Source organism: Fundulus heteroclitus, chromosome 11, assembly GCF_011125445.2.
Source record: "Fundulus heteroclitus isolate FHET01 chromosome 11, MU-UCD_Fhet_4.1, whole genome shotgun sequence".
NCBI lineage: Eukaryota > Metazoa > Chordata > Actinopteri > Cyprinodontiformes > Fundulidae > Fundulus > Fundulus heteroclitus.
Window position 1 is genome coordinate 935,811 of NC_046371.1, and position 72,089 is coordinate 1,007,899.

General features: G+C 41.4%; 3 protein-coding genes across 4 annotated transcripts in view; 2 read left to right on the forward strand and 1 right to left on the reverse strand.

Moving 5' to 3' along the window:
• Positions 1–17,358: 17,358 nt before the first annotated feature.
• On the forward strand, positions 17,359–51,181 carry LOC110367519. 2 transcript variants are annotated; one of them, XM_036142680.1, is made up of 8 exons: positions 17,359–17,555; positions 23,823–24,045; positions 24,085–24,462; positions 24,669–24,874; positions 40,565–40,676; positions 42,000–42,174; positions 43,369–43,464; positions 49,288–51,181. In XM_036142680.1, the coding sequence occupies exons 2-8, from the start codon at positions 23,917–23,919 to the stop codon at positions 49,731–49,733; spliced, it is 1,542 nt and encodes a 513-aa protein (XP_035998573.1). In that variant the 5' UTR covers positions 17,359–17,555; positions 23,823–23,916; the 3' UTR covers positions 49,734–51,181. The 2 variants fall into 2 exon arrangements, with proteins under 2 accessions (XP_035998573.1, XP_035998572.1); XM_036142679.1 differs by having other exon boundaries at positions 23,823–24,462.
• A 10,965-nt stretch (positions 51,182–62,146) lies between these two features.
• LOC118564618 lies at positions 62,147–63,558 on the reverse strand. Its single transcript, XM_036143499.1, has 5 exons — positions 63,375–63,558; positions 62,894–63,139; positions 62,643–62,814; positions 62,409–62,548; positions 62,147–62,331 (listed from the first exon to the last, which is right to left on the reverse strand). The coding sequence occupies exons 1-5, from the start codon at positions 63,532–63,534 to the stop codon at positions 62,147–62,149; spliced, it is 903 nt and encodes a 300-aa protein (XP_035999392.1). The 5' UTR covers positions 63,535–63,558.
• A 7,259-nt stretch (positions 63,559–70,817) lies between these two features.
• LOC105921050 overlaps positions 70,818–72,089 on the forward strand; it is a 15,979-nt gene continuing 14,707 nt past the window's right edge. Inside the window, exon 1 of the mRNA XM_036142683.1 lies at positions 70,818–71,175. The gene's annotated coding sequence lies outside the window, so the exon portion shown is untranslated. The remainder of the gene's footprint in view (positions 71,176–72,089) is intronic.

The following is a 72,089-nucleotide window of genomic DNA, read 5'->3' on the forward strand; positions in this document are numbered from 1 at the left end:
TCATTCAAAATCTCTAAAGCCATAATGTGGACCATGGCAGCTTCGCAACTATGAAGAAAGTCAGCAAACTCTGAGCTCAAAACTATCTCTAGATCCTATCTTAGGCCAATTTTGCAGCTTATCTCTGTATGACTTTGCGATGATAAATGGGTTGCCGTATCTCTCCTCCAGAATGTCCCATGCGGCAGCATAAGCAGATTCAGTTCCGAGTAAGAAATAACCATCAAGGGCTTTCTTCACTTGACCACTCACATACCTACGTAGGTAGCATATCTTCTCTTTATCTTGAATGTTCTTCTGGTCAATCAATGTTTCAAAAGAGATTTTCTAGTCGTGTTGCAATGGATCACCATCAAATACTGAAGGTTCTGGAACGGGAATTCTGTTGCCATTTAAAGCACCTGCCAGCACTTTAACGAGCTCTGTTGTACTTTCCCATAAAGAGGTGGTTTCAGCTTGTGGTGCAGGAGCCCGAACCAAAGGACTTGGAGGAGCAATCACTTGGTTATCTGCTACCATGTCCTAGCACGTCTTTACGCTCCTCTCTTGTAGTCTGATCATATACCTGCATTCTTGCTTGCGCTGCATTGAGACCCTTTAATGCTTCAAAAAGCTGTAATTTCCGGCATTTTTCCTCTAGGGTCTTTTGTAGAGCTGTATGCTCTTCTTTGAACCTTGAATTTAGCTTCCTCTTCTTCTCTTTGCAGTCTTCATTGCACTTCTTCTGCTTCTCGTTCTAAATGACGCTTTATAGCTGCTGCCTCTTGATCAGCTATTTTCCTTTTAGCTTCTGCTTCTAGGTGCTGTATCTCTAATTGTTCTCTTTCTTGTTCTTGCAGCACCTTCAGAACAGCTTGGTTTGCTGCAGCATTAGCAGCTGCTTCTTGACGTTTCACAGAAGACCTGTTTGAATGCTCTGAGCCTCCTTTATAGGAAATGACAGAACGGGATTTAAAGGTGCTTGAGTTGAAGAAAGAACCTGCTTCTGGCCAATCTTCCTCTTTTTCTTCTGGAATGTGCCCATCCAGTCGACCTGAGGCTCTGTGAACTATGAACTTTGAGATCTCTACACACAGATCCACTCCTCGATGGCTCTATTGATCTGGAGTTGAGACCTTACGAAGTTCATCATAAATGCTTTGAACATCTGCAGAAAGCCCTGTGACGTCACCAATAATATCATTCAGCAGATCTTCAGATAAAGGCTCTTATGATTGTAATAATGGCTGCTTAGCAGATTTGACATGTGTTCTCCATTTGTCATAAATATAGTTAAATCTTTGTTGAAGTGCTTTAATCTTTTCAACTTGCATGGCTTTACCCTTTTCAGTAAGAGTTCTGATTCTCTGACTTTGTCTCAGTTGCTTCTCTTGCTGGGCTTCTTCAGTTTGATCTTTGGAATTTGCACTGTCATTAACATCATTAACATAATCTCTTGCTTGAAGTGCAGAATGACTTGGATTTGACATTTTACAATCACTGCTTTAAATCTTACGAAAGCTCTCTTCTTAAACCACTTTTGACTTTAGTGTTCAAGCTTTTTTGGCTTTGTCTTTGAATGTTGCACTTGTGCATTAGGTGTGTGTTCTTACTTTTTTCCACGGCATATCATCGTGTTTCTGTCGGACTTTGCTGCTCCCTGCAGGCACGTTCTCGTAACTAATATATATTGAACCTCTGTGTTGTCTCATCGTTTCCACTTGCGTCTTTAGACAGTCGAGTTTTCACTGTAATTCCCTCCATGCACAAGCAGACTCAAGTGGTTTCCTTTACTGGTTTATTTGAAATTGTTCTCGGTCTCTCCAAATCCACCGTGAAAACTAAACAACGTTGACGAACATAAACATTAATGTGACAAATAATAACTCGCAGAGCACACAAAACAATAGTTACAAAGCAAACAAATACATAAATACCTCGTTGGCTGCATGCTGCAAAAAAAAGAGAATTATTCAAAATCTTTAAGATGCTGTTTCCATTAAAGTCTTTAGCATTAAACTTTACAAAAAACCTTAACAACTCTTTCTCCCGCGAGAGCTCAAAAACCATTTTAGACTTCAAAATAAAAGGACATTCTCTATGTACTAGACAATATGATATAAAACATATACAACTTAATGAATTTTAACCGGACAATCGCCTTTGAAAAGGGTCGGAAATGATAGAAGGCAAGGCAAGGCAAATTTATTTATATAGCACAATTCAGTACAAGACAATACAAAGTGCTTTACATGATTAAGATATAGCAAAATAATAAAATGTAGATAGAAAATAGAATAAAAGCAAGTAGGGATAGAATGTAGTAACAAAAAAGAACATTAAAAACAGTAAAACTGTTTAACTAGAACAGTCAAAGGCAATTTTAAACAGATGTGTTTTTAATCTTGATTTAAAATAACTCAGGCTTTCCGCACCTTTACAGTTTTCTGGAAGTTTGTTCCAGATCAGTGGAGCATAGGAACTAAATCCTGCTTCTCCATGTCTGGTTCTGGTTCTGGTTCTGGTTCTGGTTCTGCAGAGCAGGCTGGAGCCAGAAGACCTGAGTGGTCTGGAGGGTTGATGCCCTGATAACAAGTCTGTGATGTATTTAGGTGCTAATTCAGGGATTTATAGACTAACAGAAGGATTTTAAAGTCTATTCTCTGAGATACAGGGAGCCAGTGTAAGGACTTTAGAACTGGGGTGATGTGCTCTACTTTCTTAGTCTTAGTGAGGACGCGGGCAGCAGCGTTCTGGATCAGCTGCAGCTGTCTGATCCACTTTTTAGGCAGACCTGTGAAAACACCGTTGCAGTAATCAATTCAACTAAATATAAATGCATGGATTAGTTTTTCCAGATCCTGCTGAGACATCAGTCCTTTAATCCTAGAAATGTTCTTCAGGTGATAGAAAGCTGACCTTGTAATTGTCTTTAGATGCTTTTGGAGGTTCAGGTCTGAGTCCATCACTACTCCCAGATTTCGGGCCTCATCAGTGGTTCCTAGCTGAAGTGACTGAAGCTGTGTGCTAACTTTTGATCTCTCCTCTATTGGTCCAAATATTATTACTTCAGTTTTGTTTTTATTCAACTGAAGAAAATTTTGGCACATCCAGGTATTGATTTCTTCTAGGCATTTCCTCAGTGCCTGAACTGGTTTATAGTCACCTGGTGACATGGTGATGTAGAGCTGTGTGTCGTCTGCATAGTTATGGTAGCTGATGTTGTTGTTTTTTATTATCTGAGCTAGAGGGAGCATGTAGATATTGAATAGGAGGGGACCCAGGATGGACCCTTGGGGAACCCCACATGTGATTTTTGTCATCTTTGATGTAAAGTTACCTACTGATACAAAAAAGTCCCTGTCCTTTAAGTAGGATTTAAACCAGTTGAGAGCTGTACCAGAGAGGTTGACCCAGTTCTCCAGGCGTTCTAACAGAATGGAGTGATCAACAGTATCAAATGCTGCACTGAGGTCCAATAGTACCAGCACGGTGGTTCTTCCACAGTCTGTATTTCTATGGATGTCATTAAACACCTTGATCAGGGCGGTCTCTGTACTGTGGTGAGCACGGAAACCTGACTGGAAAACGTCAAATCGGCTGGTCGTTGTTAAGAAGGTGTTTAATTGTTGAAATACAACTTTTTCACTGATCTTACTGATAAAGGGGAGGTTTGAGATGGGCCTGTAGTTCTGGAGTAGAAGTCTAAATTGTTCTTTTTCAGCAGTGGTTTGATAATTGCTGTTTTTAGGGACTGGGGGAAAACTCCTGACAGAAGGGACGCGTTTATTATCTGAGAATTATCATGTTCAATTATTATCACGTACAATAAGCATAAATGCAACACTTACAGTCAGGTAAAATGGATGCTCACCTTCTGGGTATAATGATTGAATGAATTATGTTTAGGTCCACTAGATGGCGACCATGAGTTTATGTAAATGCACAAATGTAAAGAATAGGACAACAGAAGCAGAGAGTCTTGGTGACACACCTGTGAGAAACCTGTGTGAGGAGATCCATGAAAGGAGACTTTAATAAAAGAATCTGAGCAATACAAGAGGCCTGGTAATTATGAAACACGAACATATGGTGTCAGGAGTGAACTGAAAGGCCGACCATGGAGCTGAAACCACCAGAGAGCAAGTGAACTGTCTCTGCAGCAATTCAATTCAATTCAATTTTATTTATATAGCGCCAAATCATGAAACATGTCATCTCAAGGCACTTTACAAAATCAAGTTCAATCATATTATACTGATTGGGTCAGATTATACAGATTGGTCAAAATGTCCTATATAAGGAAACCAGTTGATTGCATCAAAGTCCCGACAAGCAGCATTCACTCCTGGGGAACCGCAGAGCCACAGGAAGAGTCATCTGCATTGTACATGGCTTTGCAGCAATCCCTCATACTGAGCAAGCATGAAGTGACAGTGGAAAGAAAAACCACCCATTAACGGGAAGGAAAACCTCCGGCAGAACCAGGCTCAGTATGAACGGTCATCTGCCTCGACCGACTGGGGTTACAGAAGACAGAACAGAGACACAACAAGAGAAACAAAAAGGCACAGAAGCACACATTGATCTAGTAATCTGTTCTACATTAGATGGTAGTAGCGGGTGAGCCGTCTTCTCTGGATGATGTCATAGTTAACAGAACGCCAGACCAGGTGTACCTACTATGAAGAGAAAAGAGAGAGAGCAAAAAGTTAAAAGCTGAAATGACGACAGTCATTTCAATGTAATACAATGCAAAACTGGAGAACAGTAGAAATCAGTAGAGTGAGAAAATTAGACCCTGATGTCCTCCAGCAGCCTAAGCCTATAGCAGCATAACTATAGAGATAGCTCAGGGTAACATGAGCCACTCTGACTAGAAGCTTTGTCACAAAGGAAAGTTTTAAGATTAGTCTTAAAAGTAGACGGGGTGACTGCCTCACGGACCAAAACTGGGAGTTGGTTCCACAGGAGAGGAGCCTGATAGCTAAAGGATCTGCCTCCCATTCTACTTTTAGAGACTCTAGGAACCACCAGCAGACCTGCAGTCTGAGAGCGAAGTGGTCTGTTAGGAACATACGGGGTAATCAGAGCTCTGATATATGATGGAGCTTGATTATTAAGGGCTTTATACGTTAGAAGAAGAATTTTAAATTCTATTCTTGATTTAACAGGAAGCCAATGAAGGGAAGCTAAAATTGGAGAAATATGATCCCTCTTGTTGATTTTCATCAGAACTCTTGCTGCAGCATTTTGGATCAGCTGAAGGCTTTGAACTGCATTTTGTGGACTTCCTGATAGTAAAGAATTACAATAGTCCATCCTTGAAGTAACAAATGCATGGACTAGTTTTTCAGCATCACTCCTGGACAGAATGTTTCTAATTTTGGCGATATTTCGGAGGTGAAAAAAGGAAACTCTGGAAAGCAAGTAAGGACATTTTCTGAACTTTCAACAGGAACTACTTCAGAGTTCAGTGATGGAACAGCAGCAGTAGGAGTGGTGTCCTGCCAGAGGAAACGACATGCACAGACGAGGCAGCTGCAAGAAGAAGCTGTTATCAACTGTAAGCGCTGTGGATGACGTCATAAAGTGAGACAATGTCCTGCTTACGGTAAGCAGTGTTTAAATTGCCGTGGAAAGAATCATTTTGCAAAGCAATGCTTTATGAAGAGGAAAGAAGACAAAAAGAGGAATCGTGTAAACTTAGTAGATGATACTGACCTGAGTGACACATTCTTTATTGGTGTTGTGAGCTGTGAAAATGAGTCAGAAAAAGTGCAGCGTGTTGACAGAGATGATACATGGACAATGCCTTTGTTGATAAATGGAACCATGGTTAAGTTCAGATTGGACACAGGTGCGAAGGCGAATCTCATAAGCATGTCAGATATAAAAGAAATGCAAGTAAAACCTCATCTAAAAGAAGTAAAGTCGGGTCTAAGAGACTATAATGGACAATCAATCGAGTGCATTGGAACATGTCAGCTGAGTGTGACAGTTAAAGGAACAAAACATTGTGTGTTCTTCTCAGTTGTAAAGGAAGATTGTGAGTCACTTTTAGGTGATAAATCCTGTGAAGAACTTGGACTGGTGAAAAGAGTTTATTACATAAATACTGAATTAAATCAATCTAATAACCCTGTGGATGCAATGCTTCAGGATTATGAGGATGTCTTTAAAGGACTAGGAGCTGTACCCTGCACATACAAGATTCAGCTGAGAGAGGGCGCTCTGCCTGTTGTGCATGCTGCTCGTCGTATACCAGCACCACTGCGAGAGGGATTTAAAAATGAATTGGACAGAATGGCCAAATTGGGAGTCATTCAGAAAGTGGAAGAGCCCACAGACTGGGTTAATTCCATAGTGGTTACAAAGAAGAAGAATGGAGAATTAAGAGTATGCATGGATCCAAAAGATTTAAATGAGAAAATCAGGAGAGAACATTATTAAATACCCACTCGAGAGGAAATAATCAGTGAGATGGCTGGAGCAAGTTATTTCACCAAGTTAGATGCATCACAAGGGTTCTGGCAGGTAAAGCTGGATGAAAGCAGTACCAAGTATTGTACCTTTAACACACCTTTTGGAAGATACTATTTAAAAAAGATAAAATACAAGCCATCTTGAAGACGCCACCGCCTGTCGACAAAACGGGGGTCCTGCGCATCATGGGGATGATTAATTTTATAGGAAAATTCATTCCCAATTTGAGTGCAAAAATGACAAACATTCGCAGACTCCTGTGCAACGATAGTAAGTTCCAGTGGACAGAAGTTCATGAACAAGAGTGGACAGAACTAAAAAAATATCTGACTACGGAACCAGTGCTCACCTTCTACGATCCAACTAAAAACATAAAACTGTCTACAGATGCCTCAAAAGATGGGCTTGGAGCCGTTCTTCTTCAGGCTGAGAATGAACATTGGAAGCCAGTGGCTTATGCGTCCAGAGCTATGACGAAAGCTGAATGCAGATATGCTCAAATAGAAAAAGAATGTTTGGGGCTGGCTTATGGACTAAAACGGTTTCATAACTATGTGTATGATCTGCCATCTTTTTTAGTTGAAACAGATCACCGACCCTTGGTTTCCATCATAAAAAAACTTCTGAACGAGATGTCACCTATGATGAAGATGCTGAGGTATGAATTTACGCTGATCTACACTCCAGGGAAGCATCTGATTCTTGCAGATGCTCTGTCTAGAACCCACAGACAAAAGTGTGAGTTCAACTGAAGAGGATATTCAGTGCCATGTGAATTTGGTGTCCACTGTGTTGCCTGTGTCAGATGGCAAGTTACAGCAAATAATTGAGGCAACAGCTAAGGATACAGAGTTACAGTTGGTCATGCAGAATATGGATGAAGGATGGCCAATAGGCTCATGTTCCCAGTTCTTCAAAGTTAAAGCTGACCTAAGCGTGGTGAATGGGCTGTTACTGAAAAACAACAGAATTGTGATTCCACAAGAGTTAAGACAGGACATTCTACAGCGGATTCATGAGGGTCACCTAGGGATTAAAAAATGTAAAAGACGAGCAAGAGAATCAGTTTTCTGGCCTGGATTGAACAAGGATATTGAGTTGTTAATAAGTAAATGTGACACATGTCAGACATTTAGAAACAAACAGTGCAAGGAATCTATGATAACAACTGACATTCCAACATCACCATGGCTGAAAGTGGGAATGGATTTGTTTCATTTTAAAGCTAAAGATTATTTAGTGATCATTGATTACTATTCAAATTATGCGGAGATGGCTCTGTTAGCTAATATGTCATCAAATTGTGTCATAACTCATTCTAAATCAATCTTTGCAAGGCATGGGATTCCACATATTGTGGTGAGTGACAATGGACCATGTTTTAGTAGTAGAGAATGGCAAAAGTTTGTGGAACAGTATGATTTTAAGCATGTAACATCAAGTCCTCATTATGCTCAATCGAATGGAAAAGCGGAGAAAGTAAAATTCTTTACTATCAGGAAGTCCACAAAATGCAGTTCAAAGCCTTCAGCTGATCCAAAATGCTGCAGCAAGAGTTCTGATGAAAATCAACCAGAGGGATCATATTTCTCCAATTTTAGCTTCCCTTCATTGGCTTCCTGTTAAATCAAGAATAGAATTTAAAATTCTCCTTCTAACGTATAAAGCCCTTAATAATCAAGCTCCATCATATATCAGAGCTCTGATTACCCCGTATGTTCCTAACAGAGCACTTCGCTCTCAGACTGCAGGTCTGCTGGTGGTTCCTAGAGTCTCTAAAAGTAGAATGGGAGGCAGATCCTTTAGCTATCAGGCTCCTCTCCTGTGGAACCAACTCCCAGTTTTGGTCCGTCAGGCAGACACCCCGTCTACTTTTAAGACTAGGCTTAAAACTTTCCTTTGTGACAAAGCTTCTAGTCAGAGTGGCTCATGTTACCCTGAGCTATCTCTATAGTTGTGCTGTGATAGGCCTAGGCTGCTGGAGGACACCAGGGTCTAATTTTCTCACTCTACTGATTTCTACTGTTCTCCAGTTTTGCATTGTATTACATTGAAATGACTGTCGTCATTTCTGCTTTTAACTTTTTGCTCTCTCTCTTTTCCTTCATAGTAGGTACACCTGGTCTGGCGTTCTGTTAACTGTGACATCATCCAGAGAAGACGGCTCACCCGCTACTACCATCTAATGTAGAACAGATTACTAGATCAATGTGTGCTTCTGTGCTTTTTTGTCTCTCTTGTTGTGTCTCTGCTCTGTCTTCTGTAACCCCAGTCGGTCGAGGCAGATGACCGTTCATACTGAGCCCGGTTCTGCCGGAGGTTTTCCTTCCCGTTAATGGGTGGTTTTTCTTTCCACTGTCGCTTCATGCTTGCTCAGTATGAGGGATTGCTGCAAAGCCATGTACAATGCAGATGACTCTTCCTGTGGCTCTGCGGTTCCCCAGGAGTGAATGCTGCTTGTTGGGACTTTGATGCAATCAACTGGTTTCCTTATATAGGACATTTTTGACCAATCTGTATAAAATGATTGATTTTGACTTTATAAAGTGCCTCGAGATGACATGTTTCATGAATTGGCGCTCTATAAATAAGATTGAATTGAATTGAATTGAATTAAAACATTATTTTTTCACATGATGTTATCATCATGTTTTAACAAGATAAGGTAATCCATTTGCATAAAATTAGTTTAATTTGAATTACTAGCACCACATAAAACAGATCAGATTAGGCGAGGTCTATTCATCTTATTATTATTATTCACAGTTCTGTATTAAAAACGATCGTAACATTTCTTCACGAACCAAGTCGAATTTTTATGATAAAAATACAGGGTTGGAATTTGAAATTGAATTTACATGTTGAATTTATTTCAGTCATATCGATCTTTCGAAATCTCTTATCTCAGTTTAATTTCACTTGCACTCATCACACACGATATCATATAATCGGCAAGAATTCTAGAGACGAACACAAAATGCATCCCCTGAAAAACTTTGATAATTTGCTGCTTTAATATTATATTATATCTAATCTTATAGAGCTAACAGATGTGCATAATCAAAAAATATCAGAAATACAATTATAGAGCATTCAGTATTGTAAGAAACCCCACACTGTTTCTGGATAAATACATTACTGTATGAGTTAAGTTCTATTCCGTTTTATGCCTCTTTCCTTGTAAGTATGAAATGTCCCATGCTCATGAATGCACCATAGCTTTCTGACGCTCGTGAATGCATCACACTGGTCTATGAACGTGGTGCTGTGCCCGTGCACGTTTGATCTTCCGCTTAAAGGTATACTATGCAACCGGGGTTGATTTTCCAACGAGGCTCCCCCCAGAGGGCGAAAGTAAAAGTGCACTGTCATAAAGATGCTCAGCTGTTCTGGTTTCTCCGTCAAGCCAGGCGCGGTTGTTTTGAGCTTAGCAGACAGGGCAACGCAACCATGTTGGTGACCCCTGGACTGGAGACCGGTCCAGGGTGTACACCCCCCCCCACCCCCCCCTCGCCCATTGACAGCTGGAGATAGGCACCAGCACCCCTCTCGACCCCACAAGGGATAGACGTGTTAGATGATGGATGGATGGAGGACCTTGATAAGAACTCTAATTGCAGTTTTTGTTTCTGTTTTACAACAGAAATGAATCCTTGTGTTTTGTCAAACCAACTACAAGGATCAGCTTATTAAGGAGAAATGAAAAGTGAGCTGCTGATTCGCTTTCTTTACGCTGCGTTGTTGAGGGACGGACTCTTTACATGTTATATTACTGTTTTATTTTAACTGCCCTATTATCATACTATGATGTTGAATTACATTGATCAATATGATTATATGATTATAAGAATTGGAACGGTCTTTTTCAGACCGACAAAACAAGACCTACGGTTTATGAGACCCTTAAAATACTTGGCAATGATAAATTTCAGATTCAATACAGGCTCTTATGCCATAGTTTGGCTGCGAGTGGAATATCTCTGCTCCCTGTAGCCCCACAGCACAGGATCCTGTTTATATTAGGGTGTGGATGTAAAAGATGTACAAACACGTACAGCAGGTGTACAGGTAAAGGTGCGGCTGGTTGGAATGAGCAGATGTTGGAGGACGGGTATTTTCTGACTAGCTAACCAGTCCACATTCATCTGTCTTCTGGGTCCATCAGTCACAGAGAGACACACCTATATACTGAGATTTCTGCATGGAAACACATACAGTTCCTTACAAAACCAGTTCTGATTCATTTTTGTTTCCTCTGAAATGAAACTGAAGAGGTGGAGGGACTGGATGCAACAGTTTATAATGACCCATTAGCGAGGCTCATCTGAAGCTCTAGAGCTGGAGAGGGAAACCTTTTCTCTGTCAGGGGCAATTTAAATTTTCTTCTGTGGGCCAAACTCAAAATGTAAAGTCTAATAGGACAACAAGATTTAGAAAACCATAGTTTTTGTAGTTATTTTTGCAATCACTTTGAGCTTATCGTTGCTTTGAAGCTCGATGATCTCCAGTTGGAGGGTCTTATGGCTCAGTTTGGTCGAGAGCGGAAAATCCCAGAGGGTCTCATCAGTTTTCACCGTGTCTTAGCGGGGGGGGGGGGTGATTTTTTTTTTGGTGGTGAAAGACCCAGGCCGCCCTGTAATGCCCCCTGCTGGTATTCTTGAATTTGTAAGTATGGGAGTATCCATAGAAATGGTGAACGAAGGACCAAGTAGGAGGTTTTTTTTGGAGTGGATGAAGATTAGACAGATTTGACCTTGGTTAGCAAACAGGCTTAGCTTACCTAGTTTAATATAAACCTAAAATAATGTGCTCATAGGGAACCTAAAACAGGGATTACTCAATTAGTTGACCCCTAAATTGTATATAAATGATAAAACTGTGGTCTTGAGTGACAAATACTGAATTGTGAATTGTTCATGCTGATTATTGATAAATGCCTTTATTTAGATTTGTCCAGACCATTTATTGGAACAGTTTTTTATGTTGTTCCATTCAGGCACATAAACAGGAAGGGGGGGGGGAGGGCTATCAGATATTTTAACTGTTTTGTTATGATGCGAATTTTGGAAACATCACCAGGGGGACTGTTACGGATAATGAGATAACCGAGGCTGTGGCTATGAAAGACAGCTACCAGGGAATCGAACCCAAGGATGTGTGACATGCATCAGTAAATGGAAAGTTATCTTCCCTGAAACCAACATTTTTCAATCTAATGCTGACGTGGATCCCAGAAGACAACATGGGAGGAATGGACCAATCCTGAGCAGGCTTTTCTCATCCATATAAGCTGATGTGGCCGAGAGTTGGACCCTCTCTGGTGGTGTGGAAATATGTCCGTCTCACATTGTTTTTGTATGAGAGTCCAGTACTGAGCTGTAAACATCCCTCTAATATTTAGATTAAATATATAAAAGTATAGTTTCTGTTTGAAGAGTTTTCATTACTACAGAAGTCTACAATAGTGAATACCACATCTTTCAGGAAAAGAACCTGGGAGAACTATAACTGATGCGATTAATTCATAACACTTCCATCACATAATCCTCCCGACACTTTTCTGCACCTGTTCCAACCTGCTTAGACACAGTTCTTCTCCTCCTCCCCACACTCACTATTGTCTTGGACTGTTGACCCTCAGTAATCCTCCATCATCTTTATCTGTACTCCCTGTAACCCCACAGCACAGGATCCTGTTTATATTAGGGTGTGGATGTAAAAGATGTACAAAGATGTACAGCAGGTGTACAGGTAAAGGTGCGGCTGGTTGGAATGAGCAGACGCTGGAGGACGGGTATTTTCTGAATAGCTAACCAGTCCACATTCATCTGTCTTCTGGGTCCATCAGTCACAGAGAGACACACCTATATACTGAGATACCTGCATGGAAAAACATACAGTACCTTACAAAACCAGTTCTGACGGCTGCATAAATGATTAATTTTTGTTTCCTCTGAAATGACACTGAAGAGGTGGAGGGACTGGATGCAACAGTTTATAATGATCCGTTATAGAGCCTCATCTGAAGCTCTAGAGCTGGAGAGGGAAACCTTTTCTCTGTCAGGGGCATTTTAAATTTTCTTCTGTGGGCCAAACTCAAAATGTAAAGTCTAATAGGACAACAAGATTTAGAAAACCACAGTTTTTGTAGTTATTTTTGCAATCACTTGTGCACTTTTTTGTTTTGTTTTCCTTTTAGATTTTTTTTTTTGGGAACATAAAATAGTGTTATAAAATACTAATCTAAATTCAATTAAATTTTTCAATTCAATTCAATTTTATTTATATAGCGCCAATTCATGAAACATGTTATCTCAAGGCACTTTACAAAGTTAAGTTCAATCATATTATACAGATTGGGTCAGATTATACAGATTGATCAAAAATGTCCTATATAAGGAAACCAGTTGATTGCATCAAAGTCTCTCCAAGCAGCATTCACTCCTGGGGAACCGTAGAGCCACAGTGGACAGTCGTCTGCATTGTACATGGCTTTGCTGCAATCCCTCATACTGAGAAAGCATGAAGCGACAGTGGAAAGAAAAAACACCCGTTAACGGGAAGGAAAACCTCCAGCAGAACCGGGCTCAGTATGAACGGTCATCTGCCTCGACCGACTGGGGTTACAGAAGACAGAGCAGAGACACAACAAGAGAGACAAAAGAGCACAGAAGCACACATTGATCTAGTAATCTGTTCTACATTAGATGGTAATAGTCGGTGATCTGTCCTCCCTGGATGATGTCCCAGTGAACAGAACGTCAGACCAGGTGTACCTACTATGAAGAAAAAAGAGAGAGAACAAAAAGTTAAAAGCTGAAATCACAACAGTCATTTCAATGTAATGCAATGCAAATCTGGAGAACAGTAAAAATCAGTAGAGTGAGAAAACTATACCCTGATGTCCTCCAGCAGCCTAAGCCTATAGCAGCATAACTATAGAGGTAGCTCAGGGTAACATGAGCCACTCTGACTAGAAGCTTTGTCACAAAGGAAAGTTTTAAGATTAGTCTTAAAAGTAGACGGGGTGTCTGCCTCACGGACCAAAACTGGGAGTTGGTTCCACAGGAGAGGAGCCTGATAGCTAAAGGATCTGCCTCCCATTCTACTTTTAGAGACTCTAGGAACCAGCAGCAGACCTGCAGTCTGAGAGCAAAGTGCTCTGTTAGGAACATACGGGGTAATCAGAGCTCTGATATATGATGGAGCTTGATTATTAAAGGCTTTATACGTTAGAAGGAGAATTTAAATTCTATTCTTGATTTAACAGGAAGCCAATGAAGGGAAGCTAAAATAGGAGAAATATGATCCCTCTTGTTGATTTTCATCAGAACTCTTGCTGCAGCATTTTGGATCAGTTGAAGGCTTTGAACTGCATTTTTTGGACTTCCTGATAGTAAAGAATTACAATAGTCCAGCCTTGAAGTAACAAATGCATGGACCAGTTTTTCAGCATCACTCCTGGACAGAATGTTTCTAATTTTGGCGATTTTCCTGAGGGGAAAAAAGGAAACTCTGGAAACCTGTTTAATATGGGATTTAAATGACATGTCTTGGTCGAAAACAACACCTAGATTTTTAACTTTATTACCAGGGGCCAGGTTAATGCCACCCAGATTAAGTGATTGGTTAAGAAGTTTATTTTTTGAGGACTCTGGCCCAAAGATTACAACTTCGGTCTTGTCAGAATTTAGATGCAGGAAATTTAAAGTCATCCAGCTTTTGATGTCATCAAGACATGACTGCAGTCGAAGTAATTGACTGGATTCATCAGGATTTATGGATAAATATAGCTGAGTGTCATCAGCATAACAGTGGAAATTAATCCCATGCTGTCTGATAATTTTGCTGATCGGAAGCATATATATAGTAAAGAGAATTGGTCCAAGGACTGAACCCTGTGGTACTCCACAAGTGACCCTAGAGTTTGAGGAAGATTGATTATTAACATGAACAAACTGGAATCTGTCCGACAGATAAGATTTAAACCAGCCTAATGCTTTCCCCTTAATCCCTACAGTATGTTCAAGGCTTTGTAGGAGAATATTGTGATCAACTGTATCAAATGCAGCACTGAGATCTAACAGGACAAGTACAGACACAAGTCCATTATCTGAGGCCATGAGAATATCATTAGTGACCTTCACCAGAGCTGTTTCAGTGCTATGATGAGCTCTAAAGCCTGACTGAAACTCCTCAAATAGGTCATTACTTTGTAAATGTTCACATAGTTGATTAGCAACTACTTTCTCAAGAATTTTAGATAAGAAAAGAAGATTAAATATATGTCTGTAATTTACTAACTCATCTTGATCAAGAGAAGGTTTCTCAAGTAAAGGGTTAATAACAGCTACTTTAAAAACCTGTGGTACATATCCATTTACTAAGGATAGATTAATCATGTCTAAAATAGGACCACTGATCAGAGGGAATACCTCCTTAAACAACTTGGTTGGGATTGGGTCTAACATACAGGTAGAAGGTTTAGATGAAGCTAAAATTTTAGATAGCTCAGAAAGCTCTACTGCTTTTAAACAGTTCAGACACTGCGCAGGTTCTAAGGATTCCTCCAATGCTGCCTCACTTACTGAGGACGAGGTAATCATGTTTGGGAGGATAAATAAATGGAGTTTTGTACAGTAGATTGTACTACTACTTCCCTACTCTGCACCTTCTTGTATGAGCCGATGTGACGAGTGAATTTCTCCATTGTGAGATCAATAAAGACTATCTTATCTTATCTTAATTACAAATCTTTTTTTCAGTTGTACATTAACAAGAATTAAACATATTTTCTAAAAGAATCAGTAGAAGTTTTTTGAAAACCATAAAATAAACACCATGGTGTTCTGTTTGACAGTTGCTACATTAAACACACTCATCTAATGTGATGGTGGAAACTGCTTCTGCTTGACTAGGCGTCTGCAGGAAGACATGATGAGGCCGCTCGCAGCTGATTTTCCACATTGGAGTCACTGAGTCTTGAATGGAAGCGACTTTTTACCAGAGTTAATTTAGAGAAGAACTGCTCACAGCGATATTTTGTCCCAAACAGAGATACAAACTTAAGAGCATGTCTCCTCAGGTTCAGAAAATCCTCAACAATGACATATAGTTTGTAGAAGTCCAGCAAAGGCAGGTTATTGTATTTAGCTTTGAGCTTATCGTTGCTTTGAAGCTCGATGATCTCCAGTTGGAGGGTCTTATGGCTCAGTTTAGTCGAGAGCAGAAAATCCCAGAGGGTCTCATCAGTTTTCACCGTGTCTTAGCGGGGGGGGGGGGGGGGGGGGGGGGGGGGGGGGGGGGGGGTGATTTTTTTTTTTGGTGGTGAAAGACCCAGGCTGCCCTGTAATGCTCCCTGCTGGTATTCTTGAATTTGTAAGTATGGGAGTATCCATGGAAATGGTGAACGAAGGACCAAGTAGGAGGTTTTTTTTCTGGAGTGGATGAAGATTAGACAGATTTGACCTTGGTTAGCAAACAGGCTTAGCTTACCTAGTTTAATATAAACCTAAAATAATGTGCTCATAGGGAACCTAAAACAGCGTTTACTCAATTAGTTGACCCCTAAATTGTATATAAATGATAAAACTGTGGTCTTGAGTGACAAATACTGAATTGTGAATTGTTCATGCTGATTATTGATAAATGCCTTTATTTAGATTTGTCCAGACCATTTATTGGAACAGTTTTTTTTATGTTGTTCCATTCAGGCACATAAACAGGAAGGGGGGGGGGGGGGGGGGGGCTATCAGATATTTTAACTGTTTTGTTATGATGCGAATTTTAGGCACATCAACAGGGGGACTGTTACGGATAATGAGATAACCGAGGCTGTGGCTATGAAAGACAGCTACCAGGGAATCGAACCCAAGGACGTGTGACATGCATCAGTAAATGGAAAGTTATCTTCCCTGAAACCAACATTTTTCAATCTAATGCTGACGTGGATCCCAGAAGACAACATGGGAGGAATGGACCAATCCTGAGCAGGCTTTTCTCGTCCATATAAGCTGATGTGGCCGAGAGTTGGACCCTCACTGGTGGTGCGGAAATCTGTCCGTCTCACATTGTTTTTGTATGAGAGTCCAGTACTGAGCTGTAAACATCCCTCTGCTCTTTTAGATTAAATGACAACATCTTTGTGTCAGTAACCTTTTCACATCCTGAAGGCTGAACTTCCATTTCTCCCACCATACAAGTAAGTCTTCAGATAGAGGATCATCCCATCCAATATTTCTGCGGCACAGATGTTGTAAAATGCATTTCCCATTCACAATGAATGGTGCAAGAAATCCCAACGGATCGTATAGAGAGGCTATTACTGACAAGATACCGCGGCGTGTAGCAGGTTTGTCCCTCAGATCAGACAAACATCCATAAACAAAAGTAAAGTATAGTTTTTGTTTCAGGAGTTTTCATTACTACAGAAGTCTACAATAGTGAATACCACATCTTTCAGGGAAAGAACCTGGGAGAACTATAACTGATGCGATCAATTCTTAACACTTCCATCACATAATCCTCCCGACACTTTTCTCCACCCGTTCCAACCTGCTTAGACACAGTTCTTCTCCTGTTTTCCACACTTTCTATTGTCTTGGACTGTTGACCCTCAGTAATCCTCCATCATCTTTATCTGTACTCCCTGTAACCCCACAGCACAGAATCCTGTTTATATTAGGGTGTGGATGTAAAAGATGTACAAAGATGTACAGCAGGTGTACAGGTAAAGGTGCGGCTGGTTGGAATGAGCAGACGCTGGAGGACGGGTATTTTCTGAATAGCTAACCAGTCCACATTCATCTGTCTTCTGGGTCCACCAGTCACAGAGAGACACACCTATATACTGAGATTTCTGTAAATCTCAGTTTTGTAAGGAACATACAGTTCCTTACAAAACCAGTTCTGACGGCTGCACAAAAAAGTTTAGTTTTTCGGGAAATGAAACTGAAGAGGAGGAGGGACTGGATGGAACAGTTTATAAGGACCCGTTAGGGAGCCAGGAGGCATCTCCACCAGAACATCAGATCCTGACCAGCCTAATCCAGACCAGCCATCAGCATCATCCTTTCACCGTTGATCTAGACGTAAGTAACCTGAGGGATCCTGGTGGGACTCTGACCTCATTTTCACAAACTTAGCATTTATATTACTCATTTGTTTTCTTCTTTGTCTATTTCTCTCCTTGCTGGTGTTGGGTCTGATGGTTTCATTAGAACTGGAATAAAAACAGCAGTTTATAACAGGTTTGTGAAAAATATTCTGGGTTAAAGAGATTCGTTGTTTAGAACTTTGTTAATCTAAAGTCTTTAGGGGCTGTGGAAGCAAATAAAGGTTTTATTGTTTGACGTTTGATATTCAGCTGTTATGAAGTCAGCATTTAAAAAAAGGGTTAAAAATAAAACAACTGGACTTCTATTCTGAAGCCGAAGATGTTTCGCTTTCAGCTTTACAATAAAGTCCAGTCATTTTATTTTTTTAAAGGTATACTATGCAACCGGGGTTGATTTTCCAGCGAGGCTTCCCCCAGAGGGCGAAAGTAAAAGTGCACTGTCATAAAGATGCTCAGCTGTTCTGGTTTCTCCGTCAAGCCAGGCGCGGTTGTTTTGAGCTTAGCAGACAGGCGAACGCAACGAAAAGTGGAAAAAAACGGGAGTACAAACAATGACTAACACAGTGAAGGTATGAACATCAAGCTTCCCGCAGCGCTATCTTGGTTTTATTATTATTATTTTTTTTTTTTTATTTTTATGTTGGCGAGACGCTACCGTGGCGGCCGCCTCTCGCCAACATAAAAAAAATAATAAAAAATAATAATAATAATAAAACTCAATATGCTTGCATGTTTATTTGACGTTAACACGCGGTTCTTTGTTGTTGCTTTCGCGCGTGCATATAGTGAATGGCAGGGCAAAAACACATGGAGTTCTCGCCGTAAAGCAAGACCGACTCTCGCGGTCTTGCACCAGACTTCTGAGCCTGTGGGTGCGGGCCGAGGGCTCCTGCAATAGCAAGTACGGTATTTCCCCCACAGACCACCAGGGCGGCCGAGAAAACCTTTGTTTGACCTGAAATGACTCATTTAATCATTAAAAATGGTATGGAACACATTCATTAACTGAAAAATGTTGCATAGTATGCCTTTAACCCTTTTTTGGATTGATCATGACCTGAAAGACTGAGAATCTTCACCAACATACAGTTACCAGTTCCTGTTTAAGAGTTTCGTAGCTGAGCCCAGTTGGCCCAGGCTCAGTGTTCCTGGGCGATGTTGCTGTGGTGCTGGGTTACCTGTTTGTTGTTCTGCGACTTTCCCCGAGGTCCGATGCAGACCCAGCGCTGTACCTGTCTGCCTGGGGCTGCAGCAGCGTTGGGACTGAGGCTACCTGCTTCTCTAAGGAGCTGATTGCTGTGAAGTTTCTACTGTTATGGTTGCAGTTAATAGATAAACACCACTTCTTTCTAAAATGCAAGAGTTTATTAACAAAAAAATTGAAACGGTTAAATTACTTTAGTCAACAGACTCTTAAAGCCAGAAACCTTCAACTACTGAGTAAAAAAGGGGAAAAGAATAAGGAAAACTAATAAAACAATGCAGTGTGAATTTAAATGTTTAATTGGATTGATGTCAAATTAGCTTTAAAGGCTAACATAGAACAACAGCAGAAGGGAAAATAAAACGTTTTAACATAATTTATTTTTATTTAAACTTTATCTTACTAAGAAAGAACTCTACTGAGATTGTTAATCACTTTTGCAAGGCAAATTTATTTGTATAGCACAATTCAGTACAGAGACAATGCAAAGTGCTTTACATGATTAAAATACAGGAAAATTAAACAGAATAAAAGCAAGTAGGAATAAAATGTGGAAACAAAAAAAGAATATCAATAAACAGTTGGACTAAAAAGTTTAACTAATGCTGTTTCAGTAGAACAGTTTAACCAGAACAGTTAAAATCCTAAACGAATGTGTTTTTAATCTTGATCTAAAGGAACTCAGGCTTTCAGCACCTTTACAGTTTTCTGGGAGTTTGTTCCAGATCAGTGGAGCATAGGAACTAAATGCTGCTTCTCAATGTCTGGTTCTGGTTCTGGTTCTGCAGAGCAGGCTGGAGCCAGAAGACCTGAGTGGTCTGGAGGGTTGATGCCCTGATAACAAGTCTGTGATGTATTTAGGTGCTAATTCAGGGATTTATAGACTAACAGAAGGATTTTAAAGTCTATTCTCTGAGATACAGGGAGCCATGGAAGGGATTTTAGAACTGGGTCCATGTTCTCTACGTTCTTAGTCTTAGTGAGGACTTCAGAACCGGGTCCATGTTCTCTACGTTCTTAGTCTTAGTGGAAGGACTTCTGAACTGGGTCCATGTTCTCTACGTTCTTAGTCTTAGTGAGGACTTCAGAACCGGGTCCATGTTCTCTACGTTCTTAGTCTTAGTGAGGACTTCAGAACCGGGTCCATGTTCTCTACGTTCTTAGTCTTAGTGAGGATTTCAGAACCGGGTCCATGTTCTCTACGTTCTTAGTCTTAGTGAGGACTTCAGAACCGGGTCCATGTTCTCTACGTTCTTAGTCTTAGTGAGGACTTCAGAACCGGGTCCATGTTCTCTACGTTCTTAGTCTTAGTGAGGACTTCAGAACCGGGTCCATGTTCTCTACGTTCTTAGTCTTAGTGAGGACTTCAGAACCGGGTCCATGTTCTCTACGTTCTTAGTCTTAGTGAGGACTTCAGAACCGGGTCCATGTTCTCTACGTTCTTAGTCTCAGTGGAAGGACTTCAGAACCGGGTCCATGTTCTCTATGATCAGTTCTACTAAAGATAAACATGGATTAGTTTCTCCAGATCCTGCTGAGACATCAGTCCTTTAATCCTGGAAATGTTCTCCAGGTTCTAGAAGGTCCACTTTGTCTTCAGATGGAGGTTCAGGTCTGAGTCCATCACTACTCCCAGGTTTCAGGCCTGATCAGTGGTTCCTAGCTGAAGCAGCTGCAGCTGTGAGCTAACTCTGGATCTCTCCTCTATTGGTCCAGAAATTATTCCTTCAGTTTAGTTTTTATTCAGTTAAAGAACATTTAGTCTCCTCCTGCATTGATTTCTTCTATTTCCTCAGAGGCTGAACTGGTTCATAGTCACCTGGTGACATGGTGATGTAGAGCTGTGTGTCGTCTGCATAGTGATGGTAGCTGATGATGTTTATGATCTGAGCTAGAGGAGCATGTAGATCTAGAACAGGAGGAACCCAGGATGGAACCTTGGAGAACCCCACATGTGATTTATGTCGTCTCTGATGTAAAGTTACCTGCTGACACTAAAAAATCCTTTAAGTAGGATTTAAACCAGTGGAGAGCTGTAGCAGAGAGGCCGACCCAGTTCTCCAGACGTTCTAACAGGATGGAGTGATCGACAGTATCAAATGCTGCACTGAGGTCCATCAGAACCAGCACGGTGGTTCACATACATATATGTCTGTGTGTGTGTGTGTGTGTGTGTGTGTGTTTTCCAAAAGTTAAAATGATTGAACACCTCAGACTGGCAGACATCCGTTTTGCTCTAGTCTCTTTCTGATTGGCTATTGTCCCAGCTCTGCCAGTCTTAATTGGCTTAGCGTTGCTTGAGTTTAAAACCTTAAATAAAGCGTCTAAACGGAACCAAGTGGATCTATTTTTTGCTCTCATTTTCCAATTGATGGAAATCTGTCGCGCCGATGGAGAACTTCAACCCATGTTCTGGAGGGAAGAACATTTAAACATGATGATTCAGCAGCATGCATCTTGGGATAAATGGGATCTGAAGCAGATCACTTACCAGGACATGAGGTGATGTCCTGTGTCATATATATATATATATATATATATATATATATATATATATATATATATATATATATACATTTTTTCATTAATTTTATTTGTTCTTTTCATGGTAATGCATTTAAATTATTGCACAACACAAGGTCGCAGTTATATACAAAAGCATTTCATACCATCCTGTGAATCCTACAACCTTCTCAGTTCATAATAAACGGAGAATGGGTTTGACAAATATAATTATACATTCCAGATACTTTTACATTCCATTTCATTCATTCACATACTTCTTTTGTACATAAATTGAAATAGAGAAATGCTTGAACAGTCTTTAAGGTCATGTTCTTGTAAGTTCCACTGTTTTACTCCAGCAGCAGAAATAGTAATTTGTTGAAGAGTGGTTCTGGCAGATGGATGTTTAAAACCCAATCGTCTTCTGCTGCGATCCTCATTCAGAGTAAACAGACCCTGGATGGCAGGTGGTAACTTATAATGTTTTGCCTTATGCATAAATAAGTGTTAGGAATTTAACTAAATCCTTAATTTTATTTCAAGTCCAGACTTGAAAAACGGTTCAGTGGTGTGTTCTCTTGGGCAGCTCTATTTATGGTCCTCATAGCTCTTTTTTGTAACACAATCAATGGCATTAGGTTGGTGGTATATGAATTACCTCATACTTCTAAACAATAAAGAAAATATGTCAAACTAAAAGAACAATACAAAATTATCTTAACTCATAATTCAACACATCCTTAGCTTTACTTAAAACTAAAAGATTTTTACTGTCATGGATGGATGTATTTGGCCCACATGCAGATCACACAAGGTGTTTATGTTGGCACACAGTTTGTACAGGGGTGAATGTGTGGATAAACCACGACGAAGTAGCCCCACTGAGAGACGCGAGACCGGGGCTCCGTCGATCTGCGGATGAAAGGTAGAGGGTAAGACAGCACTCAGTGAACGGAAGGTGCGAGAGTGAGAGGGGAGCTTACCGCCGAGCACGGAAACGTGGAGTGGAGAGACGGGCTCAGCGGGTGACTCCCAGTGAAGGCAGCAAGTGACTGAGCAGCTGGTGGGCGGGCAGGTGGAGTTGAAGCGGGGTCTGAGCAGCGTGGATGGTGGGAGCAGAGGTCCGTAGTCAGCTGGAGGAACCAGGGGAGATCCGGTGAGGTCCTCAGCCCGGCTTGGTAACACCAAGGGAGCCGTAGAGTGGGATCCGAGCAGAGAGAGAGACTTGACTAGGGACGCCTTGGGTATGAGGGAGTGCTCTGGAATAGGATCCGGAGCGGTGAGAGCAAGGAAACTTGACTTGGGGCATCTAGAGCACAGGGGTGTCGTACCACGACACCAATCCTGCCTTCTCCGCAGGTGACTGTAGTTTGGCAGCTGGGCATGGCGCATACCTGCGGCTTCTTCAGCACCGTGGTTTGGGAGCATTTAAGTGGTGGTCTGACAGCTGGAGGGGGTCAGAGTGTTAACCTAGTGTGGTACGCCTCAGCTAGCCACTGTCTTATGACTGTTCTCTCGCTCCAAACGTTAATCCTTGTCTCCTGTCTCTCAGGTTGCCTCACGCTTTGGATCTCGCTCCAAGCGCTAAACGAGTTACCCCCGCCAGAATTTGTATCCCCCGCGTCGTAGGAGTGCTTGAAATCAACAAAACTTTTAACGTCCAGTATGGTGAAGTCTAAATATTTTTAAAAACATCATATTCTAATAAAAAGAAAAAGAAATAGAAATAAAAAAAATTAAACTCCTCATATGTCAGGAGACATATTAATCTATTTTTTAAAAGTGACATCTTGTTTTCTTAATATCGTTAATATCTAATATGGTTCTTGGTTGAAATAAAATCTCATTAGATCTGATAATTTTGGCTGTAACTTTATTCAGTGTTCATTTGATCCATTCATGCGGGTCTCGCTACCAAAAAGAAAAAGAAAAAAGACTGTGATGGACTCAGGAAGGTGATTTTTCGTTTCAGCAGACAGACATGCGATAATCTAATAACATAAAGCTGATATTTTGGTGACACATCTGGAAATTACCACAAAACTGTGGTGTTGATGAACCAGACAGCTCACTGCTACTTCAATGTCTAAATAAATAAATAAATGTCATTGTTGTTGCACAACTTAAACTTCATTTTAATTCGTTGTTTGACCAATTTATCTGGTGGATTTGTTCACTTTAAAAAACAGCTGAGTACCTCATAGCTATGTTCTGATCAGGTCTTGGATCATTAGAAGTGTAAAAAATAAAAATAAAATAAAAAACACACGTTCAGGCACATAGGGGCGTAATAATGGATCTATCCAGCAGGTGGCGCCCCTGTTCTCCTGGTCGCTAAATATGGCGCCACTTTCACGCAGACCAGGCATTCCATGTGATTAAAACCGGAACTAATGACGACAAACAAAATAAAGAAATGTTGACTCGAGCCGGTAAAAAAAGAAGATAATACCAGAAAGATGCAATAAATAAAAGTTTTTACTGTTTACCAACAACATCAATCTTACTCTGATGGCTTTGCTGTGTTTGCAGGTAAGAGCGGACTCGTCTGTTCTGAGGTTGTCAGAGCGAAGAGAACCCGCCCAGAATTACTGACAGAACCTGCTGCTCCGTGCTGGACCGAACCATGCAGACACGAACGAACAGGAGAGGATTCAATGAATACTATGTTTCAGGCCAACACCTGAAACTGAAAGATCTGAAAGTAGAAGCTGAAGCTTTTAGGTTGGGAAGCAGTTACCTCTGGAAAGAAAACATCCCAAAAGAAGCTCGAGACCACAAGTCCATAGTATACATCCCAGAATACCCTAAACCTGAGTTCCAGGTGAGTCATCTGAAACATGACACTACGGGATTGGGATTAGAAGGGATCAGGAAGGATGGAGGCTTCAAGGCTCCTTCGAAAGATTCAAAAGATTCAAAAGATTCAAAAGAAAGCAAAAATGAAGAATCCTTTATATGGTGGAGTCTGGCTGTGGGACCAGAGGAGATGAAGGACGCTGAGCTGAGGCTCCTGGAGAAGACGTTCCCAGGTACTGAGGTGGAAGCTGCTGAGCAGCAGAGCTTCCTGTGGAGGTTTGCCACCTCTCCAGCCTTCCTGGAGACGTCCCGGCTGGGCTCGTTCCGCTTCACCTTCCCCCTGGAGGAGGTGCTGACGGCCTACAGAGACCAGGTGAGAACCCTCCATGGGTCACACATCTCGCTTTAACAACAGGACCTCCAGCCCATTCCCTCTGCTGTTTTTCTGCCACTTCTGCCTGCAGAGCCTTGGTTCTATTTCCTGTCCTCCATCTACCATCGTCTGTCACTGTTAGTTGTTGCTACAAATAAAAACCCAAGTCAATAAATGTTTTCATAAAATCTGTCTCCTTTTCTCAGTTTTGCTCTGGAGCTGAGCCCGTCATGCGGGTCTACGAGACGGTTCTGTACAAACAGGAAATGATGTACGTTGTTCTGGTCCACAGTCCAGAGTTCAATTGGAAGTTTTCAAAGTATCCTTTACTGAAGGACGACGCAGAAGCCATCTGTGTTTACAGAGACGGACGTTTTATCTGGAGGGCGGAGGCCATGTGTGAGACTCACAAGTAAGAACTAACAGAAACACCAAGGTCCATCAGTTTATGAAATACATCATAATTAATGTTTTACTGCATCTTCCAGCCCTTCTATCCACTAATGAAGAAACTATTCATTCATCAAATCAATAAATAAAACCTGTAGGAGCCATTTATAGTTATTTTGGGGATAGTTTGTTTCTAGTTTATGTGGTTTGTTTGTTTAGTTTAGGTTGACACACTGACCAATATTTTGCTCTACCACTGGTGGTAGATGGTAAATCTATATAGGTCAGAGGGCAGAAAGGGTTTGGGTGACGAGAGGTCACAGGTCATACAGTTTTTACCAATTTTCTTTGGCACAGAATCACCTACGGCTACTAGTTAATTTCTGCCATATAGTCACTCTCTATAATTAGCTGTTCATCTCACTTGTTGTCAAAGACCGCCACTCGGATGGATTATTTCCTCATCTACAAACTGCATTCAATAACACACACAATTTATCTCCCAGTCTGGAAATCATTCTGTAAGGCAGTGATTATAGGGGATACAATAGAAACAAATATGGTTGTTTTTAAATAAGAATATTAAATCAGGTATTATTTCAGGACTTAATGCATCTTTTTAACAGAAACATAATTCTAAATGTCTTCTTTCGTGAGATAAATGAATAATGCTGATAAATATTTCAGTTTATAATCCCACAGAGGGGAGACATGTCTCTACGTTTAACCCGTCCCTCAGGACGCTCGGGGACCCAGAGTGACAGACTGAGTTTAGAACTGGCAACCTTCTATTCCTGCTTTCTTTTATTCTGTTTTTATTTTCCTGTTTAGTCATGTAAAACACTTTGCGTTGTCCTTGTACTGAAATGTAAAAATAAGTTTACCTTGCCTAACCTGGCCAGCCTGACTGATAATGTTCTGTTCTGCACATCATCAATCTGGGAGTGCTTCTATGGAATCCGTTTAGGGAAAGAAGAGACGTTTTGTAGAGCTTTCTGAGCTGATTGGGTGAAAGTTTTAGCTGCACAGTATAATTTGAAGAATCCTCAGACTGAAGACTGTTTCCCTGAGACAGTCTCATGAAGAGGATGGTTCGGGTTGTCCATAATTATCTTGGTTTTATAAAGAATCTTGCTTTGCATCGTCGTCTCCAGAGGTTCCAAAGTGGTTCCCAGATCAGAACCAGCCTTCTGTATCAGGTTGCTGAGCTGCTTTAGTTGCTCTGATGCTGCTGCCCCAACAGTCAAGTCCAGATTATCTGCAGCACATAGAGAGAAGCTCAGGTGGAACAATAACAGGAGGGTTTGTGAGTCGTTCAACTGTGGTGAATAAAGCTGATTGATTTCCACAAAGAACATTCCTCCTGCATGTTTTAGTGATGGGTGATAGCTTTGCAGCCTCTCTCTGTGGATTTCAAAATAAACGTCAAGTCGAGTTTTACTGCATTTACGTTCAGCCCTGCGACAAAGTTTTGTCTCACATCTCACTAATGGGGCATTTCTCCATGGAGATTTCTTCCTCCCAGAGACAACCTTCACTTTAATGGGAGCGATGGAGTCGATAATGTCTGAACTCTTAGAATGGAAATGATCTCCTAACTCATCTATTGTGTTACAACATAGAAATAAGGTGGAGGAGTAGATTTGATTAAAGGTTTCAGCTGTGTTGTCTGTAAAAGAACATTTGGTTACCATATCTGTTTTACTAAGTGAGTCGATGGAGATTGTACTTTCAAAGATAACAGAGAAATGATCCAACAGGGTGACATCAGTTAGAGACGTTGTAAATATTCACACACTGCTGATAATCAAGTCCAGAGCGTGTCCTTGATGTGTGTTGCTTGTTTGATATGTTGATTTAAACCAAAGTTATTATATTTATCACACAGACTTAGACTTAGACTTAGACAAACTTTATTGTCATTTTGTATGCACAGAGTGCGTACAGAACAAAATTTCGTTTGCATACAGCTTGAGAATTTCAGAGAATTGCAGTGGATTTTAGAATAAAGTAACTTTGCAGGATATAAAGTAACTTTGCAGGACAGTTTCCAGGATAAAGTGCACAGTGATTTCACAGTACAGCAATTGAGATGTAAACAATGCAGGACACATGTGATACAGAGTCCAGGGGTCCGTTCTTCGTACGTCGCTAACTCAGTTAGCTGGATTTGATTGTTAACGATTTGGCATGATCTAGGATCGTTTGGTTCTTCTAAACTCATCCTGCACTTGTTGTCATAGCAACATGTGCGGCAGCTTAAACCTGCTCTCTAACAGGCTTATTCCATGTAACCAGTATTAGATCGCAGCTTTATAAGCGGAGGAGATGGGAAGTCTGCCATATCCATGTCCATTTTTACGACAGCAACCTGTTGCGGAAGGTGCAAGTAATTTTAGTAATTTTAGAGTTTTTCGAATTAATCGCGTATTGTGCAATAGACAGGACCCTTTAGCGCAGCGCGACAGTGTAATTGTAGAGAGATTTTCTTGGTGGCTGTTATAAACAGACACACACATCATTTAACAGTGGCTTTTAAAGAGGAAAAATGGTGTTAGAGCCATAAATAGAAAATATTTAAAGGAGAAGTCCGGTCAAAATCAGAATTCAAACTGCTGAAAGTACTTTAAATATAAAACTACTACATACTGTGAAATAAATTATACGTTTTTTTTAAATTAAGAATAATTTTCATTTAATCATGTTTATGTGGAGGAATCCATCTTGGTCAAGAATAGTACTGTCACCTCCCATTTTGTGACGTCACTCGGCGGACCCGCAGTTGAGCAAGTCCCAACGCTCTGTTTGTCACTACGCACTATTTTCCAAGATGGCGACGACTGGTGTTCTGTACGAAGCAGAGAGTGATGAAGTACTTAGTGACAGTGATGGGAGTTCCGTGGAGCTATCATCATTTGATAGCGATATGGATTGTTTTACAAGACTTTCTTGACAGAAACCGGATTTATTTCCAGTGCAAACTCAGCCGGGTCCCCCAAGAGATATATATACGCGCGCATGTGTGTGTATGTGCGCGCGCGCTCCGCTGCAGCACGACTTTACCGGAGCTGCAGCGGAGGAGAGATCGCGCTGAAGTGACTTGAGTTATATTTGCCCCCTAGTAAATAGGGCAGGTGGTCATTATTGTATAAATATTAAAATATAAAAGTGTTCCAGCTGCTGGAACGCCCATATGCGTACCGACCAGAAGGGCGGAGGGATACCACATCACATGTGGTATCCCTCCGCCCCTCTGGTCGGTAATCATCCCGCAAATACTAAATTAAAAATTCTAAATTAAAACATAACTTACCGAAAATCCTCGCTCTCATGTCATGTTCAAAACATTCTTCTTCAAAATGGTCACTGCATATGACGTGTTTTTTCTCTGGCCAGAAGTTAGATGGCAAATCCGCTCTCTTAAAGTTGGCAATCCAGCAACGAGCCCGGTGGCTCATGAATCGGGAAGTTGAAAAAAGCGATGGACGATGGTAAATGTTTTTTTCTACTTTTACCAGTTGTGTTGGAACATCCAACGGCCATGCACGTGGGCATTGTTGCTTCAACAATAGCTCTTGCGAATGTCAGTGGTGAGGTCCTCTGGAAATCTGAAATAATTGTTGATGATTGCAGCTGTGTAGAACTGCTCCTATTGACTTTGCTTAGAAAGAGCGGAGAAATGCTGTCGCCGCTTCCGCTTTTCCACGTCGCAGGATGCGATGTCAGACGGCCCTTACTGCCCAAATATGGGCAGTAATGGCCGCCCCCATACACAGTGATCCAGACGACAATTTATGTTTTTATTTTCTTATTGATTAAAGATAAGTTCATTAAATAACCACAAACGTATTAGTTTTAGTTATAGCTAATGGTACCCTGATTTTTCCTTGTTGACCGGACTTTCCCTTTAAGTTATTTGTGTGATGGTTTGCTTTTTATTTTTATGATATTCAGTAAGAAGATTTGTTCAGGCCATTTTATTGTGAAGTTTAGTTTTACTTTGAAAGGCTTGCTTCCTGTCGAGCCGTATATTGTATTAGAAAAAACTATGGATGGATTATCTAGACACGGAGCAACACAGTTTTACCGTGTAAACTGTGGATGACTTGGAAAAGGAAGAACTTCATTTTTTATAGATAAAGAATTTTTTTGTTAAAATTCCCAATTTGCACGTCTTCTTTACTTCCAGTGTCTAAGGAATGACGCCGAAATTTGGATCTCTTGACATAACAAGTGCCTTTTTAAAATAAAGTATAATAATTAAAGGCTACCATTTTGTAGAATGTTCTTGTATTTCACTTTTATTGTCCCCATGTTCTAGTGGGTCCCGTGGAGGCTCTGATATAAAAGAACAAAGTTACACTATGTCCGTTAGTTGTGCTGTTCTTTTTATATCTCTCTTTCCAGGTGATGAAGCAGACAGAAGACGTTTTATCATTCTTTCCCTTTTATCTCTTCTTTCTTTCCCCTCTTCTCTCTCTTTTTTTCTCTTCTTGTTCTTCCTTTACTCTCCTACTTTCCCATTGTAATGTCCACATAATTTGAAATTCTCCCCGCACAAATCACAATAAAGCCAAAAAAAAAAAAAAAAAAAAAGGAAATATGATATTATTAAAACGCAAAAATTCATACTGTAGAAAGTGATAGAAACATCTACCATGGACAGTATTTATGCATTAATGTGTCTCCTACTTTTTGCCAGCCCTCTCTCTGGCTTTAGCAGACTTTGAGGTGTTCCCTGTCGTTTTAATTAATGACTCAAATTCAGCATAACCTTCCATTAAAAGCTCGTGTTCTGCTTGAGAGAAAAACTGTGGGCGTTCTTTGTTCATGCTTAACAGCCAATAGCAGCGCTGCTGATCATTGTTTCTACTATCAATAAATTTCCCCTTTTAAACAAACGCATGAATGCGCAGTTGTCTCAGATAACTCAATCCAGCCATAATAATCATAAACAACAGGTGTGTTGGAAGAACCCAGTTAGCCGGATCAGGATTAGCCTGATGAAATCATCTTGGATGTGTCATTTGTTTTTGCATGTAAAACATGCAAAGAGCAGAGGAGATGGCGTCCTCAGTGGAGCGGTTCCTTCGGTAGGCAAACTGGAACGGGTCGAGTGTTGGGGGGAGACTGGAGACGATGTGTTCCTTTACCAGCCTTTCAAAGCACTTCATCATGATGGGAGTCAGTGCGACAGGCCGGTAGTCGTTGAAACAGGTGACTTGAGGTTTCTTTGGCACCGGAATGATGGAGGCAGACTTGAAGCATGCTGGCACTGTGGCTTGGTCCAGCGAGGTGTTAAAAATGTCTGTGAGGACACAGCCAGCTGACCTGCACACTCCTTGAGCACCCGCCCAGGTATGTTGTCGGGACCTGGGGCCTTCCGCGGGTTGACTCTCCTCAGAGTCTTCCACACGTCGGCGGTGTCAAGGCAGAGGACCTCCTCTTCCTGATGGGGAACAGCTTTCACTGCTGGAGTGCTGTTTAGTGCCTCAAACCTCCCAAAGAAGTTATTTAGTCCATTGAGGAAGTCAGCATCAACTTCACCCACCGGGGGGGAGGGCGTGTTGTATTCAGTGATCGCCCGGATGCCTTTCCACATGCTCCTGGTGTTGCTGGCGTCATGGAAAAGCTCCTGGATTTTCTGACTGTGGTTCCGCTTCGCTAGCCTGATGGCACGGTTCAGGTTGGCTCTCGCTGTCCTCAGAGCCTCCTTGTCACCAGACTTGAAGGCTGAGTTCTGCTTTTAGCGCTTGACGGACCTCCGCAGTAATCCAGGGTCGTTGGTTGGCTCGGGTGATGATGGTCTTGGTGGTGCTGACGTCCTCAATGCATTTGTTGATGTAGGCTGACACAGTCATGGCGTACTCATCAATGTTGATCTTGTCCTCATAAGTTGCAGCAGCTTTGAACATGTTCCAGTCAGAGCACTCAAAACAGTCCTGGAGCGCCTCCATGGCCCCCTCAGTCCACACCCTCACCTGCCTCACTACAGGTTTAGCTCTGATCAGCATGGGCCTGTATGCAGGAATTAGCATCACAGAAAGGTGGTCTGAAGAGCCCAGGTGGGGCGGGGGGCTGCCCTGAATGTGCCTTTAATGTTTGTGTAAACTAAGTCTAGAGTGTTTTCTCCCCGAGTTGTAAAATCCACATGTTGGTAGAAATGAGGGAGAACAGTTTTCATATTTGCCTGGTTAAAATCCCCAGCAATGATGAAAACACCCTCTGTGTGTGCAGATTGCATCTCGGAGATTGTCTGATAGAGAACTCTCATGGCCTCTTTCTTGTCTGCGCTGGGGGGCACGTAAACCGCAGTGATGATAACAGCAGTGATTTCTCTAGGCAGATAAAAAGGTCTGCAGCTAATAATCATCAGCTCAATGTCCGGAGAGCAAAAGCTTGTGACTAATCTAGCATTTTTACACCAGGAGTAATTGATGTAAACACAGAGTCCGCCTCCTCGTGTCTTACCGGTGAGATCTTTCTGTCTGTCGGCGCGGAATGTAGCTAGCCTCTCCAGGCTAACGGCGTGGTCTGGGATTGTTGAGTTGAGCCATGTCTCGGTCAGGATCAGAGCGCAGCAGTCCCTGAACTCCCTCTTTGCAGAGAGCTCGAGTTGTAGATGGTCTATTTTGTTGTCCAGTGAGCGAACGTTGGAGAGCATAATGGATGGTAGTGGTGGTCTGAAAGGGTTAGCCTTTAGCTTAGCTGCTAAGCCTCCGCAGCAACCGCGCTTCTTGGGCTGGCTGCACCGCTTCCGCTTGGCCCTCCACCGGTGTGAGCTGTTCGTCAAGTCCGCTGCCTCGCAGGCCCCCAGGACTGGTACCTGTAGTAATCCGAGACCGCGTAAACAATTGAGCGTAGAAGTGGTTATAAGTCCAAAAACATTACATGACCGTAACTCCAGTAGGCGCTGGCGATCGTGAACTGATCGGCTGGGTGGATGAGTGGTTTCCAGCGAGTTTGGCGGCATATTTTATGAAAATATCCGCAAGTTGTAGTAGAGCTGTAAGCCTTAGCCGCTGCCCAGAAGCGCAGCTTTTCTGTGTTTCTGTATTTTGGCTCATCAGCATGAATGTTAAAATCTCACACAATTGCCAGTCTCCACTCCAGCTTTCTGCTCTATGGAATGTTCTGTATTTGCATTGCCTGGTCCCAATCCGATAGTTATGGCTGCAGTCTATTGCCCCCCCCCCCCTCTCCAGTTCTGGATTTCATCACTATGTTGATTTCCCCACCCACATAAAAGGACATCCACTTGATTTGATTTACCTCCTTCCTGTCATGGTTTTCAGGTGACGAGCCCACATGCAGATACGATCGGGAGGCAAAGCACAGTTTTAAGATGTTTATTTAACCCTTATGTGGTGTTCGGGTCTGTGGGACCCGTTTTCATTTTTTATTGAACGAAAAATGATACAATCAATTAATTTTTCAAACTCAGATTCACTGGCCTTAGCTCATTTTCTGTGAAGAACATATATCAGAAAACAATTTTAATGACTACACACCGTACACCCCCCCTACACATTTGTATTACATATAAGGTGTCCGGGTCCACTGGACCCGGGGCTAATTGAGATGTGGAAGCTGACATTCTGTGTACACAACACTCTTTCCTCCTACTGTCTGGGCACATTTGACTCTCTGTTTTGTGGTAATCTTTAGTTTATCACACTCTTTCTGCTACAAATAGAGTAGAGTATAAATATAGCTTTGCCAGTGTAGTTTCTTATAACAACCGATCAAGGTGGCCAAAAGATACTATGCGCAGAGGGCCCTGTAATTGATTTTGGAAGAGAGAGAAGTTTTTGATGATAATGTTGAGGGATAGTATTCAAAAAAAGAGGTTTCAGAATTTGAGGATCCCAATTCTGAAAATTCAGAGTCTGACAGTGACTCTGAAGCAGGACAAAATTGAGCATCAGCCAGTTCCAAAATGAAGACAAGTCTCCAGACCAGGCCGTCAGCAGCCAGCCACAGGGCCAAGAACAAGAAAGAACAAGAACAAGACAGTCAGCATGGAGCAAGTGAGGAAATATGGAAGTCAAAAATTTTGAAATTGAATGGTTTCACCCAAGAAAGGAGTCCCCCCGCAGGCTACCAATGTGATAAGGATGCAACCAGGACCAACCCAAGTGGCAGTCACTTACACACAGGACATGAAGTCTTCTTTTCAGCTTTTCATCCCAGATTCCATCCACAAAACTATTCTTGTTTTTGGAGAGAGGTGGAAGAAAATGGGCCAAACCCATTTACATGCCTACTTCAGGGTTCTTATCCTTGGAGTTTTCGGGTCAAAAGTCAAGTCTTCCAAGTTTCCATACATGGGTGACACAACCCTGGTGTCCTATGTGCCAAATGAGGAGGATTCCGGAGAATGCAGGTGCCCTATCCTACTACCAGAATCTGGTTGGCAACAAGAAGAAGCAGTGTGAAGTGTGGAAGATGGACAGAAAAAAACAATATAGATGCATCAAGTGCAAAAAGTATGTCTGCAACACACACAGTAAAACTCTGCCCCTTGTGTGTTGTACAGGCCATTGGCTAAAGGTCATGGGGCTGATGTGTGTTCTTGACTGATAGATTTACTCTGTGTTCATTTAGCTTGTGTTGTGCACCTGAATTGGTTAAATTTCTGAGTTCAAAAAACTAAAAGTCAGTAGTTTTGGAAAAACCTTGCTTCACGTGTGAATTTGTTTCCATTCATATCATGATTTTATTATAATTAATTTGCTTTATTATGTTTTAAATAACCAAATATTTTGTTTATACAACTTGAAATTGAGATGAAGTAACATCTGTTGAGTATTTTTACATAAAAGTGTTTGATTGTGAGGCATTAAAAAGCAGAAAATGCAACGGGTCCACCAGACCCACAAACACTGGCTGAGTAACAATAATATGAACACCACACAAGGGTTAAAGAAACAGGCAGATCTAAGGACGGGACTACGGGTGAGTCGGCTGGGTCAGAACCTCAAGGCTGGCGAGTCTGTAAGAAAGAGGAAGTCAGAAACTCTGAAAGTTGAACCAGGGGAATAGCTAGAGGTGCACTGCTTACCATTTAGCTGGGCGGACCTAACCGGGAAGAAGTAGCGTCGGGAATACTCTATGATTCTACTCAGCTGGAGTTAGGCGGCTGGTGGCTGAGGACGGCTGATGTAACTGGCGAGGGATCCTGAGCGAACCTCGTCGGCAACGGTTGACAGATGGATTGACCAGAGTGAATGCAGAACCAGCAGGAACCGGGAGAGGGGAACTCAGGCCTCGCTGGGTAACATCCAGGAAGTATGAGGGGAGCGCCAGAGCAAAATCTGAGCAGGCGGTTCTGCTGGTCTGTTTCTTCGGAACGAGACGTCAAGACGGGTGAGTGCATCCAAGCACAAAAATCTGAGGCAAACAGAGATCCAAAAATTAGTCAAAAAACGAAGAGCAAAAACTCACAAGCTGGTGTCCGAGCGTAGGGACAGAGGCCACTTCGTACCACGACTGGTTAAGGCTCTGGCGTCTTCCATCTGTCAGCGCTCTGCTTAAGAAGCCAGAGGAAGCCGCCTGCAACGAGCTGCAGGTGTGGGCCACGCCTCCTCAGCCAACCAGACACACCTGCGGAATAGAGTTAGAGTAGAGCAGCACAGAGAATCCTGACACTACCCCCCCCTCAACGGCCGCCTCCTGGCGGCCCAGACGAAGAGGTGCTGGGCTGAGTAGCCCAAAAATCTGAAATCAAGTCCTTATTCAATATAGTAGCTGCGGAAACCCACGAGCGCTCCTCAGAGCTACAACCCTCCCAGTCGACGAGGTATTGGTGACCCCTACCTCGCCGACGGGCATCCACAACCCTGAGAACCCGAGGGTTCTGACTGTCCTGGGAGGGTGGAGGGGGTCCGGAAGGAGGGCACAAGTTGCTGTCCAAAACGGGCTTGATCTGGGACACATGAAAAGTAGGGTGTACTCGGGAGTGAGGGGGCAGACGTAAACGGACGGTGCTCGGGTTAATCACCGTCTCTATCTCATAGGGACCAGTGAACCGGGGAGCAAGCTTCTTAGCGGATGGGTTGGACAAAACGTCTCTGGAGGACAACCAAACCTTCTGACCGGGGCGATACTGAGGAGCTGGTCGGCGGTGCTGGTCGGCAAACCTCTTGCTCCGCTCCGCGGTGCGAGTGAGGGCAGTGATAGTTGTTCTCCAGATGTCCTGGCAGCGAGCAATGTAGTCGTTTACGGAGGTGAAGGGAATCCTGAGTTCATCTGTAGGTAGCAGTGGAGGCTGATATCCTAAAGCAACCTCAAAAGGTGAACGTCCAGTAGCTGAGGTAATGTGTGAGTTGAGGGCATACTCCACCCAGGGCAAAAACTTGTTCCAGTCAGAGGGTGAAGATGACGTCAGGCAGCGGAGAGTAGTTTCTAATTGCTGGTTCATGCGTTCCGTTTGGCCATTAGTCTGAGGATGATATCCAGAGGTGAGTGTATAACGGGCACCCAGAGCAGAGCAAAAGTGCCGCCAGACCTGGGAGATAAACTGAGGACCCCGGTCAGAGAGGATGTCAACAGGGATGCCGTGAAGTTTGAACACATGTTTGATAAGAAGCTGGGCTGTCTGGAGTGCGTTGGGTAATTTGCGGATGGGAATAAGATGACAGGACTTAGAAAACCGATCAACTACCGTCAAGATAGTTGACATACCTTGGGACAAGGGGAGACCGGTAACGAAATCAATCGCTATGTGGGACCATGGACGTCTGGGGATGGGAAGAGGATTTAACAAACCGGAAGGTGGCTGCGTAGAAGACTTATTCTGGGCGCAAACGGGGCAGGCGAGAACATATTCTCTAACATCCTTAGTCCATGAAGGCCACCAGAACCGCCGGGAGACCTGGGACTGGGTTCTATAAATGCCCGGATGGGCGGAAAACTTCGTGTCATGACTCCAACGTAGAACCTCAGGACGAACAGACTGGGGAACGTACTTAAGCCCAGGTGGCCCTGTACCTGGGTCCGGGTCTAAGAGTTGGGCCTGTCTGATTCTGTCCTCCAGATCCCAATGCAGCGCTCCAACCGTACAGGTGGGAGGAAGAATCGGTTCCGGCTCCCTCTCTTGTTCAGAAGATGTAAACAGACGGGACAGTGCATCAGGCTTGACATTTCTGGAGCCGGGTCTGTAGGTGATGGTGAGGTTGAATCGAGAGAAAAACAAAGACCAACGGGCCTGTCTAGAGTTGAGTCGACGGGCTGACTGCAGATAGGAGAGGTTCTTGTGATCTGTCCATATTATGATGGGCTGCTCGGATCCCTCTAACCAGTGCCGCCACTCCTCCAACGCTAGTTTAATTGCTAGTAGCTCACGATCACCTACATCATAGTTCTGCTCTGCCGGTGATAAACGACGGGAGAAGAACGCACAAGGGTGCAACTTACAGTCTACCTCTGACTGTTGGGACAAAACCGCTCCCACCCCGGTATTAGAAGCATCGATCTCTAAGATAAACTGTTTGGCTGGGTCGGGGTGAACTAGTATGGGAGCCTGGGAAAAACGGGCCTTAAGTTTACTGAAAGCCTCCTCGGCCTCTGGACTCCAGACATAAGGTACTTTGGGGGAAGTGAGAGCATGTAAAGGAGATGCTACCTGACTATAGTTCCTGATAAAGCGCCGATAGAAGTTAGCGAAACCAAGAAAGCGTTGGAGCTGTTTGCGCGACTCAGGAACAGGCCATTCCACCACTGCCCTTATCTTTTCCGGATCAGACTTCACCTGTCCGCCCTCTAAAATCAGACCAAGAAAGGAAACAGAAGACTGGTGAAAATCACACTTCTCGGCCTTAACAAATAAGCGATTCTCTAATAATCGCTGGAGAACAAGACGGACGTGTTGTTTATGTTGTTCTAGGTCACGAGAGTAAATCAGGATATCGTCAAGATAGACGAAAACAAAAACATTCAGAAAATCCCGAAGGACATCGTTCACTAATGCTTGAAAAACTGCCGGGGCATTGCACAAACCAAAAGGCATGACTAAGTATTCAAAGTGACCTAGCGGGGTCTTAAAGGCCGTCTTCCACTCATCCCCCTGTCTCACCCGAACCAAATGATAAGCGTTGCGCAGATCAAGTTTAGTGAAGATCTTAGCATTCTGGACTGGTTCGAGGGCTGAGGATAATAGAGGGAGCGGGTACTTGTTCTTAACGGTTATTTGGTTAAGCCCTCGATAATCGATACAGGGTCGAAGGGTTCCATCCTTCTTACCAACGAAAAAAAAACCGGCGCCCAATGGGGAGGATGAAGGACGGATTAACCCCGTAGCTAGAGATTCCCCTATATACTTCTCGAGCGCTTGACGTTCTGACCTGGAGATGTTGTAGAGCCGACTCACCGGTAGTGGAGCCCCAGGCAAAAGGTCAATAGCGCAATCGTAAGGGCGATGTGGGGGAAGTGAACAAGCCTGAGTCTTACTGAATACTCTCTGAAGATCGTGGTATTCCTCCGGAACTAGCGATAGGTCAATAACGTCCCCAGATTCTGTCTCAGGGGAAGGGGTAACAGATACAGGGCGAGCGGACTGTAAGCAACGAGAGTGACAAGCTGGAGACCAAGATTCTAATCGGGACTCGGCCCAGTTAAACTGCGGGCTGTGGACACTTAACCAGGCTAAACCCAAAACAACGGGTGAACGCTTTACAGGGAACACGAAAAACGAAAGTTGTTCCCGGTGGTTACCCGAAACTATCACTACTAGAGGTCGAGTGCGATGGGTGATTAAGGTTAAACTCTGCCCATCCAAGGACGACACCCGGAGAGGCTCGGGTAAAGGTTCGACCGGCACACGAAGCTGATCCACTACGGTTTGGTCAATTAGGTTGAAGTCCGAACCGGAATCAACTAGAGCCGAGACATCGAAAGTATCTTGATCAAACATTAGCGTCACTGGTAAATGTAAGCGAGAAAGAGATGGCGCCTTAGTAACTACTCGGGGGCTAGAACTATTAACGTCCACCGTTCTCCCCGTTACGAACGGTGGACTGGATCTTTTGGCCGAACCGGACAATCCTTAAGGAAATGACCTTCCCCTCCACAGTATAGACATAAGTTGCCCGCGAAGCGCTGTTGACGCTCCTTATTGGTTAAACCAACCTGGCCCAACTGCATGGGTTCGGGAGGTGATGGAGCGGACCGCGGTTCCCTATGGGTGAGCGTGGAAGAGGTGGATGATCGCATGACTTGGTTCGGTCTAACTCGGCTCCGACTACGTAGCCGGGTATCCAACCGGATGGCTAGTGCCACAAAATCCTCAAAATCCCCGGGTTCCTCCACCCGGGCTAATTCATCCTTAAGGGATTCATCAAGAGCCTGAAAAAATACTGCCTTTAACGGTCTTGGTTGCCAATCCGCCGCTGCGGCAACCGTACGAAACTCCACTGAGAAGTCAGATACGCGTCGACCGCGCTGTCTTAACGAGAGGAGATGACGAGACTGGTGAGCCGAATCTAACTCGGGCGAAAAAATAGTCTTAAACTCGGTAACGAATTCCTGGAAAGTAACCCCGAATGACTGACAATCAGGGAATCGAGCCTCAGCCCAACTAAGTGCCTTACCTGTTAGGAGTCGTAATACATAAGATATCTTAACCTCATCTGAGGCGAAAGTCTGGGGGGATCGGTTAAACACCAGTTTACACTGGAAAAGGAAACCTCCGCAACTCCCATGGTCACCAGAGAATCTCTCCGGACTAGGTGACGCGCCCTCAAGTGGCGGAGCCCAAAACTGATTATCAGTGCTCGGAGCGACGGGAGGCGGGGTGCTAATGTTTTGAGTGACAGGCGACGTCATCGCGGAAGTAACTGTTTCCATGAGCTGGCTAAACTGAGCGGCTAATCTATGAAGCTGCTCCTGTGTTGAATTGACGGCTAAACCTAGCGACTGCATCTGCTCTTGCTGTGCGGCTAACTGCCGCCCGAACGTATCCGCTGGACTTTGGTGGCCAGAGCCTTCTTCTGTCATGGTTTTCAGGTGACGAGCCCACATGCAGATACGATCGGGAGGCAAAGCACAGTTTTAAGATGTTTATTTAAAGAAACAGGCAGATCTAAGGACGGGACTACGGGTGAGTCGGCTGGGTCAGAACCTCAAGGCTGGCGAGTCTGTAAGAAAGAGGAAGTCAGAAACTCTGAAAGTTGAACCAGGGGAATAGCTAGAGGTGCGCTGCTTACCATTTAGCTGGGCGGACCTAACCGGGAAGAAGTAGCGTCGGGAATACTCTATGATTCTACTCAGCTGGAGTTAGGCGGCTGGTGGCTGAGGACGGCTGATGTAACTGGCGAGGGATCCTGAGCGAACCTCGTCGGCAACGGTTGACAGATGGATTGACCAGAGTGAATGCAGAACCAGCAGGAACCGGGAGAGGGGAACTCAGGCCTCGCTGGGTAACATCCAGGAAGTATGAGGGGAGCGCCAGAGCAAAATCTGAGCAGGCGGTTCTGCTGGTCTGTTTCTTCGGAACGAGACGTCAAGACGGGTGAGTGCATCCAAGCACAAAAATCTGAGGCAAACAGAGATCCAAAAATTAGTCAAAAAACGAAGAGCAAAAACTCACAAGCTGGTGTCCGAGCGTAGGGACAGAGGCCACTTCGTACCACGACTGGTTAAGGCTCTGGCGTCTTCCATCTGTCAGCGCTCTGCTTAAGAAGCCAGAGGAAGCCGCCTGCAACGAGCTGCAGGTGTGGGCCACGCCTCCTCAGCCAACCAGACACACCTGCGGAATAGAGTTAGAGTAGAGCAGCACAGAGAATCCTGACACTTCCCTTTGGCAGTATTTTCCACAAATTTAGCCTTCATTTTCACTGTTACGCGCATGACACCCAGCGGTGGAACAGACGGTAAAATGTGTGATTAGCTAGCTGAGCACCTAGAGCCGTTTCTATTCCAGCAGGCTCCACCTGTCAGTGAGAACAGAGGGACTGATGCTGCATCCTGGAGACCGCCTGCTTGAAGAAGCTCTGTATATTGAGCTCGGTGTCACATTTAAAACAGTTTGATGTAAAGACTTCTTGTTGCAGAGAAGTTTATAGTCTAACACCACGTACACGGTTGTAAAATGTCTGTGCGGAGTCCACCTTGAGTACAGAAATGAAAGAGAATTGGGTTTATTACTCGTTACAGAGGTAACAACAACTTTAGTATTCTTGTTAACTAGCCTAACATGATATATCGACATTTATTAACTAGTCATCATTTAGCTAACATCTGCATGCAACAGCATTGATCAACTTACACAGTTTGTTGGTAAAAAACTACAACGTATTTTGCCTTTTTTGGCTCTGGCTGGTTTGCTGAACATGTTAGTGAGACACCGTGCAGCACTGACTGCAGAGCGTCTCCTGTCTGTGGACCACAGGGGAACGTGTACACTCATGGTTAAAAAACAACTTAGAAAACCACATTACTGCATGTTAATAATGGATTAAACTGTTTTAATGCCTGAAAAAAGTGTGGAGGACAGAGGACACAGAGACGGAAGTGTGTGGGTCATGTCTCAGGCTTACCCTGCATCTATTAAGTCTATGTGCACACATTTAAACACAGCCTTAAAACTCCCTGTTTGAAGTCAAGAAGACCTGTGTCTATCTAAGCCTCACCTGGGCAGGTGTCTGTCGTTTCTCTCTTTAGTAAAGTGAATATTATGATTTCACTGACAGTTTTTTTATTGTGTTTTTTACAGGTATGAGCTGGTCAAAAATGATGCAAACCAGATGGAAGCCGAACGTGCGTGGAATCCTCAGTTTTACGTTTGGGACCATGTTGCTGTTGCCCTGCATGTGGAGAATGAACAGGTACCTTCACTGACATCCTGCTAACAGACAGTTTAGAACCTGAGACAATGTGGACAGCAGCTGCTGCTCGGCTGTTTTAAAGTCCATTTGGGGGTTTTCTGCAGCAACTGTCAATATAATCTATGTTTTACCTTCAAGGTACAGAGTTACAGATACCCGATCTAAAAAAGCTTTTTCTTTTTCATTGACTTTATCCTTTTACTGACTATATGTTTTTGTTCATGTTTGACAAGTGCAGCACCCAGTTTCTCCATTTGAGAGACACCTTTTCAAAGCAACTTACAACTTTGGAGAAAATGCAGATAATGTGAAAAGCTAAATTGTCGTCTTTGGATCAGAAACCTTAAAAAATAAACGTTTTAATTAATGACTTAATCTGGATGCCATTTGTTGTGCCATTATTTATACTGTCTGTTAGGTATTGTCTGGAGGATATCAGCTCTAAAGCTGATATCAGGACAATGGTTGAAAGAAATGATTCGAGCTCTGATGATCTTTTAACAGCAAACTCTGCACACATATAGAATAAAGGAGTGACAACTTCTCTTCAAGTTCAAGAATTTCTTAACAGAAATAAAACGAACATCCAGAGAACTTCACTATAGAATGCTGTTTATCTGAATTAACACTATATTTCGATCAACAAATCCTCTCTACTAGGCTAGTGAAACTTAACTAAACTACTAAGCAAAAGGAAGATAAAAAGAAGCTAAGCTAAGGAACTATTTACATGCAAAAACAAACAAAAAAATAATTGAAAATGATTCAGTCTGGACTTTGACTAGGTCATGGCAGATGAGCGTTCACACTGAGCCTGGTTCTGGTTCTGCTGGAGGTTCTCCTCCCTGTTAAAGGGGAGTTTTCCTCTCCACTGTCGCTTCATGCATGCTCAGTATGAGGGATTGCTGCAAAGCCATCAACAATGCAGACGACTGTCCACTGTGGCTCTACGCTCTTTCAGGAGGAGTGAATGCTGCTTGGAGAGACTTGATGCAACCTGCTGGGTTTCCTTAGAGAGGAAACTTTCTCACCAACCTGGAGGATCTGATGGAGTCTGACTTTGGAGAGAGCCTTGAGATTATGTGATGTGAATTGCCGCAATAGAAATAAAATGTAATTTAATTGAACCAGCAATAAGCTACTTTAAAGGAAGACCACTACTCAGGTTCTGTCAGAGGTGACGGTGTAGGAGGCGTTAGGCCTAAATGTGAGAGGTCCAACAGGTAATAGGACATATTGGGTGATATATTATAGTTTGAAATTAAAAAAAATCACATATTATATTTGAATGTTGTTCATCTTGTTGCATTTCTCTTTCAGCAGGTGCTGACCTTTGATGTTGTTAAACTTCGACAGAACCTGAAGTACTGTAAGCCAAGCAATGTCAAAACCTGTGGTAGTTTTACAGACTTTGATGAGGCCAAAGTCAAGGTTCAGAGCTTATGGCCAGAGGAGCCAGAGAAGCCTCTGGAGGTGGAGCGCTCACTTCCGCTGAGAGGTATGATCTCTGCATCACTGACTTTATGTTATCCAGCATCAGTAACTACAGCATCAAAATCTGACCGGTTCCTCTTCTTTCTAAAAATATTTATTAGTTTATAAGTCATCCAAACCCCCCAAGAATTTCTTCAAACAAAAAAAAGAAAGAAAAAGATTTAATTGTAGTTTAATTCATATATTTCAGTTTGAAAATGTGACTTTTTTCATTTCACGTCTCAGAATATAAAAAATTTCAGCTTTTAGTCAATATACATTCACTGCCACTTTAAAAGGTACACCTGTTCAGCAGCTTGTTAACATGATTAGCAAATAAGTCAGTTACATGGCAGCAGGTTGATGCTTTCATTTATCCAGACGTAATGAAGACGACCTGCAGGGAAACTTTAATGCGGCAGTCCCCTCTCTGATATACCGACACAACAACAGCCTAGACTGCTGCTCCATTTCTGGCAGTTGTTAAACTCTAAAAACCTTTTTCTGGAATATAAAACACCAGGAGTCCCTCCTGTCAGCTAAACGCAGGAATCAGAGAATGTGGTGCAGCAGGAGGTTCTCACCATGGATGTTCTGCTAACAGATCTGCAGAAACCAAGTTATGATATAATGTCCACATGGACCACAATCTCTGAGGAATGTTTTATGACATCATGATTTAAAACAGTTCTGAAGGCATAGAGGGTCCATTTTGGTTCAAGTATGGATGGGCTGAATGGACATAAAGGTTTACCACAATATTTTGTCATATTTAGTGCAATAACAATAACAGTGATGGTAAAGACCATTTTAAAATTAACTGCAGGTAGTTTTGGCAACAGATGACATGGCTGCAGGTCACTGCAACCAAAGGTGACGCAGTGTCTGCTTAGAGATCCCATATTGAGATGTTTTACTGCTGTCTTTGAACCAACAGTGGAAAAAGCTGTAAAACAAACATTTCCAACAACAATTTGAGTCTCTGGGGTGTATAATCATCATGTGTAGTTTATCAATAATAAATTACAACTCTTAAAAGGAATTTTATAACCGTACGGTCATTGTCCATCCCTTCTAATAAGGAGTACCTAATAAAGTGGACAGTGAGTCTATACATTCTCAACCAGGATTTGTTTGAATGAAAACAACTAGAGATTGTGTTAAATGTTAAATATGAACATATTTCAGGCTGATATCTCAATCTAAATCTGTGTTGCAGTTATCAAACTCAAACTAGTTCTTACTGGGAACGATGGAGAAGAGAGGAACTCCGCTGGAAACGTTTTGGTGGGGAACAACGTCTTCACTGGTTCAGGTAACCGTGCTGAAATTAAACGTTTCTTTAAAGATCCCAAACTAAAACAGACTCAGTTTTATATTTATCATCAGAAGCTGAAAAGCTGAACAGCAGGAGGAGCTTTAAGACGTTCCCTCCTGTGTGGATGTGAAAGTTTACATGATGAGATATAAGATCCTTTTACAGGAAATCATTTCACATCTGATCTGATGGAAGAAGAGTTTTACAGCAAGCTGAGACAAAACAAAGATAAATAAACTTCCTCCAGGAAATCTCACCTGATACATAAACTCTATAGAACATGAACTGACATCAGGGAGCAATAAAGAGTAACAATGTTCTCAACAGAGAGCATTAAAGCAACAAAATAAGTAAAAAGCTTAGAACAACCAATAAAGATATGTTATTGTTTTCATCGTGCTCCGTCTACGGTGAAACACCCTTGGTGGACCCAGCTCTTTTTACCCAGTCAGGCGACCCCCACTTACTTATTACCTTGAATGTCGGATGCATAAAACAGACAAGTATGCTTTTAGTTATATTTTATCTACGTAAAGACAGAGAAACAGTTACAGTCACACCAGCGCTGATGGGCTCCTGATCGGCAGGCAGCCCCGATTTCTCATCACACAAACATTATAAAGGAGTTTAGGTTAATTCAATTCAATTCAATTCAATTTTATTTTTATAGCGCCAAATCATGAAACATGTCATCTCAAGCCACTTTACAAAGTCAAGTTCAATCATATTATACAGATTGGGTCAGATTATACAGATTGGTCAAAAAATGTCCTATATAAGGAACCAGTTGATTGCATCAAAGTCCCGACAAGCAGCATTCACTCCTGGGGAACCGTAGAGCCACAGGGAGAGTCGTCTGCATTGTACATGGCTTTGCTGCAATCCCTCATACTGAGTAAGCATGAAGCGACAGTGGGAAGAAAAACTCCCCATTAACGGGAAGGAAAACCTCCGGCAGAACCGGGCTCAGTATGAACGGTCATCTGCCTCGACCGACTGGGGTTACAGAAGACAGAACAGAGACACAACAAGAGAAACAAAAAAGCACAGAAGCACACATTGATCTAGTAATCTGTTCTATATTAGATGGTAGTAGCGGGTGAGCCGTCTTCTCTGGATGATGTCACAGTTAACAGAACGCCAGACCAGGTGTACCTACTATGAAGAAAAAGAGAGAGAGCAAAAAGTTAAAAGCTGAAATGACGACAGTCATTTCAATGTAATACAATGCAAAACTGGAGAACAGTAGAACTCAGTAGAGTGAGAAAATTAGACCCTGATGTCCTCCAGCAGCCTAAGCCTATAGCAGCATAACTATAGAGATAGCTCAGGGTAACATGAGCCACTCTAACTATAAGCTTTGTCAAAAAGGAAAGTTTTAACATTAGTCTTAAAAGTAGACGGGGTGTCTGCCTCACGGACCAAAACTGGGAGTTGGTTCCACAGGAGAGGAGCCTGATAGCTAAAGGATCTGCCTCCCATTCTACTTTTAGAGACTCTAGGAACCACCAGCAGACCTGCAGTCTGAGAGCGAAGTGCTCTGTTAGGAACATACGGGGTAATCAGAGCTCTGACATATGATGGAGCTTGATTATTAAGGCCTTTATACGTTAGAAGGAGAATTTTAAATTCTATTCTTGATTTAACAGGAAGCCAATGAAGTGAAGCTAAAATTGGAGAAATATGATCCCTCTGGTTGATTTTCATCAGAACTCTTGCCGCAGCATTTTGGATCATCTGAAGACTTTGAACTGCATTTTGTGGACTTCCTGATAGTAAAGAATTACAATAGTCCAGCCTTGAAGTAACAAATGCATGGACCAGTTTTTCAGCATCACTCCTGGACAGAATGTTTCTAATTTTGGCGATATTCCGGAGGTGAAAAAAGGAAACTCTGGAAATCTGTTTAATATGGGATTTAAATGACATGTCTTGGTCAAAAACAACACCAAGATTTTTAACTTTATTAGCAGAGGCCAAGTTAATGCCATCCAGATTAAGTGATTGATTAAGAACTTTATTTTCTGAAGACTCTGGCCCAAAGATTACAACTTCTGTCTTGTCAGAATTTAAATGCAGGAAATTTAAAGTCATCCAGCATTTGATGTCATCAAGACATGACTGCAGTCGAAGTAATTGATTGGATTCATCAGGATTTATGGATAAATATAGCTGAGTTTCATCAGCATAACAGTGGAAATTAATCCCATGCTGTCTGATAATTTTGCCTATCGGAAGCATATATATAGTAAAGAGAATTGGTCCAAGGACTGAACCCTGTGGTACTCCACAGGTGACCCTAGAGTTTGAGGAAGATTTATTATTAACATGAACAAACTGGAATCTGTCCGACAAATAAGATTTAAACCAGCCTAATGCTTTTCCCTTAATCCCTACAGTATGTTCAAGGCTTTGTAGGAGAATATTGTGATCAACTGTATCAAATGCAGCACTGAGATCTAACAGGACAAGTATAGACACAAGTCCATTATCTGAGGCCATGAGAATATCATTAGTGACCTTCACCAGAGCTGTTTCAGTGCTATGATGAGCTCTGAAGCCTGACTGAAACTCCTCAAGTAGGTCATTACTTTGTAAATGTTCACATAGTTGATTAGCAACTACTTTCTCAAGAATTTTAGATAAGAAAAGAAGATTAGATATAGGTCTGTAATTTACTAACTCATCTTGATCAAGAGATGGTTTCTTAAGTAAAGGTTTAATAACAGCTACTTTAAAAGCCTGTGGTACATATCCATTTACTAAGGATAGATTAATCATGTCTAAAATAGGACCACTGATCAGAGGGAATACCTCCTTAAACAACTTGGATGGGATTGGGTCTAACATACAGGTAGAAGGTTTAGATGAAGCTAAAATTTTAGATAGCTCAGAAAGCTCTACTGCTTTTAAACAGTTCAGACACTGCGCAGGTTCTAAGGATTCCTCCAATGCTGCCTCACTTACTGAGGACAAGGTAATCATGTTTGGGAGGATGCCAATTATTTTATTTTTAATGGAATCAATTTTATTAATGAAGAATCCCATAAAATCATTACTGCTAAGAGCTAAGGGAATGGATGGATCAACAGAGCTGTGGCTCTGGGTAAGTTTGGCAACTGTACTGAAGAGAAATCTAGGATTATTCTTATTCTCCTCAATTAATGATGAAAAATATGCTGCTCTAACTCTGCGAAGGGTCTTGTTATACAACAATAGACTGTCCCTCCAGATTAGGTAGGATTCCTCTTGGTGTGTAGAGCGCCATTTTCTCTCCAATTTCCTAACATTGTGCTTCAAGGAACGCAGCTCTGAATTAAACCAGGGAGCCAGCTTCCTGTGAATAATCACCTTCTTTTTCAAGGGAGCTACATTGTCTAATGCAGAACGCAATGACGAAGTCATACCGTTTACAAAGACATCTATTTGTGAATTGGAAGAAAAAACATTGCTGCCATCTACAGGGCATTTCTGCAATACGGAGGATATTAAAAAGGGGACAGACTCTTTAAAGTTTGATGCAGCATTATCCGATAAAGATCTACTATAATGGAACCCTCTTTTGGGGGTGGAGAACTCAGTTAGATTAAACTCAAATGTTATTAAAAAATGATCAGATAGGACAGGGTTGTGAGGAAATACTGTTATTTCTTCACAATCATGGGTGTTATAGGTTAACACCCATAAAAGGCAGTACATATCCAAACTGCGTCATCGGTAGATAAACGGTGTCAACTCCGGGACACTATCAGACAGATGAGTCCCTTCCTTGTTGTCCGGTGTTATCCAAGTGTGGCAGACAGTCCTGGGATAAACAGTTCGTTCCACTTGACCTCGTTGATATCCTAACAGATATAAACTGAAACTTTACATCTTCAGATCTAACAACTTCTGATCCTGAAACTTTAGAATCAAGTTTAATCCTCAAATTGCTTCAAATAAGTTTGACTTTGTTTTCACTTTCACCTTAATTAAGACATTTTATTATACCAAAAGGTAAATCTAACAGTTTTCTTGTAAATATAAATACATTTTTAACACCATCTGGGTCCTCTGGTTGATGCTTCTGCAGCTTTTAGCTGCAGCTCCTCTGACCCTGCTGTTCAGCTCGCCCAGCTCCGCTCTTCTCTACTCGATTTATCTTCACACGGTTTGTGTTTTGACCCGCCTAGAAATGCCTGGAAGAGAGAAACTTCTCCTGGGGGCTTTAATCCTCGTCCCCCCCATATGAATCACTTGGAGCAGGTGAAAACAGGGACAATGATTAGTAAACACAGGTGGACTGAATGAAGCTGATTAAGGTCACAACGACTACAGCCGGCGTCACACAATGTGCTACGTCTGCTACGTCATCCATGGAAAAATGTGCCGTGTGGGAATCCAATTGGAGCCCTGCCTCCATCTCCCTTTTATTTTGAAATGTAGTCAGATCCGCTTTACACTTCCTGTGTCAGACTTCCTGTCTTGTTTTTAGATATTGACACGTTTTGCTCCATCACATTAAAAAATAAGATTCACTCTCCATTTCTGACAGACTGGAGCTGAACAGAGATGCAATAACAAAATTGAACTAAAACAAGAAAAAGACTCTAACGAATAAACTAGAAAGCTAAAACTAAATAAATGCAGTAACATGGAAAAACATCTAACATAAACATGGAGAAGTGAAAGCCGAAGAGCAACAAACAACAAAATATGGCAAGACCTTCAAAAAGCATAATGATAAAGCAAAAAAAAAAAAAAAAAAACAGAAGATGGCAAAGGAAGGACGGCTTGAAACCAAACCAACAAAATCTGAGTTCAGGTGGACGGCCTGGAGGTCTTGCAGTGCAGGCATGGAGAGCCAGAGGTCTGTGGCGTAGGAGGAACCTTGGAGACCACCAATGCTGGTGGTGGGGGGTCTAGTCAGGTCAGCAGATCCCTGCTGCTTGGCTCATAACAACCCGGAAACCTAGTCAAACTCATCTAAGAAACCTCGTACAGAACCAGAACCAGAGTACTGAGCATTATGCTTCAGCTGACTGAGAGGACAGACAGAGCAGAAACACAGGAGTACTTTCTATGTTGAAGAAAAATGAGAATACTGGGTTCAAGGCGTCAAGAGAACTAAACATTCTCAGCCTTTAACTATTCAGACAGTATTTATCATGGCGAAAGCTGACGCACTTCCCCTTTGGCTGAAGAGTTCTGACCCAATAGAACAATCCGGATGGAGCCAAAGACTTCATCCTAAACACCTGAAGGTCCCTGCAGTTTATTCTCATCCTTTGCTTCAGAACATTTCTGCATTTTGTTTATCTGGGTTTCCCCCAAACTGGAGTCCAGATGCAGCATTTCTGTGTGCAGAGGTACAATCATGAGACAGTAAATGTCCTTTAGAGACCATTTTGTTGTATGTATGCTAAACTGGAGTATGTCCTGAAAAAAATGTCCCCACAGTAACACGCAGTGACAATAAAAGCTTCTTTATGCTGTTTTAGTCTTTGGCTCTGTGTGGATACAGCCTCAAAGGTCAGGTGGTTATTTATCATCAATACACTAGAAGATGAGATATTCCTTCATTCAGCAATTATTTCTTGCTGATAATACAAATTTACAGGCAGGTACCCAGAACAATGAGTTATTGAATATCAGATCAAATCTTGATCTGTTTAGTCCAGCTCTGTTCTGCCCTCCCTGAGCACTGCTGTCAGATAATCTGCCAAAATGGTTAATAGTTCTGGTCTTTACCACGTTTATTCAGTCTGTTTACACCCTCTCCCAGAATGGGCTTATTCTAGTCATTTAGCAATAATAATATCCTGATTTCTCTCAACACAGGATTTTGTTCAGAGAGTTGGACAGTGGACAACCCGGAGGTGAAGATCATCAACACTCCAGACCTCTCAGAACTAACCGATAAGAAGGAGAAGACCTTGAAGGAGAAGACCTTAGATTACATCAGACTCTCAGGTCCAGAACATCAGGCCTTCCTACTGGTCATCAGGCTTCAGAACATCAGTGCAGCAGAGATAGAGGAAACTGCTAGACACTTTGAATCAGTGTTTGGTGAAGATGCCTGGAGACGCACCATGATTCTCCTGACCTACCAGGACCAGGACATCCAGAACCTGCCACAAGAGGTTCAGGAGATCCTGCGTTGGAAAGTGGGCAAAAGATACCGGGTCTTCAACAGCAGCCTTGACCACAGAAACCCCCAACTGGTCTCAGATCTGCTGAATGAGGTGTGGGAGATGATTGTGAAGATACAACCAGCTTCATTATAGGGACACCAAACTTTAAAGATACTTTATCTCCTTTAGAGGCTCAGCCTCTCTGACAGCAGTAGTGTTCAGGAGCCGTGGAATATTTCCTCAATCTCTGGTGTTCATGTTTATATATAAAATCTGAATCATTTAAGGACAGCTGTGGTCTAGAATAGCATCCTAGTGGATCAGAGCTGCTGTTGTCTGGTTCAGCTCTACTATGAAGCCATAAAGTTTCCATCGTCTCTATCGCTGCTTCTTCATGAAGCAGAACTCTGGTCTTCAGGGTCTGAGGCGAGCAGAGAAACGGCTGCATTCAGGATTTAAACCTGCTGTCCCAGATATAAACTTATCAGTTTAAACTTTTTTATAATCGGCTTAAAGTAGGAGAGAGTTTGTAACATTCACAGATATTCAATAAGCAAAGCCTGAGAGACGATATTTAAAGGAGCAAAAACCCAACACATCATTAGCTCAGAACAGAAATGGTTAAAATCATTAAATGTTAATGGAGTCACTTCCTCTTTGACCAGACAGCTTTACCATATTTTTCAGACGATAAGGCATTCTTAAAATCCTTAAATGTTCTCAAATTTATGATGCGCCTTATAATCCGGTGCACTTTATGGTCCGAAAAATACAGCAATCTGTTACAATTAACAGGAAATATGAGCTTCAGACCATTTGAAATGGACAGAATTATTTTATTAAAAAACGTTTACCATATCCAAACTCCTTCCAACCCATCATGGTGAATAAAGGGGCCCTAGCTCCCACCAGGGCCCCATTCTGCAGTAAATGTCTAATGAATGCAGTAAAAACACAGCGCACCCCAGAAAGTACTATGGTGACTTCAGCATTTATGGACCTTTTATAAAGTTTTATTTATGGACCTTTTATAAAGTTGCACCCTTTGCTTCAGCTCAGAGAACACGGCAGTATTTCTGTGTTCGGTTCAGATCAGCCTTCCTCCTTGGTTTACATTCATACATGAAAAGCCCAAAGATTCACCAGGATTTCTAGAAAGACTCCTCAGCCCTCACACTGATTTGATTTATATGTTTAACAGTTTATTTACTTCTGCATCTTTTAATGTAAAACTGTTTCTGCTTGTTTTTTAATCTTCATGTGAAAAAGGGGGTCTTTCATTTTTGAAAATCTGTTTATTTTCTGATGATATATGTATTTAGGGGTTAAAAAGAGTTAAATGTGTGCTACTAATTTTTGCTGTTATGCTCTTAATGTTTTTACCAAAATTTATAGAATCATGTATCTGGGATGTTGCATATCTGATTGGATCTATATTTACTATAGTTTAAATATGAAATTTGAATGATTATGTAACTTTAATTATTGTCTTCTGTTGCTTCACATGTATGGAAACCACTATTTAAATTGGACATTTCCTACATTTTGATGGTGTGGGTCTGATGGTGATGTGTGCAAAGTAATAAACATCTTTAAAATTATCTAATGTTTCACGTTCTCTATCACATGTAGAAATAAGCAGTAGCTGCCAAACATTTTAAAAGTTGTTGCAGTTTCCTGATCTGAGGAGAAAAATCTAAAGCAGATCCTTTAAAGGTAGGGTAGGCAATTTTTCTGGAAGTTTCCCCAAGTCCCTTTTAGAATAACTGCGCAGCTGCAAGACCACCTTACCTGCTCTTCCTCTCCCCAGGGGGATTGTGGAAAAAAAAATCTCCTAAATCCTCTCTGGTCTTATTTCTTTCTACTGAGGCCTTCCTCTTCTTCTCATAAACACGGTTCGCTTCTTGTGACTCTCAGACATGTTCAAAGTCTACGGTGAGAGAAGCGGAGCTACAATGAACAGCTAACCGCTAAGCTAATTGCTACCCTAGTCGCTAAGCTAACCGGATACATAAACACTACAAGTGCTCGTGCACAGCCAACAAATGAAAACTAAAGCCAGGCATACACTTTAAGATATTTTAAATCTTTGTACTCTAATGCAGCTCAAAATGTACAACGAAACTGCAGGATTTAAAAGATCCCAGCTCTCCATCTCTGTTTTTACTGTACGTCTAAAACCACTTTGGGCTCAATGCCATAGAGAGATGGCGCTGCTCGAACTCGTCTACCTGGAAGCCAAACGTAAACAGAAGAAAAAGACAGGAGTGTCGATGCTGTACAGTTAAATATGAGGCTCACTGAAATAAATCACGCTGCCTTGGTAATTCTACGAGTTGCTCCGCAGTTTGACTCCATGTCACATGTACAACTACCGTGCTTCTCTCCAGACAAAGACGTAGACGAAGAAGAATTCCCTTATCTGCACATGCTCAGTGCGCCAGGTTGGGGGAAATTGGCTCGTAGCTCTGCTTCACCAGCAGGAGGCGCTCACCATCACCTCGGGAGGACCGACTGGATTTCAGACATGTTTGATTCACCCGACCGAACGATTCCTGATGAGGAGGTGGTGAGAGGCTGATTGGCCCTCATTACCCCTTGGATGCTACACAACGCAGGACGCACCATGCTGCTGAAACACGGCCCGATCCAAAAAATCTTCGCACGACTGAAGAATCGGCCCAAAAAGGTCAAAATATCGTACAGTGTACGCCTGGCTTAACGAGGAACAAGCACACACACTGGCGTTACATGAGCGCGTCAGAATGATGGCATTCTGGGAAAACCAATAGACATTTTTTGTTGTGCAATTGTTGTTGTACACTGTTTAAAGTTATTTAATGTTTAATAAATAACTCTCGGTTTGTTTAGGTATTGTCCGATGAATATCAGCTCTCGAGCTGATATTCATCGGACAATAGTTGAAAGGAATGATTCGAGCAGTGACGATATTTTAACAGCAAACTCTGCACACATATAGAATAAAGGAGAGACAACTTCTCTTCAAGTTCAGAATCAGAATCAGAAATACTGTAATCTCCCAGAGGTTCCAGTCTATCCATCACATACATCACAAACATTTCGGGGTAACGATTGACTGAGGCCTTGCAGCCGAATTACATATTTCACACTTTATCCTATTCCAAGAAAACAGTTTGAGATATCAAAAAACCTTGCACGAGAAAAGCACATATGACGAGACAACAGTTATGCAGGGGGTTTACATTGGAGACATGAAGTTCAAATGTTGTTGTGAGCATCAGTTATGTTTGTGTTTGGGTGAGAGTTGTTATATTTCCATGAACGCTTTCCAGAGGCCATTGTCCTTGATGTTATCACCAGCCCACAGTTCAGAGCATCCACAGGTGTCCGCGGGGGAGGAGGGAGCGGTGTGTGTGTGTGTGTGTGGGGGGGGGGGTGTAGTTCTGAGCACTCTCACCATAACATCCAGGGGAGTTTTATTGATAGGGGGAGGCATAATCCAAATTCACAATTTGTTATGAGAACAAGCTGCACCAACTTTTCCATCAGCTTTAAAGTCCTTTCATCGCTGGCTCCACGTGGCAACGCCAATATTCCAAATTTGTTGGGCTATTTTCCATGTTTCACTTGTAGATGTTATCCCATCTCCCCTTGAGTTCAACCACCGAAGCCAGTCTGCGTTCCAGCACATCCAGCTTTTCGGCTCTTCTCCTCCAACTTACGAGTCTGCTCGTTCACCGCCTTAGTGGTTGTGTCATATGCGGCCAGTAGCCTGATCAAGGCCATAATTGCTACTAACATTCGCTGAATTTGCCGATACATCAAAAATCCACCAAATCCAATTAGTAGAAATCCAAGTATCATGAATCCAAATATGTATACAACTTCCACGTCCTTGACTGACAAAATCGAAAAACACACCATTTTCCATTTACTCCAAGAATCTAGGGTGTATCCCACAAAGTGTGTCCCATCAGGACATGACGGGTCCCCCTTTCACTGCCTTCCTGTTAAATTTTTTTTATCAATAGCATTGAGAGACAGCTGACCAGATCCATAGTTTTCAGAGTTCGGGTGATATGAACAAAGTGCTCAGAAAGACGAGACACAGCAGAAGCAGGAAGGTGGGGGGGGGGGGGGGGGGGCAGAGAGAGAAAAAGCGTCCATCTCCGAAGAGAGAGAGAAAAGAAGAGAATTTATTAACAGAAATAAAATGAACATCCAGAGAACATCACTATATAAAGTTGTTTATCTGAATTTATCTGAAACAATATTTCATTCAACAAATCCTCTCTACTAGACTAGTGAATCTTAACTACTAAGCAAAATGAAGATAAAAAGAAGCTAAGCTAAGCAACTATATACACACAAAAGAAATAAAAGATAACATAAAATAGGTGATCATCATCAGAATGATTCAGTGAATCCTGGTTCACTGCAGATCTGAGTTAAAGAACCAAAGTTCATCTTAAAGAACATGGCATGAGGTTAAATTAGCTCAACTAATTCAGAACAACATTAGCTATGTTTTTCCACCTGTTTACAATGCAAATCCTGAGTTAAACAAAACATTATTTGACAAAATTATTTTTGACTTGCAGTCAAGTCCCTGTCATGCAGCAGGTGATTTCAGCAGGTTTTGCCCTCAGCTTGGGAAAGTGGGTCCTGTGCCGGCTTTTCAGCTCCATCTGGAATCCACTGAGGAAGCAAAAACAAAGCTGGCATAGACGGATTCATTCACCTCGGCATCTGTTTTAAGCAGAAGTCAGAGATTTATCTATGATTCGGCTGGCAGTTTCTTCGATGCCAGTCAAGCTCCTCCGCTCCACAGAGGACGAGAATTTCCCAATTGCTGTCCCAACGAAACAGCAGGAACCGAGTTTCAGAGAGGCACATATTTACTCAGTTTGTGGGTCTGTCGGGCCCCATGCCTGGCTGGCTTGTCCAGGGAAACTCTGTCTCCTGAGTCCCAGGCAGGGATTGGTCAGAGTTTTTACAGGCCTGCAGCTCTCGTAGAGATCAATTGTTTTACCTTGTTTTTCTGAATATAATGTATTGATTAGTTTCAGGATGGAAGGACCATTTCACCCAGTATAAGTGTTTCTGTACAGGATTACCAACCATAGCTTTAATCCATCCATCATCTATACCAGCACTGAGGTGGTGGTTGTTAGGTTCAGAAACAACCAGAAACAGCAGGCTGATGAGTCCAAAAGGGCAAGGCAAGACGAGGAAATTCAGACTAAAAGAAATTGTCCATAAACCTGGCAAGACAGGCAGAAAATGCCAGACATCTACTCACTGTGGTTTTCACTAATCTGGCACCGAATATGAAGGCATGGAAACAGGAAATGGAGTGAGTCTGACTGGGTTGCCGCTTCTCTAGAAATTCACCGCATACGTTGTCTTGATAAATGAGGAAGTGCAGGAAATAATAATTCTGAGGTTTACATAGGCATGGGTACCTTTCACATTTAAACCGATAAGGCACCGATACACGGTACTTAACAGTACCTATTTACGTTAATTTTGTGTGTTTATTTAGTAATAAATGTAAGTTTATTAATTTAACATATTTATTTCTCAATATAAAAACTTGTTTGGATCTACAATTGAAGCTCATTAAATAATCTATGAATTTTTCATACATTGCCTGGTTCATCCATCCATCCATCCATATTCTAACACGTGTATCCCTTGTGTTGGTGCCTATCTCCAGCTGTCATTGGGTGAGAGGCGGTTCACCCTGGACAGGCCGGCAGTCCATTACAGACATTGCCTGATTCCACAGCACATAAAGCACATCTGTACCAAAACAACAGGATTGAAGCTGTAGGTGAATAAAATTTAGGGAATTGTTTTAGTGCAACAGTTTCAGAGAAGAAAAAAAAAACAGATTTTATCCTGCTTTGTAAATCAGAGTGGGACACATTTGCAATGAGGGAGCAGAGAGGCGGTCCTCTTTGCGTTGACTCCAGCCCAGTTTCAGGACGATGATGTACCAGCTGTCCTGTCTGAGAGACACTGGTTGGAGCAGTAGGAACTTCCTCAGCAGCACTCACAGTTTTCCCAAGACACTGACTCTGGAATGATTCTTACTTTCACAAGAAGTCACCAATAACAGAAGAAAATTCTTCGCTAGTCGCTTTTTAAAAAAAAAGGTTGCTGGATGCAGTCTGAAAACTCACTAATTATAGTGAGAACATTGGTAAAGTGGCAGCAGTGACCAGCTGCTTTCTCAGAATAGAAGTATTCCCACCCCTGGCCTTGCATTTTGCATCATAATTATTGCAGCGAACATAATCTGCAGCACATTTAAAAAGCAGAGACAGCGCTTTCTATCAGCCATGCTTTGTTGATAGGACCAGCGGCTGCTGACGTCATCACGCTCTTGTGCGTGCAACGCTGTGTTCATGTTTGGCATTGAAAATCGGCCACTCTTTCAGTCTCTTAGTGTCACAGTGATGTGTTTAGGTACTGAAACATATTAACGTTCATTTTACGTGGATTGGTACCCGGTAGTACCGATGGGATTCCGTCGGTACCTATGAAAGTACAGAATTTGGTACCCATTCCTCGGTTCACGTGTGTCTTGGGCCATCTTGTCCCCTCCCCTAGTAGTTCATGCACTACAAAAAGGGAACTAAAATTAAGTCAAATTTTCTTGAAATTAATGTATTTTTCCTTGATTTAAGCAGGTAAATAAGACTATTCACATTTTGCAACAATTTTTATCAAAACTAAATAATTCCTTTTAGCCCTATGGCATCCGGGGAGACCAGGGACACAAGAGTTCAATTCAATTCAATTTTGTTTATATAGCGCCAATTCATGAAACATGTCATCTCAAGGCACTTTACAAAGTCAAAATCAATCAGATTATACAGATTGGTAAAAAAAAATCCTATATAAGGGAACCAGTTGATTGCAATAAAGTCTTGACAAGCAGCATTCACTCTTGGTGTGAAGAGTGTAGAGCTACAGGGAGAGTTAACAACTGCAATACTCACAAGACTCATATGTACTCTCTAAAGGAGCACATATGAGGTAACCAAATTCTGATTCTTATTTTCACATGTTAGTCTACCATTAACAACATAATTCAGATTATAAAATTCATGTTCTGCCCATGAATGATGACTTTAGCTATAATTGGTGCTAACTAGGTAATGCTATCTGCTTGCATAAATCAACTTAAAGTTAGTTAACATTAATTATTAATATTAGTCATTTATGGTTTAACAAGCCCATAGCCTAAACCAACTGGCAGCCTGCAGGCCACCTCTGGCCCTTACGTGATTGCAATCCAGCCCACAACATCTTTGTAAGAGAAAAAGAAATCCTGATATAATCTCCTCTCCTTTCCCTGCTTCTGCTTCTATCAATCTTTTTGGAGACTCTTTTTACATATCCTCCAAATTGTAAATTATAGATCTGGTCAGCGGGGCTCTTAATGCAATTGATCAAACATGCCTGTGCAAATTCTGTTATCCTGGTCATCACAACAGTAAACAGGCTTAAATCAGAGGCAACTGGAGGCAATTATTTTTTGTGTGTGTCCTGTCTGGCAATGCAGCATCACTTAATGCCAAACAGAACCCAACAGATTTTACTTTCAAAAGCGGAGTCGTACCACTTTCACCATAGTGTTCAACTTCATTTATACATGCAAGAAGCTTTATTATAATTTATGCAGGGAATATTTCATGTTAAATGGGCACAGAAACTAGAAGGTAGAAGAGAAAAAAAGAGAAAGAGGAGAGAACAATACAACATCCTCAGTCTGCTTCTTCACTTGCAAAGAGAGATGTAAAAAGAACAGCACAACCAGCCGGACTAAGACTTAAGACTAAGATTTAAGAAAGTCTACTGATAAAGTCGAGCCACATCCATATTTGAAAGAAGCTGTTATGGATTAGGAGACAATACAGGCTGTGGCTGCAAAGGCAGTTACCAGGGAAAAGAGCAGATCACCCACAAACACAAAGACGTGTAACACATGCATAAACAAATTAACTCTTATCACTAGACGTGGATATCCCTGGAGCCAGGCTCTCCGGTGACAGCAGCACCTAGTAGTGTCAGTTCTGGTGGCACTGCCATATTTACTTTCAATTAATCATACGCTAAATTCACATCATTTAATAGACATTTTGAAACAATTTAATAAAGTTAAAAGGTGACTGAGTGGTTTGACTCGTGATAAGAAAAACAAATGTGGTGATATAAAAATATTATGTGAAAACACGCTGGCACACTTTGGAGGTCTGTGGCCGTTGGGTGCCACGAAGATGCCACGATAAGGCCAAAGGATGCCAGACCGGTTGTAAAAGCCTCCAACATCCCACAGCGGCTGCTGCAGTTTTCATGGAAGAAATTTATTGTGGAACTTTGAACTCTGAATTAGACTGAGTCAGATTTATGCATACCTATAAAACTTAAACATTAACTTGGCCTCTGGTAATAAAGTAAAAAATCTTGGTGTTATTTTTTACCAAGACATGTCATTTAAATCCCATATTAAACAGGTTTCCAGAGTTTCCTTTTTTCACCTCAGGAATATCGCCAAAATTAGAAACATTCTGTCCAGGAGTGATGCTGAAAAACTAGTCCATGCATTTGTTACTTCAAGGCTGGACTATTGTAATTCTTTACTATCAGGAAGTCCACAAAATGCAGTTCAAAGTCTTCAGCTGATCCAAAATGCTGCAGCAAGAGTTCTGATGAAAATCAACAAGAGGGATCATATTTCTCCTGTTTTAGCTTCAAGAATATTCAAGAATAGAATTTAAAATTCTTCTTCTAACGTATAAAGCCCTTAATAATCAAGCTCCATCATATATCAGAGCTTTGATTACCCCGTATGTTCCTAACAGAGCACTTCGCTCTCAGACTGCAGGTCTGCTGGTGGTTCCTAGAGTCTCTAAAAGTAGAATGGGAGGCAGATCCTTTAGCTATCAGGCTCCTCTCCTGTGGAACCAACTCCCAGTTTTGGTCCGTGAGGCAGACACCCCGTCTACTTTTAAGACTAATGTTAAAACTTTCCTTTTTGACAAAGCTTCTAGTTAGAGTGGCTCATGTTACCCTGAGCTATCTCTATAGTTGTGCTGTGATAGGCCTAGGCTGCTGGAGGACATCAGGGTCTAATTTTCTCACTCTACTGATTTCTACTGTTCTTCAGTCTACTGTTCTCCAGTTTTGCATTGTATTACATTGAAATGACTGTCGTCATTTCAGCTTTTAACTTTTTGCTCTCTCTCTTTTTCTTCATAGTAGGCACACCTGGTCTGACGTTCTGTTAAACTGTGACATCATCCAGAGAAGACGGCTCACCCGCTACTACCATCTAATGTAGAACAGATTACTGGATCAATGTGTGCTTCTGTGCTTTTTTGTTTCTCTTGTTGTGTCTCTGTTCTGTCTTCTGTAACCCCAGTCGGTCGAGGCAGATGACCGTTCATACTGAGCCCGGTTCTGCCGGAGGTTTTTCCTTCCCGCTAATGGGGAGTTTTTCTTTCCACTGTCGCTTCATGCTTGCTCAGTATGAGGGATTGCAGCAAAGCCATGTACAATGCAGATGACTCTCCCTGTGGCTCTACGGTTCTCCAGGAGTGAATGCTGCTTGTCGGGACTTTGAAGCAATCAACTGGTTTCCTTATATAGGACATTTTGACCAATCTGTATAATCTGACTGATTTTGATTTTGTAAAGTGCCTCGAGATGACATGTTTCATGAATTGGCGCTATATAAATAAAATTGAATTGAATTGAATTTTGCACTGGTCATTGTTCTACTTAAATCATTATATAAATAAAACATTAGGATATATATTTAAGTCAAGACGTAAACGTTCGTTTCGTAATAATATACGTACATGTACAATGTATGCAAACCCTCTGGCATGAGTCTGTGAAAAGGATTAACAAGACAAAAACAACAAAATAATCCTTAGTGAACAATGTTTTTTTTTTAACCTACCAGGCATGTCTTCCTCTCTGCTGAGGCGCGGTCTGAGTCCGACTCTGCTTTCGTATGTTACACAAACATGTCGGAACATCCATCCATTTTCTGACCCGCTTAATCCCTCATGGGGTTGCTGGAGCCTTTTTCCTGATATTAAATAATTGTAGCCGTCCAGTGGTTTCAGGGGCTTTCGTGCTCTCTCGTGTGCACTGGCCTGTGTGTTTATAAGGCAGCTGTATATTTCGCCGTACGAAACCCTTGGCCAGCATTTCACAGACTCACTCCATCTCTTCAGGCTTTTGCTGTATAAATCTGGCAATCTGATACCATCAACCATCAACTTAGTCTTACAACGATCTTGTGATACGTTATCTAAAGAAGAAAAATACGTCGAGAACTCGTCGTTTCCTTTGTTTGCGTCCGCCATTGTGTTCGCCTTTTGCCAACCAGTCCGGTGCGCATGCACGTAAAACTCGGATCAAAACCATAACAATGAACTGGTCTATATATACATATATATAAATGTGTGTGTGCAGTGTCCAAAATTAACTTCGTGATTCACTGGCCAAGTTGGCCGGTTGATGTATAATCGACCGGCCAGGCGTATTTTTTGCCGGCCAAGATATTAATCCTGACCAGATCGCTCAACCTTTTTCAAAAATTAAGAGCGAGAATATGTTTGTTTTTAGGGGGCGTGGTTGGGGGAATGGCTGACTGGATCCTGGAAGAGAAATCTTTGTTTCCTGACTTTGATAAGAAAATATTGTAGTTGATTCTAAAAGGCACAATATGAATTATCAGATTCACATTCAGGCAATAAAAAAATACTACAGATTATCATTATTCTATCCATATTGGTCTTATTTGTGAATGATGCAGAGTTTCATCAAGCCTATACGGTCCAAGATTTTTCCCTCAGCTGCCACACTTAAAGCACGCAGGGTTTCACTCTGCGTGCTTTACGCTGATCCAGTTGCTTAATTTTACCCTCGTGCGCTGTGCGGGTGGGATAAACAGTGGGGAAAATGCATAAATGAAGACTGTAAAGGGCTCCTTTAGAGGGGAGATAGGAAATAATGGGTCTGAGCTGAAGTCCCTGATGTTACGAGTTCCTTAAAATGACCCTTAAAGTTCAAATAGAAAACCACATACTTATAGTTTCTCATTTTATAGTATGTACAAAATTAAAAACATCACAAGTGAAAAAAATAATAAATTCTAACTTTTTTTTGTTTATAGCACAAAATAATTCACTGAAATAGCAGACAACACAAAATTCCTCATTCAGTCACGTGACCCACGAGGAGCCGCTGTAGAATTCCGTGACGTCACACTAGTCAGGAGGTAGTCGGGAAGCGGTCATTTTACATAGCGTGTCAGTATTTTTTCACCTTTGCGATGGAGTTTGTATCTTTAAACGAGGACGAATACGAAGCGAGCCAACTTAATGTTAAAAACGAGGAGTGCTGTGTCCAGCCATATGCGTTTGAGCCGTTAGTTAGGCGTGAATTATGGGACAACACCGAGGAAAGTGGAGAAAGTAGGAGTAGCGATGATGACCACGCTAGAAGGCCGACAACGTCGTCGTCCGACTCAGAATCTGCCAGTGAAGAGGATATTGGCGACCGTTCCCATCGACTGACAAATACTGACTGGTATGTTTTTTGATTCTACGATTTTTTTTTTACTTTCGAGTAGTGACCCCTCTGAGAGTGATGTCGATTTAATTGCTTTTATGTCTAATTAAATTCAAATTGATGCTAATGCTAAGCTACTTCTTTTGTGTTTTTGATTTGAATTTTTAAGCAACCTCGTACTGTAGGCATAGTAGACAAAAACTAACATTAGCCATTTGACCATTACTAATTCAGATTTTTAGGTTGGTGATTATGAATCGGGATTGTTTATATTTTACAGGTGCAAATGTGGCAACTGTGTGATTATGCCCACAGTGGATGAATGCAAGTGCTGCACAGAAACGCACCTTGTTGATCAGGAAGTCGAGTCAGCTGGGCTGCAATGTATAACCTTACATGAAGGCTTTCAGGGAAACTGCCTCAACCAGTATGTCCTCAAGGCATCTTTTGTTGAATTTTTGGAGGGACATGGTCCTCTTGGAAATGATGAACCAGTAAGTAGTTGAAAAATTGTTTATTGAAAATACATGTATTAGTGCTAAATTCTAGTCCTACACTGTATGCACCTGGGATGTAGTTATTTTACTGTAAATTAAATGCAGTTGTTTCTGCACCTTAGGCCTATATATTTTATTTAGAAACAGCAAAAAACATTGAAATATAACTACATTGCTTTAGTAAAACACAAAAACAATCATTTACATGTACATAGCAAACAAATATAACATCAATTACATTCAGAACATATCACTTAAGTAGGGCCTAGTTTAAAACAGCATTACAATAATTTTTTTATTTTATTACAGGTCTAAACACTTTTTGCATCATATTTTCTTTCTATTTTAGGATTTACAGGTACATTGCATATAGAAGAATGATCAGATGGATTTGGGGACGCATTGGAAAAGGAAATAGGAGAGTTCTTCCATCCTGTGCAGTAAATAAAATATGAGAGACCTGGGAGTCAGCAGACTACACTGGTTTTAAATACCCAACTGTGTAAACCTCGACTTCCTAGTTGCCACAACTGTGAGTTTATCAACCTTGTCATATTGGTCTTTCACGTATTCAGGAGCAATTTGGGCTTCTAAATCTTGCCTTGCAACTTCATAAGAAGGTATGGCCTCCCGACGAGCCATTACTTCATCCAACAACTCATCAATGTATGCTGAAATAGAAACAATAAGCATTTCATGCATGAAAGTTGAAAAGCCATGTGTGAAACTGAACATTATAGATACATACAAGGGACTTCAACTTGTTTGGCTACTGGTTCTCCTTTTTTTGCCTTTGGAAATGAGAGCTGCCACATTTCTTTTCCAGCTTTGTTCTTAGCCTGCTGTCTGTTGGAATTCTCATTGAAATGGAGAATGGCAAGCATCAATCTGTAACAGAAATTTTCATGATGAAATAATATTTGGAATTAGGATAACAATATGTCAGTTAAGTTATTATCCATTCAGGGTTTAAGCAACCTACCTGGCATTCATACTGTGGTAGAAAAAGTGCAAGAACTTTGGTGCAAAGAAGCACACCACCTTGTGGTAGCTTTCAACACTTGATGTCTGCACATGAGGTGACAATTTACCAATGTCAGCAAGCAGAGTACGGTTAGTGACAATTGAGTTCACCTCAACATGGGCCCTTGAACCTGCAGTGATTGTGAAGGAAGTATTATGAAAAGCCCTTAGGAGATTGACTTTAGAGAAGCGCTGAAAATAATTTTTCACCTTCTGCAATCCACTCTCTGTCCTCTACCAACTCATCATGTGCACAGGTTGGAAAGTTCTCAAATGGGTGTTCGTGGATGTCTACAATGTGGTTCATCACCGACTTCCACTTGGCCACAACCAGCTCAGCATTTCCATCACTGCTTGCCCCACACCAATATACATGGTTGGAGATGCTGTGGATCCACGGTGAGATGGTGTGACATAACTTTTTCTTTGATGATGCGTCAAGCTTTTTTGTAATACCTGGAAGATGTAAATGTGTATTATATAATTATCCATACATATTTATCCATATTTCTAACTATATATATATATATATATATATATATATATATATATATATATATATATATATATATATATATATATATATATATATATATTGTTATGTAAGGTTAGAAATATGGATATATTATCATTGTAAACATTTACCTACTTTTTCTGCCATGATTGATATAATTCAAGCCATTCTGCCTACCTTTTGCTATATGCCAGGCATCAAACCAGTGATTAATTGAGGGATAAATCTCGCGCATAAACTTTTTAACACTGGAATGACGGTCTGTTGTCAAGTCAGTAACAGTGACTCCAGCATCTTCTAGGAATTGAAGTGACCTCTTTAGGCCTTCCAACTCCATTGCATATGAGTTTTTCGCTTCTGTACACTGAAAAAATGGTTAAGTATAATATTAGTTAATCTATAATCCTGTAATTGAAAGAGTACTCAATTAAAAACCACGCTAACATGACGTTTACTAAATCCAATATATATTGTTTGTTAACTTTTGTGGACTCAGATGTTGGTTTGCTCACAAAAACCATGGTATCAAATAAGAATCTGGGTATTTTAACAGCACAACCTTACCTGTACAAGCTGCATGTCCAACACTTTGGAGGTGTCCATGTCCATAAGGGAGTAGCTACCGTACTTGGCAGTGTGCCCTGGTGAGCAGCATCTGGCATCTCCACCTAATCTGACTTTGCTCTTTTTTTTGACATCACAGATGAGCAGCTCTTGCTTTTTTGACCAGAGACTATTCACAGCTGGAATATGGTATGCCTTCTGTATGTTATAATAAGTACTGACGCAGAATGTTGAAATCCTCATAAATTTAAAACAATTGACTGCCTTCACAGTACTACATCCACTAAACATTATGGAAGCGGCTAGCTGTAAGTTGCCAAGTGGCATGGTGCCATGTGATGGCTGACTTTTCCAGGTCTTCACATGAGAGGGGTCAACACTACACTGTGATGTCAAGGTCACCATGGTGCCCGATACCTTTGTAGATATTATTTTGCAGGCATTCCCACATAAAAAACACAAGGCTAGGAGGGACTGAAGACACGATTCGAAGACTATGAACTTCCTCTCTCTCATAGGGGTGTGAGTATATTCTCTAAACAAAAAAAGATAAATACAAAATTTAATGATCACAATTTTAAATTAATCCATTGTGTTATTTGATGTTTTTACTTACTTATCGCTCATTTCAAAATCTCGGTCAGAGTCTTCATCTTCCTCAGGAATGTAGTCTAAATCACCATCATCATCAGCAGCAGCAGCAGCAGCACTACTGTCGTCTGAAAAATCCACTTCCATTGAAGAACAGTTCTTTTCAACCGAGTTGCCGAGCTTAACCTGGCAGGAAAAATCCTTTGCTCTTGAAAGCAGGCTTTGGGTCCCACGATGACATTTGGCAACTGGAGTGACATGCCAGGATTTTGGAGTTTGACATGATTTAGTGCATTTCACAACTGTTTCAGTCTGTGACATTTTATTCTGAAAATGAATAAAAAATGAAATGTTTACAATTCTGAAAATAAGTTTTCAAAAGATCTTTGGATCGGGATTTATAAAATTCTAATTCCCAAGTCTTTTGTAGAGAAAATTAAGTTTTATGGAAGGAATTTTTAAATTTATATTAGACCCAGTCCTACATACCATTCCAGTTGACATTGTCTGTACACATGCATGGGTGGTCAGAGGTAGTTCAAAAGACACATTAGGCTTGGCATTCGTTGAGATGTCGGTTTCATAGCAAGCCTCTGCATCATCCGACGACTCCATTTGACATACACTTGCCTCATAAGCTTGTAGAGCACAGCTAACTGTCTGAAATATATGTAATGGAAGAGATTACAGTGGATTATATATATATATATATATATATATATATATATATATATATATATATATATATATGTGTGTATATATATATATATATATATATATATATATATATATATATATATATATAAATATATATATACCCGTCTTTATTTGGCAGTGCCTACATGAATCTAATCCCTCTGTTTCTGTAGAACCTGTCCGTGGACCTCGAGCCCCAGAAGGCGGCCCTACAGTCCTTGACCAGCAATGTTACATTCAAGAAAACTGGAGGACAAAATAATAAAAATAAATCAGCTACTCCTGATTCTTCCCATAGTCCAAATAAACGGGTTACTCTTAATTGTGTTTGTGTGCATTTGTCACTGGGATGAACTAGCAACCTGCTAGCAACCCCCTCTTTCTCTCTAGCATGGAAAAGCAGGTGTAGAGACTTGATGGAAAGGTAAAGCTTCAACAAATACATACTTGCTAGCTATATTAATGTTAATATATTTAATTTAGATTTTTTTATATATATTTTTAATTTTAAAATTTATATATTTTAATGTTTACCTCAGCTCGTTGACGTTTTTCATAGGCCGACGTTCAACGTTTTTTCACCGTGTCCGTGGGCTCGGGGTGCCCCATTTTCAGGGTAGGAATGGCATCTGGTTTAAGCTGTAATTTTGATATATTGAATCCGATTGATGCTGCGAGATCAGGATTGACGACAAAAGAATCTGCCGTGAAGTGATCAGCACACAGTTTGCTGTATCGGCTTGGACGCCACAGATTGTCCGGTTGATGTCTGTCTAATCTATTTACTTTTCGGATCCAAATTTGAAGCAAAACCGGGTCCTTCGGATAATTAAACATTGCTTTTCCCGATCCAAAGCCATTTCTACAATTGGCAGCAGTACAATACACCATTGTAATGACTTTTTAACAATCCTTTTAGACTACTTAACAATGCGTGAAGTAGTGGTTTTTGATAGCCGCTTGAGGATGTTCAATCCCCATTTCTTTGGGGATTGAACAATATTTGTGGAAAATACATTGATTTCTCCATTTCACAAACTTTTAACAAAACAGAATGTGCAACTTTTAAAAACCTCAGTACATGCAGTGAGAGAATTGTTACACCTTATTCAAGGAATACATCCTGAAAATCTGAGATCATTACACCACAAAATAGATTTTTGCTAATTTTCTGAAGTTTTCAAGTTTTTTTTTTACACTTTTGGAAATAGGCCCCGCCCAGCGGTGGACTGGGACAAAAAAATCGGCCCTGGCATTTTGGATTAGACTGGCCCACCACATTTTTTTTTTTTTTTTGTTGTGTACTGAATGTGTATACCAACTGGCCAGGCCTCACTTGTCATCATGCAAAGAAAGAAAATATATAATAACTTAATATAAATTTTGATTCACTCAGTCATTTGTAATAAGTATTTTATTTATCTAATTTCCTCATTTTTTATCATATTTTTTTTAAAATCGCAGACTTTTCGCTATTTTTCATGTAAATCCTTGGTGGTGCTTGATAGCGAAGCCGGTGAGGCCGCAGCGAGCTTGACCTCCCCTGGGATTGCGCAATCCCATGTTAACTGCGCTGGCTTCCATTCTGTGAATGCATCTTCCTGTCTCTAGATCATAAATTCAATTGTTCAAACAGTTATTAACTGATTTTCCACAATTTAATGTATGTGGATTACAAATTGTGTTTTGGTCATCAAACTGTGTGCAGGTAACATGTTTTCGTGCTGCTGGGCGATCATAAACAGCAAATAACTGGTTGTAGGTGAGGCCTGCAGTTCCTTGGCCTCTAGGCAGGGGGCGATCAAGGGGCACCGCTCCTGATCCTAAAACTGTAGAGTAACAGCAAGTTATGGATGTATTATTAGCGAGTTTTGCTAAACAAGTAAAGCACTAAAAAGACTCTAAGCATACAGCCGGAACAGGACTGATGAAGGAAGGCTTTCCTCCCTGGCAGTGAGCTCCACTGAGACTGAGAGACTTTTAAAACTGAAGAAGATAAAGAGAACTTTTACCGGAAAATGATGATATTTTTGTTTAGAAAGAGCGCCGCATGCACTTCATTTATAAGTAGAGGTAAGACAGCGATAATTTTTCATGTTTTGTTTCTGTAATGAAATGTGCGTAATGTGGGTTATAGTTTTAGAATGTGTTACAAATGCAGAAATCCATCATAACTCATAAACTGTTACCAATCAAATAACAAATAATTTAGTTTTATTTATTTTTTTAACAAATAATCAATATTTTTTTCCATGTCTCTTGGTTAATTGATTTGGCTCAACCAGTCTCCTTCAGCACTTTGCAACGAGTCTACTCTGTAGAGTGTATATTTGTAAATCTGACTGATGACGTCAGTGCTTCACCAGCTATGAACCCTACCGCACGTCACTCACTACAACCACCACCACCATATTTTACATCAGACACCGGAGCAGATGAAGGGCCTGCTGTTGGGAACATGTCAGTTTGACACATTTTGCAGCGTCCGTTTGAAGAACTTGTTTCTTTTTTTCGCGCAGTTTCTCTGCGCCTCTCTTGCGTTTCTTATCCATTACTACTGTGAACACCGCTGCACAAAGTTCCACATGGAGCGTGAAGGTGTTTTTCTCCTTTATGATTAGCCTAGCCCTTTAGACTGTCAGGGATGATAACCAATGGGCTGCAGTAGCCTGTGGTAAGGGCCGGATGATCGGAACAGACTCTTGCGCTGCTGATTTTATTTTTCTTCATGCATTATGCAAATATACCGAAGCCGATATATAAAATATTAAAAAATAAATAAATAAATAATAATAATAATAATACATATTATTAATATACATGTCGGGTCTGCCGGCCCAAACAGCACGTCGGCCCACCGGGAAAATGCCCGGTACGCCCGATTACCAGTCCATGTCTGGCCCCGCAGGCTTTGGAGTATAGGTTATGAAGGACATGTTAAAATCTGTTAGGGTTTTAGAATAAGCAGCAATTACATTTAGAGCTAGCTAGCTAACAATCACTTATTTTCGCATTACTTTTCTAAAAAGTCAAAATTAAAAAAATCTGCCGCGTTAACTTTTTTTATTTGTCCATTACACAGTTATATATGGAGTTTTGCGTGGATTGCACAAAAAATGTAGGAGGAGTTTAACAAGAAAGGTTTAACCTTTGTAGCCATGTAGCGCAAAAAACTAGCTGGGAAACGAAAGGTGTTCCAATTCCCTTTATTTTGCAGAATCATCCAATAAACAAAGTGATATGAAGTTTTTGAGTGTGGGACCAGTATTTTGGTGGTTACAGGCCGAAATGCATTGTCCTTTGTTATAGCGCCCCCTAGTTGTTGAGGGGTCTGAATTTCTGGGTTTGAGTAGCGGTGCACGTTCTGTACTTGGATACTTGATTCAATAGGTTCGTTACAAGTCTACATGGGCTGCACAGAAGAAGAAGAAGAAGAAGAAGAAGAAGAAGACGATGAGCGCACCACTTTTAAAACAGAAGAAGAAGAAGTGGAAGTTTGTTTTTCACAACCTGCAGCAACGGATGGGGAGCTACCCTGAGTTATGGAGAGTGTGTCAATCGATTCATTTTATTTGGATCGGGCTGATCCTGTGATAAATGTTTGGTTTGTGTCCAGGTTAAAAAATAATCAATAAAAGTAAGACAAGACCAGGAGTTGCTGCTCACATGAGTAAAAGACACTCGGATAAAATGTAACAGAATGATTGAAAACTCTTTGTAAGGCGCTAATCTGGTACGCTGGTTCTCCAGGGATCAACAAGGGTTCGTCTAAAGATGTTTTAGAACTGCGTGGTGACCTTTAGTTTATATTTCAGATAGTTAGAAGTAGAGTTATTACTAGTTGTTTTGCTGATTTATAGTTGTGATTTATGAGCATAGACTTCCAGGTTTAGGTTTAGCTTTTCTACTGCTCAGTTTGAATTTATGAAAGTTCCTCATGAAAAAATAGGAGTCAGTAACAGGGGATCTGAGAATAATGGAGGAAGAGATAACCACCTGTTTAATGTCCATTTATTATGTTGTTTTTGCTTGTAGCTCCAAATATTGTGGTAATTATATTTTTAGTGTTTAATCAGATGAGATAATAATAAAAATAACAATAATTGGAAGTTTTCATGTTGTACATTCTAATGTTTTTGGAACTGATTTTAATTATATAATGTCTGTTTTAGAATAATGTAAGATTGATGCGAGAGGAGAGAGGAAGAGGATAGGAAGTCAGAAAGGAGATTAAATGGGTGGAGGAAAATAGGAACACTGATGGAAAGAACAGTTGACAAGAAGGGAGAACATTTTACTTACAGTATTGATTAATTATTAATTAATTAATAAAGTTCAAGTAATAAAGCGTTGACATGATTTGAGTGATAAAGTAACGTATTGAGTAATGTGTACAAAGTATGCTATGTAACACAGAGTGACTCAGGTTTGAGTTGTCTGAGGATATAACCTCTTTCTGAGTCTCTGCACTGAACATGAGTTTCACTGCACTTCCCTAGCTGTGGCAGAACTAAGAGGCAGGTTGGTTGTATTTTTTTCTTGTGTTTTAAAAATGTCTGTTCTGCACATAATCTATCCTCTTCTCCTCTTATTTTATCCAGACCTCTGGATATCATGGCTGATGGCTCTTCAGACACAGAACGCCTTGAAGAAACCAGAGATGATCTCATGTTAGCTGACTCACTGACCGGAGTTAACTCACCTTATAGGAGCAAACAAAATACTAGCACATCAACTACTACCATACACATAATGTAGTTATACACACTTTACGTAAGTTTATACATGCTCATGCTGCACTACACACACAATCACTTGCATTCATGTCAAGGGGATTTCCAAGTCTGTGCTTTTTTTTGTAACATGTTTAACACCTTTTCACCTCACATCACCAAAACCTATTTTCTCATCCCAAACAGGCTCTATGCACAGCTCCACATCTTCCTGAACCTCAGCAACTCACGTGTTTCCTGCCTTTCATTACTGGACAGACTGATTAATCCAGGTGTGTCTGACCTCAGACACACCGCAGTGCTGTATATGCGCATATGGCTTGTGGTCTCTGCTTCAATAGTTCTCGCAAATATGCTCAGTTGGCTGAAATCAGGGGAACAGGTGAGACATTAAGGTCAAAGTTAGTCATTAAAGAGGAGAGGAAGAGAGTGAGAGAGAAATCGGAGGCAACAGGAGAGAATCGCAACGGATCCAGGAGAAGAAAACGAGCTCCTGACTTTATGTCGTTTACGTCAGCAGAGGAAAATTTTAATTCGGGCCGAAAGTTTTATTTACGAGATTAAATTGAGTGATTCGGTCTCTATGGATCGCGCAGCGCCTACAAACAGCGCTGCTGCTCATGAGGCCATGACTTTGAACCGGTGACAAGCTCTGACACGCAGACCGCTGTTGTTACGCTGCTCCTGGGGGGATTTCATGACTATGCTCACACACAGAGCTGTAATACTTCTCATTGCGATTCAGACAGGCGCAGACTGCACCGTGCAGTTCGTTTTAAACAGGAAGTTTTGGCTCATATTTAGACAGAAAGGGGCTGGGGGAGCCGGGGTGTGTTGCCGTGGGCGTGTTTACCTGCTGAAGGTAACCGCTGTGAAACGATCAGAAAGATTTCTCTGATTAATAACATCTTTATGGAGCGCTAGACTTATTGTTAGAAGCTTTGTTACGACATTTGAGTTGTAACTGCAACCGTTTATAGAGAGAGAGAGAGAGAGAGAGAGAGAGAGAGAGAGAGAGAGAGAGAGAGATTAATCTTGTGGGTGCGTCAACCCGGCTGGGACATGGAAGGGGGTGGGCGGCTAAAAATGTTTGGGAACCCCTGGTGTAGAGGATGGATCTTCTGTATCCACCAGTCACAGACACTTACATATTGAGATTTCCATATGGAAAAACACAGTTCCTTACCAAACCAGTTCTAACCGCTGCATAAATGATATAGTTTCCTTTTCCTCTGAAGTGAAACTGGTAGAGGAGGAGGGACTGGATCCAACAGTTTATAAGGACCCGTTAGGGAGGCTCAGCTGAAGCTCTAGAGCTGGAGTTCAAACATCAGAACCTGACCTGCCCGATCCAGACCGGCCATCAGCATCATCCTTTGACAGTTTCTCTAAACGTAAGTAACTTGAAGGATCCTGTTATGACCTCATTGTCACAAACTTGGCATTTATTTTACACGTTTGTTTTCTTCTTTTTCAATTTTTCTTCTTGTTGCCGTCGGGTCTGATGGTTTCATTAGAACTGGAACAAAACCTGCAGGTTATAACTGAAGTTTGAGAAAAATATTCTGGGTTAAAGAGATTTGTTGTTCAGAATTTTGTTAGTTTAAAGTTTTTAGGGGACTTGAAAGCAAATAAAAGTTTTATTGTTTGATGTTTGATTTACAGCTGTTATGATGTCAGCATTTGTTTTTTTTTAAAAAAGGGTTAAAAAATAAAACAACTTCTATTCTAAAGCCGAAGATGTTTTTTGCTTCCAGCTTTACAAGAAAGTCCAGTCGTTTTATTTTTTTATCCTTTTTGGATTTATCATGACCTGAATGACTGAGAGTCTTCACCAACATACAGTCACCAGTTCCTGTTTAGGAGTTTTGGTTTGAGCTGAAGTTTTCACTGTCATGGGTGCGGTTAATGAATAAACACAACTTCTTTCCAAAATGCAAGAGTTTAACAAAATAATTCAACTTCCAGTTAAATTACTTCAGTCAACAGACTCTTAAAGCTAGAAACTTTCAACTAAACTACCTCTTTTATTTCATAATGGTGTTTTTCCCAAAGGTCCATTTATCTCATAATGACACTTTTCAGCAGAATCACTTCGCCTGCCAATCAGCGTCTGTGGGTTGGACCTGCACCCCCATTGGCTTATCCTTAAAAAGTAGTGCTGTCAAATGATAAAAAATTTTAATTGAGATTAAGCACATAATTTCAATAATTAATTTGAGATTATTCGCAAATTAATCGCATATTTTATCTTTTTATTTCTGAAAGTGTAAAAGCCTATTTGGCCACTTTAATATGCAATTTTGAA

Excerpts from the sequence above, each read along its gene's own strand:
- LOC110367519 (XM_036142679.1), top strand. The coding sequence starts at position 23,917 with ATGCAGACACGAACGAACAGGAGAGGATTCAATGAATACTATGTTTCA. Across the intron at positions 24,463-24,668 it reads TGACGGCCTACAGAGACCAG|TTTTGCTCTGGAGCTGAGCC; the intron begins GTGAGAACCCTC and ends TCCTTTTCTCAG. Across the intron at positions 42,175-43,368 it reads GCGCTCACTTCCGCTGAGAG|TTATCAAACTCAAACTAGTT; the intron begins GTATGATCTCTG and ends TCTGTGTTGCAG.
- LOC118564618 (XM_036143499.1), bottom strand. The coding sequence starts at position 63,534 with ATGGAGTTGGAAGGCCTAAAGAGGTCACTTCAATTCCTAGAAGATGCT. Across the intron at positions 62,815-62,893 it reads CAGAGAGTGGATTGCAGAAG|GTTCAAGGGCCCATGTTGAG; the intron begins GTGAAAAATTAT and ends CAATCACTGCAG. Across the intron at positions 62,549-62,642 it reads TACCACAGTATGAATGCCAG|ATTGATGCTTGCCATTCTCC; the intron begins GTAGGTTGCTTA and ends TTTCTGTTACAG.